The sequence below is a fragment of the Ictalurus punctatus genome, unplaced genomic scaffold, assembly GCF_001660625.3.
Source record: "Ictalurus punctatus breed USDA103 unplaced genomic scaffold, Coco_2.0 Super-Scaffold_100046, whole genome shotgun sequence".
Taxonomy (NCBI): domain Eukaryota; kingdom Metazoa; phylum Chordata; class Actinopteri; order Siluriformes; family Ictaluridae; genus Ictalurus; species Ictalurus punctatus.
Genome location: NW_026521087.1, coordinates 2999566 through 3070619, shown reverse-complemented (window position 1 = coordinate 3070619; position 71054 = coordinate 2999566). Strand labels below are relative to the sequence as shown.

General features: G+C 40.0%; 4 protein-coding genes and 3 long non-coding RNA genes across 17 annotated transcripts in view; 4 read left to right on the top strand and 3 right to left on the bottom strand.

Moving 5' to 3' along the window:
- LOC128630104 (uncharacterized) overlaps positions 1 to 10811 on the top strand; it is a 12317-nt gene extending 1506 nt beyond the window's left edge. For 2 of the 6 annotated variants that reach the window (XR_008394357.1, XR_008394356.1), the window contains exons 2-6: positions 2682 to 2744; positions 3381 to 3594; positions 7676 to 7982; positions 8862 to 9008; positions 9132 to 10811. This is a non-coding gene — a long non-coding RNA (uncharacterized LOC128630104). The remainder of the gene's footprint in view (positions 1 to 2681; positions 2745 to 3380; positions 3595 to 7675; positions 7983 to 8861; positions 9009 to 9131) is intronic. The other 4 variants (XR_008394360.1, XR_008394359.1, XR_008394358.1 and 1 more) reach the window with 4 other exon arrangements.
- A 2327-nt stretch (positions 10812 to 13138) lies between these two features.
- LOC128630115 (uncharacterized) lies at positions 13139 to 14498 on the top strand. The gene is made up of 4 exons (XR_008394392.1): positions 13139 to 13243; positions 13337 to 13437; positions 13514 to 13996; positions 14161 to 14498. It is a non-coding gene; the product is annotated as an uncharacterized LOC128630115 (long non-coding RNA).
- A 6119-nt stretch (positions 14499 to 20617) lies between these two features.
- On the top strand, positions 20618 to 31420 carry LOC128630105 (uncharacterized). 2 transcript variants are annotated; one of them, XR_008394363.1, is made up of 8 exons: positions 20618 to 20780; positions 20871 to 20963; positions 21607 to 21935; positions 22063 to 22176; positions 22306 to 22480; positions 23234 to 23362; positions 29281 to 29411; positions 29702 to 31420. It is a non-coding gene; the product is annotated as an uncharacterized LOC128630105 (long non-coding RNA). The 2 variants fall into 2 exon arrangements; XR_008394362.1 differs by having other exon boundaries at positions 20618 to 20963.
- Positions 31421 to 31493: 73 nt separating this feature from the next.
- LOC128630094 (uncharacterized) lies at positions 31494 to 44297 on the top strand. Of its 3 annotated transcripts, XR_008394350.1 has the most exons (7): positions 31494 to 31806; positions 31917 to 32079; positions 32172 to 32299; positions 32501 to 32567; positions 35459 to 35554; positions 40942 to 41618; positions 41891 to 44297. XR_008394350.1 is itself a non-coding variant. In XM_053678659.1 (6 exons), exons 1-6 carry the CDS (start codon positions 31738 to 31740, stop codon positions 41094 to 41096), a joined length of 678 nt encoding a protein of 225 aa, XP_053534634.1. In that variant the 5' UTR covers positions 31494 to 31737; the 3' UTR covers positions 41097 to 41883. The 3 variants fall into 3 exon arrangements, 2 of the variants coding, with proteins under 2 accessions (XP_053534634.1, XP_053534633.1); XM_053678659.1 differs by lacking the exon at positions 41891 to 44297 and having other exon boundaries at positions 40942 to 41883; XM_053678658.1 differs by lacking the exons at positions 35459 to 35554; positions 40942 to 41618; positions 41891 to 44297 and having other exon boundaries at positions 32501 to 34059.
- A 2750-nt stretch (positions 44298 to 47047) lies between these two features.
- Positions 47048 to 49732, bottom strand: LOC128630097 (TBC1 domain family member 10A-like). Its single transcript, XM_053678664.1, has 2 exons — positions 49363 to 49732; positions 47048 to 49087 (listed from the first exon to the last, which is right to left on the bottom strand). The coding sequence occupies exons 1-2, from the start codon at positions 49471 to 49473 to the stop codon at positions 48569 to 48571; spliced, it is 630 nt and encodes a 209-aa protein (XP_053534639.1). The 5' UTR covers positions 49474 to 49732; the 3' UTR covers positions 47048 to 48568.
- A 2276-nt stretch (positions 49733 to 52008) lies between these two features.
- On the bottom strand, positions 52009 to 63393 carry LOC108261741 (E3 ubiquitin-protein ligase UBR2). Of its 3 annotated transcripts, XR_008394351.1 has the most exons (6): positions 63306 to 63393; positions 62240 to 62389; positions 61340 to 61442; positions 61183 to 61252; positions 60479 to 61103; positions 59885 to 59968 (listed from the first exon to the last, which is right to left on the bottom strand). XR_008394351.1 is itself a non-coding variant. In XM_053678668.1 (5 exons), the coding sequence occupies exons 1-4, from the start codon at positions 56192 to 56194 to the stop codon at positions 52306 to 52308; spliced, it is 252 nt and encodes an 83-aa protein (XP_053534643.1). In that variant the 5' UTR covers positions 56195 to 56526; the 3' UTR covers positions 52009 to 52169; positions 52292 to 52305. The 3 variants fall into 3 exon arrangements, 2 of the variants coding, with proteins under 2 accessions (XP_053534643.1, XP_053534642.1); XM_053678668.1 differs by lacking the exons at positions 59885 to 59968; positions 60479 to 61103; positions 61183 to 61252; ... (1 more) ...; positions 62240 to 62389; positions 63306 to 63393 and adding exons at positions 52009 to 52169; positions 52292 to 52369; positions 53237 to 53293; positions 53422 to 53522; positions 56165 to 56526; XM_053678667.1 differs by lacking the exon at positions 59885 to 59968 and having other exon boundaries at positions 60286 to 61103.
- A 63-nt stretch (positions 63394 to 63456) lies between these two features.
- LOC128629969 (E3 ubiquitin-protein ligase UBR2-like) lies at positions 63457 to 64657 on the bottom strand. The gene is made up of 3 exons (XM_053678522.1): positions 64460 to 64657; positions 64109 to 64281; positions 63457 to 63697 (listed from the first exon to the last, which is right to left on the bottom strand). The coding sequence occupies exons 1-3, from the start codon at positions 64538 to 64540 to the stop codon at positions 63457 to 63459; spliced, it is 495 nt and encodes a 164-aa protein (XP_053534497.1). The 5' UTR covers positions 64541 to 64657.
- Between the last annotated feature and the right edge of the window lie 6397 nt (positions 64658 to 71054).

The following is a 71054-nucleotide window of genomic DNA, read 5'->3' as shown; positions in this document are numbered from 1 at the left end:
CATATTGTAGTTTTGGAGATTTTCTGACCCCAAGACACAACTAACTCCTGCAATTCTCCAGCTGTGATCCTTGGAGATGTTTTGTCCACTCGAACCGTCCTCTTCAGTGTGTTGAGACGATATAGACACGCGTCCAATTCCAGGTTAATTCATAACATTTCCAGTTGACTGGAACTTCTTAATTATTGTCCTGATGGTGGAAATGAGCATTTTCGATGCTTGTGCTATTTTCTTATAGACACTTCCCATTTTGTGAAGCTCAACAACCTTTTGCTGCACATCACAGCTACAGTGGTGCTTGAAAGTTTGTGAACCCTTTAGAGTTTTCTATATTTCTACATAAATAACAAGATTTTCAGACAAGTCCTAAAACTACTCAGAGAACCCATTTAAACAAACGTGACACATGTTATACTTGGTCATTTATTTATTGCAGAAAATAATCCAATATTACATATCTGGGAGTGGCAAAAGTATGTGAACCTTTTGCCTTCAGTATCTGATCTGACCCCCTTGTGCAGCAAGAACTGCAACTAATCATTTCCAGTAACTGTTTATTAGTCCTGCACATAGGCTTGGACTTCAGTTTTGGCCATTCAAACCAATAACTTTATTGTTCTTTAACCATTCTTTGTTTTGGGCCATTGTCTTATTGCATGCCCCACTTTCTCTTGAGATTCAGTTCAGTTCCTGGGTTCATTCTTGCCCTGCGTTTGGGGAACTCACCACTACACTAATTATAATCTTTCAGATAGCTTGGAGATTTAGTACGTGTAGACCTTCTCAACTCGGGGTTTTCCATCCCAAGGAAAGTTTCTGATGCAGCCACTTCAGAAGTTCCTCCCAGTTTTTGTTTGTGACTTTCCTCAGAGAATGAAGAACCTGAGTCTTTTGTAGAATGCGCTGGAATGGCAACATCTGGCCGTGAAGTGTCTTACAGCTCTGGTGCTACGGATGTTGCATTGTGCCCATCTCTCACCTGATCAATATGTCAGTGCACTACTTGCCCACTTCCCAATGCTACTGTGCACCATACAGGACCAGTCTTTTTCTGAACTGTTCCTGGAATAAAAGTAGGTCCAGAGCTGAAGTTCCTAGTATACACTGGGTCACCCACCACAAGATATCTTTCCTTTCCATGTTGGTCATGGTACCATTTTTGTCTCAATTATTTGTATCTCAATGAGACCCTGTGTAGACCAGTTTCCTTCCACACAGCAATTTAGCGGCTGATTTGCCAGTGGTCGACTGTGGCGTCGTTCGGTAACTGAACAGCACTCTGGCTAGCTTTTTCAATGGACTCTCCAGCACTCTTTTCATCAGGGTTTTGAATGTTTGAACGGCCCTTTCAGCCAGACGCCTGGAAGATGCATGGTAGGGTGCTGTGCTTGTGTTTGATTCCGTTTCTTTCCATAAACTCTTGGAATTCAGCACTGGTAAAAAACAAAGAAACTGCTATGGTCTGACATCACTACTTCTGGTATCCTGTGTTGGCTAAAGGTTTGTCTTAAGCACTGAATGGTAACTGTGGATGTAGACTTGATTAACAGATAAACCTCTATCCATTTTGAGAATGCCTCTACCACGATCAAGAACATTCTACCCATCCACGGTGCACCGTAATCAATGTGAATCCTTCTCCACGGTTGCTCTGGCAACTCTCACGCGTGCAGTGGCGCGTTTGCCGGAGCGTTTCTGTTTTCCTGACAGACTGCACACGATTTGACCAATGCTTCCAGCTCTGCATCCAAGTGTGGCAACCACATATAGCTACGCACCAGGCCTTTCATCCTGGTAATTCCTGGATGGGTTTCGTGTAGATGTCTTAGAAGAGCCGCACGCCGCGGAGGTGGAACCACTACGCGAGTCCCCCATAAAACTAAGCTTCCCTGTATGCAGAGTTCATCCTATTTCCTTACATATTAGGAATGTCATGATACCAAAAATCTAGTCGTTGGTAACGATACCACCAAAAGTACACATGCTCAGTACCATGGTGTGATTTTAATTTTTTTTTTTTAAAAACCCAGAGAATTAAAAAAAAACCTATAAAATTAAACTCCTGGAGGGCATCCTCCTCAGAGAGAGAGAGAGAGAGAGAGAGATAGAGATAGAGATATTTTAGTTCAAACACTGTCTGACCATGACTAATAAGTGCTAAGGTGCACTCCTGAACACACACACACCCCTTATACTCTGAATGCAGGCATTAGTTTAAATTCACTGATACGGTGTCAGGATAAAAAGATTTATTAAAAGCATGAACATGTGAATAATTATTAGTGACATTATGCTACATTTAGCTGACAGGACACAGGCTGAATGGAGATGCATGGTGGTCCATTAGGAGGTAGTTTATAACATTGCAATGCGTTAGCGTTTAACAAATAACTGGATATCGCAAACATTACATGGAGCATAATGTTAGCTGATTTCACGGCTACAATGCCAGCTGTCTCAAACATAATATAGGACCTGTCTTTCGACTGTAATCCTATGGCATTAATTTTGTGACCTAAAAATATCTCTACTTCTCCCAAGGACTCGCACTTGCTCCTTCTTTGCCTCAGTCCACTCTTTTCTATCCTACTCAGTACCTCATCCAAGTTCTGCAGATGTTCATTAGCCCCTGAGACTAGAATGCAATCCAGATAAACTGTGACGCGTTTGATGTCTTGCAGAATCCCTTCTATTGTGTGCTGGAAGATCGCTGGACTTGAAGCAACTCCAAATGGTGGCCTGTTGTAAGTACATAATCCCTTGTGCATGTTGATTGTAACATACTTATTGGAATTTTTGTACAGTATTATCTTCTGATGCGCATGGGTCATGTCCAGTTGGGAAATTCTTTCCTCCTGCCGACTGAGCAAATAAATCTTCTACCTTGGGAATTGGATACTGCTCCACACTAGAGCTGGATTTACTGCGAATTTATAATCCCTACAAATTGGGGTAGAACCATCAGTTTTCTGGAACAATGGGAGCTGCCCACTCTGCAAACTGCATTGGTTCAATGATCTTGTCTTCCACCAGCCTCTGGAGTTCTCTCTCCAGTAGTGGACCCAACTCTTCTTTGAACACTTTGGATTGTCTCTCCAATAGGTTAGCCAATTTATGACCTGGTACATTTGCTACTGTATTTACCAGCTGAGGCAACAAATGATTTCTGTAGCCCCCCTCCCCTCCCCCTATCTTTGAATGTTGAATGTTTGAATTTTACCAAAATGAAGCTCGTTTAACCGCATGTTTATTCCTTACATAATACATATTAAACGCAAAGCATGTAGGGGTTCTACATGCATATAGTATTTGCACAATCAATAACCTATTCGAGTAATACATTGTCGTATATAAACTTGATTTTGTGTTTGTGTCTGCAGTGTCCAAAGCCCAGGCTGACCCCCCACCCCTTCAACCTTTGCAGCAATGCTGGCAGCACTATTTCCCAAAGACAACCTCTGGCTATGCCGCTGAGCACGTGCACTCAACTTCTTCTTTGGTCGACCATGGCGAGGCCTGTTCTGAGTGGAACCTGTCCTGTTAAACCGCTGTATGGTCTTGGCCACCGTTCTGCAGCTCAGTGTCAGGGTCTTGGTAATCTTCTTAAAGCCTAGGCCATTTTTATGTAGAGCAAGAATTCTTTTTTTCACATCCTCAGAGAGTTCTTTGCCTTGAGGTGCCATGTCGAACTTCCAGTGACCAGTATGAGGGAGTGTGAGAGTGATGACACCAAATTTTACACACCTGCTCCCCATTCACACCTGAGACCTTGTAACACTAACAAGTCACATGACACCGGGGAGGGAAAATGGCTAATTGGGCCCGATTTGGACATTTTTACTTGGGGGTGTACTCACTTTTGTTGCCAGCGGTTTAGACATTAATGTGTGTTGAGTTATTTTGAGGGGACAGCAAATTTACACTGTTACACAAGCTGTACACTCACTACTTTACACTGTAGCAAAGTGTCATTTCTTCAGTGTTGTCACATGAAAAGATATCATCAAATATTTACAAAAATGTGAGGGGAGTTCTCACTTTATTGTGAAATACTGTACATCTTTTTATTTACTTTAATATTTATTCATAGTGTGTTTGTGTGTGTATGTGTGTGTGTGTATATATATATATATATATATATATATATATATATATATATATATATATATATATATATATATATATATTTTTATATTAAATAGATAGATCGAGCGAGCAACGGTAGCGTGTCTGACTCCAGATCAGAAGGTTGCGTGTTCAAATCACGTCGGGGTCATTCAATGCACTGGGGTGAGATCTACCATTTGATCTTGAAAATCTCCCTTAATGTCCAGGGAAGGGAAACCAGCCAGGTTATGCCTTTAAAGGGCTCGTGCCTTGTCCTCTGAAAGAGCTCTTGCCCAGATGTCAGACACTAGTCGCAACAGTCACAGCTCACCACCTGTCTCCGAGTTCCAATGCGTCTTGATCGCCACGCCGATGAACAAGTATGCCTTGCACCATGATGCGCTATAGGCTTCGAGCTGGGACCTCGTGGCGCAACGGTAGTGCGTCTGACTCCAGATCAGAAGGTTCAAATCATGTCGGGGTCATTCAATGTGCTCTTTTTCACACAGACCCATGATTTTCTGCGCAGTCTAATAAGGATGCTGTTATATGGACTCCAATCTCTATGATGACCACCCATGTCTTTGTCAACTTCATGCTAAAAGGTAACAAAGCTTAGGTAGCAACACTCTCACCTAGTAACCATTAGTAACTTGACTACCTGCTGAATGTTTACCCTTAGTTTGCCCATTTTGCTTGCTGAACAAAACATGCTGGAAAGAGGCACCTTAGATGGTTTCACTGGACCTCTCAGAGGATCTGGAGGGTACTACAACACCCAAACAGGGACTTGGACCCTGGACCCTCAGATTAAAAGTCTGACGCTCTACCGACTGAGCTATCTGGGCTCGAGGAGAGAGAGCGCACTTTACCCTCGAGCTTGTAGGTCAGGCCTGTGGACGCTCTAGTTCAACGGTTCTCACAGACATAAATGGTGCTCAGCCCTTGGCTTGGAAAGGGCCCATCCCAGCTGGTTCTCATGGCTTTCTACAAACTATTAACACAGCTCAGCACCACTATTCAAGGATACAAACCAACAGGGTTCAACCACAGCTCTGTCCTTCATACTTCTTTATCCACTGACTGCCTGCAGTCTGAGACATACAAAGAGACAAGGTTCTTGTGAAACCTGTAAAATGGTGACGTTAACCAAGAGAATGTTGAACTTTGGTCCTATCTATTATGTTGGCCAGTTTCTAAGTTGAGATCAACTTAACCCCAGTGCTTTCTGTTTAACGACCTTGTTCGTATTTTTGTTTACAACTACCACACTTTTGACCAGCATGTCGCTTGGAAATCGTTACCAGCATAACTCTTATTCGTAAGGCTCACTCTGGAGGCTTGTCTTGGTTCAAGGAATGCCTTCGTGTCATGGTATGAGAACAAGTAGAATAGCATCAGCATTTTTAATTAAACTTGGCTTTTCTGCACAAGGAGACCAAAATTTCTAACAAACACGTTAATTCCACACCACAAACTGACGTGTAATCTTGGCTCTGTATGCCTCGCAAAAAGCAGGTTTACGCCACCTTTGCCACTGATTGCCCATCGTCTGACACGTATAATGACACAAAGGCCTCGTGCAAATGGTAAATGTGTGAAGTTACCCAGAAGAAGGCTGAACCATGGTTCTATCGCATAGGCAGTTGAGTCCCTGAGTTGCGCTTCAGGTATAAGTTGTCCACGCTTCACTCTCACGCACTGGGGTGAGATCTACCATTTGATCTTGAAAATCTCCCTTAATGTTCAGGGAAGGGAAACCTGGCAGGTTATCCCTTTAAAGGGCTCGTGCCTTGTCCTCTGAAAGAGCTCTTGCCCAGATGTCAGACACTAGTCGCAACAGTCACAGCCCACCACCTGTCTCCGAGTTCCAATGCATCTTGATCGCCACGCCGATGAGCAAGTATGCCTTGCACCGTGATGCGCTATAGGCTTCGAGCTGGGACCTCGTGGCGCAACGGAAGTACGTCTGACTCCAGATCAGAAGGTTCAAATCATGTCGGGGTCATTCAATGTGCTCTTTTTCACACAGACCCATGATTTTCTGCGCAGTCTAATAAGGATGCTGTTATATGGACTCCAATCTCTATGATGACCACCCATGTCTTTGTCAACTTCATGCTAAAAGGTAACAAAGCTTAGGTAGCAACACTCTCACCTAGTAACCATTAGTAACTTGACAACCTGCTGAATGTTTACCCTTAGTTTGCCCATTTTGCTTGCTGAACAAAACATGCTGGAAAGAGGCACCTTAGATGGTTTCACTGGTCCTCTCAGAAGATTTGGAGGGTACTGCAACACCCAAACAGGGACTTCAACCCTGGACCCTCAAATTAAAAGTCTGATGATATATATATTTATTTATATTTATATATATATATATATTTATTTATATATTTATTTATATATATATATATTTATATATATATATATATATTTATTTATATATTTATTTATATATATATTTATATATATATATATTTATATATATATTTATATATATATATATATATATATATATATTTATATATATTTATATATTTATATATATATATATAAATAAATATATATAAATATAAATATATATTTATATATATTTATTTATATATATATATATATATAAATATATATATATAAATATATATTTATAAATATAAATATATAAATATATATATATATATTTATATATATATATTTATATATATATATATTTATTTATATATTTATTTATATATATATATTTATATATATATAAATATATATATTTATATATATATATAAATAAATATATATATATATAAATATATATATTTATATATATATATTTATATATATATATAAATAAATATATATAAATATATATTTATATATATATTTATATATTTATATTTATGTATATTTATTTATATATATATATAAATATATATATATAAATATATATTTATATATATATTTATATATATATATATATAAATAAATATATATAAATATAAATATATATATATTTATATATATATATTTATATATATATATTTATATATTTATATATATATATATATATATATATATATATATATATATATATATATTAGAAAAAGTGCAGTACATTTTCATGGTACGGTCAGTACTGTTTATTTTTGTAATAAAGTGAACTTAATTTTTCCACTGAGTGTTATATTTTAATTCAGTAGTAATCGGATATTAGTAGGTGCTACCCGACTTGGTTATCGGCATCTGTAAGATCCACTGTCGATCAGCCTTTAAAATAGATTAATGTGTATGACATGATCTTCTTTAATTAATAACGAAATGCGCTTGTTGACAACTTGCTGTGGTGTAAGGGGAATAAAACACTTCAGAATGTGCAGTTCTACCTTAGGGTGATAACGGTCACTCCACTTCATTGGATCGTTGACTGTTTTCCTATAACCGTATGTTTATTCCTTACATAAATTAAACACAAAGCATGTAGGGGTTCTACATGCATGTAGTATTTGTACAATCAATAACCTATTAGAGTAATACATTGTGGTATATAAACTGAACTTTGTGTTTGATGTGTCTGCAGTGCCCAAAGCCCGTGGTGGTGGCAGTGCATGGCGTTTGTGTGGAAGCAGGTCTGTTGGGAGTGTTAAGTACCATCATCTCATACACTCACCACAACTCTGGGAAGTTCCATCCATATTGTTTGCTGTCACTTTTCCTGCAAAGCTTTAACCATCAGAGAGTTATCTTTTACTGGGGCTTTTAGCTGCAGGAGACTGAATTACTAAGTTTTTTTTTTTGTGGATCTGATTTCTTCTTTCGCAGGAGTGGATCTAATCACAGCCTGTGATATTCGTCTGTGCACACAGGATGCCTGGTTTCAGGTGAAGGTATGAGGAACATTAACTTGCCATACATTGCTTGCTTACATGTTTACACCAAGATCTGTAAACAAGCTATTTTTGTCCATATGATCATATATAGAGATAGTAAGTGATGAGAAGATAAGAATGGGCTGATTGTTCTGACTCGTACAAGCCCCTATGAAAGAGTTGACCACAAGGGGGCACACTCTGAACAATTATTTACATTTGCAGTTTGTTGAAGATTAAATAAACCACAGTGAGCATCAGATGTCTGGTTTTAATACAAAGTTTTATGATGAACTATTTTATGATATTACCATCTTGTCATTTATCAAAGAAGAGCTACAAAACCTGAAATTTGTTCATTTTTAGACAGAAAAATTCTGCAGTGTAGCTCTTCTAGTGGGCTTTCCCACTGGATGTTTAGTCCAACACAGAGCAGTTTGCATGAAAAGTTGGTAATGTGACCGTCGTAATGTGGACTGGGAAGTGCACTGCGGTACCGAACCCGAGACTACCTGTAGAAGGTGGTCCGAGTTCAGTTACAATGGAACTGTGAATGTGAATTGTCCCATGAATGTGAACGTAACTTGTATCTGGGTCTGCACTTTTTCAGGAAGTAGAATAACCTGTGCTGAAGGCCTGTTGTGGTGATGACGTGTCATGACATGTTTTGGCCCAAATTTGCAGTGACTTTGAAAAAGTGGAAGCTCCTCTGAATATTGTGGAGTTTCTTGATTTTGCGTTAATTTCTGTGATCACAAAAAGGTGAAATTCTGGACTGACACAGAAGAACGATAACAGAAGAATGTGACTTTGGGTTGTACCATGTATTTTTTTCATGTAGCTTTATTATTTAGTATAAATGAAGGCAAGTGTGTGTTCTGTTCTTCATCTATGCAGTCGTGTGTTCCCTGATAGTCCATGATTGCTGGAGCTCTGGAAATAGCAGGTGAGATTGCAGGCCGGAGTCGCGTCGCTGTCCAAGGAACCAAAATCAACCTCCTCTACTCCTGAGACCACAGTGTGACTGAGAGCCTAGACTACATGGTAAGAACCTGCTTAAGACATGAAAAGCATTTTTAGCCTCAAGGTAGACCCATGCACACACAGTATGGCCACAAACACAAAGTAGAGCGGTCGAAATCTGAGATATCTCCTCTGCGTCTCCAGGCTACTTGGAACATGAACATGTTGCAGACACAGGATCTTATGAAGTCAGCGCAGGCAGCCCTGGAAAAGAAGAGTCCGAAAGACATGCCCTTCTCCAAGCTTTAAAGGAGAAGATCCAGGGCTGTTGAAGCTGCGGTGGAACTGAGACATCATTATCCACATATCTTCAGTTCTTCTTGCTAAGTCTGTTTCTTTTTAGTCTTTTTATTTTTAGACTGGTCAAAAGACTGATTAGTGGAAGTGAAATGATAGATGAACTTTTATTTACTTGCTTTATTATTTGCAGGTGCCTTGTACAGTAAGACAGGGTAACTAATACTCAAAAGCTTTTTTTGTGTGTTAACATGTACAGTAGATGGACATATTTGTTCTGGTGCTGTGACTGCAGAATGTAGTGCAGTTAACACATTAAATTTCCTTGGATGCTCACTTTTAACTCTAGGAGGTCACAGTTTGCCCAGACATCTTTTTTTAAATCCGTCAATCCGTCACCCACACGTCATTCTGGGGGACGAAGAGGAGGAAGCTGGACATATAAATTTATTTATTTATTTATCATTGCTGTGTTTCCTCAATCGAGTGCAGAAAGAAGAAAAACAACACAACTGATTTAAAATAAAAATATAGAAAATAATCTAATGTAAGATTCTGATCCGGTTTGCTTTCAGCAGGAAGGCTGTCCTCTTTCCTGTTGCTCTTTCTCTTCTATTAGTCCATTTGTCCAGTCTGAATCGGTTTTGATTCGTTTCGAGACGATTCGGAGTCGAATAATTTTCTAGTGAGAGTTGCACACTTCCAAACGAACTAGACTGAGATGAGTATTTGATTCTCACTAGAAAGTGATTCGACTCTGAATAAACTCGAAATGAATCAGTCAAACTGATTCAGACTCTATAAAAGGACTGAGATGTGATTAAGATATATATTCCAATGTTTTGCTTTACAATTCCATTGTGTGTGTGTGTGTGTGTGCGTGCGCGCGCACGTGTGTTTTTCAGGAGAACGAGAAACTCGGACACAACAGTACATCCTGACCATTGGTACTGTGTACACATCAACATACACACACACGTCTCCATGCTGGACATCTCAGGAGCTTTCACACAGTGCTAGGAATATCCCGGGACAGAGAAACGCACCTTCTAAGTGAGCGAGTTTAGCGTCAACCGGTGAAATTTGCTGTAGCGTGAACACTTTGCCTCTGTGAGCTTCACTCTCCGTAGGGTTCACTGTAATTAGACATAAAATGTACATAGATTATTTTTCATGCATTTAGGATTTCGTGTTTTATTTTTTTATTTTTTTATTTTTTTTTTACTCTTCGAGGAAAAGAAATGATCTTTCGAGGCAGCTTCTTCATCACTACCTGCTCCGTTTGACTCAAAAATGTAACGACCGGTTTCAAAAAGTCACGATGTCTTCAGTTCATGAGATTTTACTGTTGAATTTAAACAGGAAATGTGAAATATTTTTTCCCTTTGTTTCCTCTACTGTCTTTTTGCTGTGATCTTGAACACAGTTGTAATTTAAAAAAAAAAATAATAAAAAAAATGATAATTCTAGTTCTCTCACTTTCCTTGTCCTAATTGTCCTGTATCTGTTAAATCCGTTTCATCTCTGGTCTTTCTGTCTGTATGAACACTTGTAGAAATGACTTGTCCATATTTTTAAATGATTCGTGATTTTGAATTTAAATAAAGATATTCTTTAATTCTGTATTTTGTCATTTAATTATCATTAGAAATCAGAAGATCAGATTAAAGGCTTCTTTACCTGCCGAAGCTGTAAAACTTTCAATAAACCAGTCAATAGATCAGCTGGATAAATGTAGATTTTTATTTACTGATGAGATGTATTGATGGTGTTGATAGATTATTTGAAGATTTTTATTGATATTGAACAATCATTCAGTTCAATATTGAAAAAACTTGATAAATAGTTGATTAAATAAATGTGGTGTAATGTACTGAGTCAAATATGAAAACTACAAATAAACAACATCTATTTATATCTGTGTATAATTAAAAACCTCTCTCAATACAAGAAATTCAAGGAAGGCCTTAATTTTAAGAAAGAACCGTGAGGAGCCAGTTATAAGGGTGGCTGGGTCAAACTGCCCCCCCCCCAGAGATAACGATAAGACCAAGGTCCCTCCCGGTTGTTTAGTCGTCTTGTCTACGTCATTTTATTTACCTAGGTAATTGAGAATCCTGGTTTCTGACCACCTAAGGTAAATGAGAATCCTGGTTTCTGACCACCTAGGTAAATGAGAATCCTGGTTTCTGATTCTCTATGTAATTCAAAACGCTGGGTTTTTATTTTCTGGGTTATTAGAAATGCCTGGGTTCTGATTCTATGTGTAAGTGAAATAGGCCTTTTCTGGAAACATATGGGTTATCTAGTGTGTAAATACAGTATAAATACTGGAGCTTAAGCTCAGGGTAGGGGGATCACTTCTGAGAATTCTCATCGGTGTGGATCTCGTGTGGTGGAATGGAACAATAAAGCTGGACCCTTGCTTCTTCTCACTCACGGCTGGTGTATTTTTTCCATCTCCAACTGGTCTCCGAGGTAGATGTGAGTATTTATTGGCTTTTAAGTTGAGTTTTAAATGTTTTTGGGTAATAGGCTAAATTTGAGCCAACAACTGCATAATACACCAACAAGCATTATGCACAAGAATGCTAAACGTGAAAGAGATCATGGATGTGGCAACAAAGGTCGTCTGTTCTATACGTGCTAGATCACTTCAAAGACGGCTGCGCATCTGGAGAAGGCACACTGCGACCAATTAGCTCCTGCTACACACTGACGTGAGACGGCTTAGTAGGGGTAAATTCCTGCAGAGATTTCGAGAGCTCTGTCCGGAGATAAGCGAGTTTCTTTTTGCTGTTAAACATGCAGAATACACCCAGGTCAATGATGATCAGTGGCTGCTGGACTTTTTTTAACCGAGCATTTTTAACCGATCTGACCAACTTAATTTGGAGCTGCAAGGAAAAGACAAAAATTAAAGGCAGTTAATGCCTTTAAACAGAAAATGCAACTTCTGTTTTCAAAGCTGCAGCGCCATGTTTTTGGGAACTTCCAAAACCTCCCGTCAGATCTGGAGACGCAGCGGAAGGCTTGTGCGCAGTTTAACATTGCACGCTACATGGAGCAGATTGACAGCTGTCGGTCAGAGTTTGACAGACGCTTCAAGACTTTGCTTTACTGGAGGCATTCGCCACATTCATGTGCTACCCGTTTAGGGACAATGTTGAGGTTGATTCACTCGCATCGAAAATTGCAGCGCTGTTTCACCTGAACTCGTCTGAAGTGGAGGATGAGATTTTGAAACTACAGACTGACATTCAGGTCCAGGGCTCATGGACAGTTCTGGAACTTACTCACAGGGGAAAAGTACCCAAACATGAGGAAATGTGCCACCTCCTTGACTGCATTATTTGGCTCTACTTATTTATGTGAGTCAGCCTTTTCCCTCATGAAGATCATTAAGTCCAAATACCGTTCCACAATGACTGATCATCATTTGGAGGCCTGCTTGAGGCTGGCTACCAGCAGCTACTGTCCGGACTATGCAACCCTGGCTGATTCTATTCAGTGCAAGTCATCAGAGTAAGGTAATGACCAAAAATGTACTGAATTGTAGCACGCCATAAGGGTTCATGCAGTTATGCAAGGTACATGAACATATATTGTATGTGTGTGTGTGTGTGTATATGTATATGTATATGTGTATATATATATAAAGTATACGCAGTGTATATATAAATATGTTTAGCATTTTTAGTGTAGGTAGATCTCTTTGACTGGTCATGTTAAAAGTAGCTCGCAAGTCAAAAAAGTGTGGGCACCCCTGATATACAGTAAATATAAATATTAGTCATAATTCGCAGCCTTAGAAGCACAAGCATCCAAAGTAAGTCCAAGAAGTGTAACTTACTCCTGCAGAAAATAAATAATAATTATTATTAAGTATCAGTGATGTTTCCGTTGTTCAGGTGGCAATTGCAGGCGCATTTTATCCGAACTGCTTCCTCCAGGGAACTGTGGACGAGGAGCTCGCCTCCAAGGAACTCTATGGAAACGACCCCAGGACCACCGTAGTGGTATTGTCAGCTTCCATTTAACTAAGGGATTATTATTATTATTATTATTATTATTTCTCTCTCTCCCTCCCTCTCTCTCTCTCTCTCTCTCAGGTGTGTAATCTCCCTCCATTTGCATTCCTCTACTATAAACAGCTCCAGTCTCTCTTCAGACACTGTGGTTAAGTCAAATCCATCTCCTTTGACAGCTCCAGGTGTGTGTGTGTGTGTGTGTGTGTGTGTTTAATTGTGATTTTCTATAAATATGTATTGTGGGTCTGTGTGTATCAGGGCCTATGTAGAGTTCTACCGCTCGTAAATGAGAGGTTCTGGCGTTCTCCCAGAGGTCTCTCTGTCTCTCCTCCTCACGCAGCAGAGACTTCCTCTCCATCTCAACGTTTAACCCGCTGGAGAGGTGGAGACTTGGGCAGGGGGGTAGTGTATCTCACACCTCAGATATACACGGTACACACACACACACACACACACTGCAGCGAGCATCATCAGATGAGTCATGGTTACATTTTAAGTGAGAGTAGTCATGTGACCACATCCCCTAGACAGTGTGATGTTTAGATGATGTTCTGTACATTAGTGCTGTTCTGTTACAGGTCTCTCTCTCTGTGTCTCTCTCACTCACTGTGTGTGTGTGTCTCTCTCAGGGTGAATGTGGATTTTCAGAATCAGTCAGTAAGCCCTGTCGGGGTTCTGAGCAGCTCCATTGAGCTGGAGAATCTTCCGTCTAACCCTGTCTTTATCGTCAATATCACCGAAGTGTCTGTTCTGCCTCTTTCACTTTCAGTGCACAAATAAAAAAAGCAGTGGCTCCTGTGTGTGTGTGTGTGTGTGTGTGTGCACTAACAGGATTTCAATGTGTGTCTGTCTGTCTGTGTGTGTGTGTGCACTAACAGGATTTGTGTGTGTGTGTGTGTGTGTAGGTCATCAGAGTCGGGCATTTCTGGGGTTTCCAGGCTCACGCGGCAAGTCTGGAGAAACAGAGGTGGCTGACAGTGGCTGTTAATACACGGGCGCTCTGCTCACTTCCTGTCTCACCTTATCCAAATCTTCTGTGTCTCGCCCCTTTCTCTGAAACTCACACCAAACCTGGGAACTACTACAGAGCCAAAATACTGCATGTCATGGGGAGTAATGTGGAGGTAACATCTGTACACACACACACGTACACCTACTAAAGCGCCTCCGTGATGGAGAATGGAGTGGTTACAGGAAAACTGCACATTGAGTGTACACACGTGTGTGTGTGTGTGTGTGTGTGTGTGTGTGTGTGTACAGGTATTCTTTGTGGACTTTGGAAACACTTCCAAGGTGCCATGTAACTCTCTGCTGACCGGCAAGCTCTGCCCTTTCAGGTATTGTCTCCATGGCAACAATTTAGGCTGTAAACATTAAACACTTAATCTCCAACAACACCTAGTTAATCCAAAATAGTGTGTACCAGAAGTGTATATACTGAGGGGAGTGTGTGTGTGTGTGTGCGTGTGTGTGTTCGTTCAGGCTCAGGAGTTCAGCGTGGCGTGTTTGGCATCATCGGCACAGTCAGTCAAGAAGTCAGTGTTACAGAGTAAAAGTCTTTTAATTCATTCAGTACAGCAATATCAAGAAACACAAACAAACATCACAAGCTCATCACACAACTTGGTGACGTCTTCCACGTCCTTCATCTGAAAACACAGACGAAATAGAAATCACACACTGCAAGGACACAGCCAGGTTCTGTTTTACACACACCTGAGAGGAGATAAACCAGCTGAACTTTCTAATCTTACATTAAACATCCAACAAGCAGCTTTCGGGTCACAGTGACTACGTTTACATGGACAGCAGTAATCTAATTATTGACCTTACTCTGAGTAAGATAATAATGTGATTAAGGTGTTTACATGCGTCACTTTTAGAATACTCCTGTCATGTTCCCGTTTTACATGTTTTAGAACATAATTAGATTAACAGCCCGCGTCATTACGTCACCGCGCCACGCCGTCCGACGTCCCTCCAGAATTTCACATATCGACATACAGTTCGTCTTCGTTATGGAACCATATACAGTTTTGGGTGTTTTTATTTAATTTTTTATTTTTTTAACGAACGCTTTAAGTGCAGTTAATTATTTGTCATGCTGTACATGCTAATACACAACTGCTTGAAGCCGTGGGCTGTGTCCCAAATCGCGTAGTTACCGTCTATGTAGTAGTCGAGATACATATATTTTTCCCCATTACAGGCCTGTAGTAGGAAAGTATGCGATTTGGGACACAGCCGAGCTCTCTTGTTCGCCGTAAAACTGCCGTGTGTGATCGTGTCCTGTCGCAAAATGTGGTGAAAACTCTCACACAACGTTCATAATGTGATAAAGGTGTTTACATGTCACTACTACACGTCCATAATGCGACTAAAACAGGAGTACTCCACCTGTCTTAATTAGATTATTTCCTGTAGCATAATCTCACCAAACTGTGTGTACACGAGTCCACAGACACTGAGTCTATTCACAGCTCCATGCTGTGTAGATGTTCTGCTCATCCTCACTGTACCGTAAAGGTCAGAACCTCACATCTGTAACCTTGTAGCTTTCCTTAATAAACACGACTGCAACCAAGCTTGTGTAGCACTACTATTTTTAGATCTCCGCCTCTCAAAAGTATTGGCGCCCTGCGCGGCCGCCTCTCAAATCTTTTGGCGGCCAGCTCTCAAATCTGTTGGCGCCCTATGCGTCCGGCTGTCAAATCTATTGGCGCCCTATGCGTCCGGCTCTGAAAACTATTGGCGCCCTTCACGGGCAGTTCTCAAAAGTATTGGCACCCGATCTGAATTTTGCCACGGCAAGCACCACTCACATTTTCTTCAGGAAATGTACCTTAAAATAATAAAAAGTCTCTCACTCGGCTGTGTGTCGAGATAAACGTGAAAACATCTTGAGCTTGTGTTCACCACAGACCTTATTTCCGGCATTTAACCCAAAACCCCATTGACGGAAGTGCTAATACGCTGAATCGTTTCTGGGTTTCACGACTCATTCCTGCAGCACTCTGTAAGACGGGCTGTTGTTATCAAACCATCGAAGTAAGATAAGCGGCTTTGGTAATGATTCTTTAAATGAACCGATTCAGAATCCTCTTCTTGAATCGTTTGAGTCGTTCTCACTCGGTCAGGGTTGCACGTGTGGGTTGCTTTTCCTGCACGTGTTCACAGACCGTAAATCCCGACCACATGGTAGACACTCGACAGAAATTTCATACTAAAGTAAGTATTTTATATTTTCTGGGTCTAAACAGAGCAGAAGTATTGCTAACGTGTTGTACAGATTCTATTGGACTGGTGAACTGTGTGGATTTGTATATTTAACCCAGTTTAATATGGCCTGCTTTGTTCAGTCAGAGACAAGTAAATCTGTTCTAATGTTCATTTATTTTCCATAGATAAAACACATGTTTGTTTACACATGAATACGTACTTTATGCTTTCAGAATGGTGGAGATTTGGCTCTTAACTATGGTTAAGTGGGGGGTACTATAAAATGCACAGTTCTGAGACACTATATACCTATACTGTGAAATCAGTACATGTGTGTGTTTAGAATGATTATAGCTTTTGGGGAAAAAACTATTCTTGAATCTATTAGTCCTTGTTCTGATGCACCTGTAACGTCTCCCTGAGGGCAACAGATCAGAGCCAGGTTGAGAGCTGTCCTCAATGATGGTTTTTCCTCTGCTGAGGCAACGGGGGGTGTAAATATCCATCACGGAGGTGTTGTGGATAAAAAATGTCATAAAATAAACATAAGGGAGACCTAGCATCCAGCAAAGGGGAGAAGAAGAAAAGACGGTCACCTAGACACATAGAAGCGGGATTAGGCGGACATTGACAAATTGGAATTACACTTTAAAGATCTTTAAGAGCAGTAGTACTCAAAAAAGTCAAAAAGAGGTATACGAGCTGAGCTGAGGAGTGCTAATACACACACACACACGCTCGTACAGTCAAGGGCGGGCAAGTAGACACAACATACACACACACTCTCTCGCTCTCATACACACACATGAATAACTTTAATAATCTTATTGTAATAGAGAAACTCTCTATAAAAAAACAGAATAGTAGGATATGCAGGACAGTATGGAGGATATGCAGGAGCTTAAGCTCATCACTTCTGAGAATTCTCATCGGTGTGGATCTCGTGCGGTGGAACGGAACAATAAATCTGGACCCTTGCTTCTTCTCACTCACGGCTGGTGTCTTTTTTTCTATCTCCAACTGGTCTCAGAGGTAGATGTGAGTGTTGGCTTCTATGTTGAATTTTAAGTGTTTTTGGGTAATAGGCTATATTTGAGCCAACAGAGGGGAGAGGTAATAAATAAACTTATAAATGTGATTACTTGATGAACGTAGACAAAACTCTATAAATGTGAAATGTTTTGTTGAAGTTCAGATGAATCTCTGATGTACAGAATCTTCAACAGAGTTCTGCAGAAAGATTTTGAATGCCTGTCATTCACCAGAACAAATTTGCAGTTGAACAGTCTGTCTAAAAGAAAAAATCTAAACACACAATATAAAATTCCTGCAGTGTGAATAAAGCCTTTGTGTTGCTTTTAGCAAACATGTCTAAGTACTCTCGGTTCAATGTACACAATTTACCCCATTTAAATGAATTTTGGAAATTGTTCCACATGGCCTTAAAGTGTGAATATTCACTGTATGACAAATAAGTAATCAAAGAATGGAATGGATTTTTTCTTCTCTAATGGACCAATTCTTCCCTAAGCAGTGGCTATGTACCTAAATCACTTAAATTAGCAGTTATTAAACCCTTGATTAAAAAACCTGATCTTGACCCGTCTCAATTGTCCAGCTATAGACCAATATCAAATCTCCCCTTCATCTCTAAGATTTTAGAAAAGGTTGTAGCAAAGCAGTTATGCTCGTACTTAGATAGGAATAACATTCATGAAATGTAGCAGTCAGGATTTAGACCTCATCATAGCACAGAGACAGAGTTAGTTAAAGTAGTAAATGACCTTCTACTGACTTACGATCAGGGTTGTGTCTCGCTGCTTGTGTTACTCGACCTTACTGCAGCTTTTGATACTATAGATCACACTATTCTCCCTGATAGATTAGAAAATGTTGTTGGTATTAAGGGAACAGTCCTCTCCTGGCTCAGGTCTTATCTGACCGATCCTTATCAGTTCGTAGATGGAAATGGTGAATTCTCCATGCGTACTGAGGTTACTTTTGGAGTTCCACAGGGTTCTGTTTTAGGCCCACTGCTCTTTACTTTATATATGCTACCCCTAGGTCAAATTATTCGTAAACATGGAATTAGCTTCCACTGTTATGCTGATGATACACAGCTGTATTTTTCAGCGAAGCCAGAGGACAGACATAAGCTTAGTAAAGTTGAGGATTGTGTAAAGGACATTAGACATTGGATGTTAATTAACTTCCTTCTGCTTAATTCTGATAAAACAGAAATACTTTTATTAGGCCCACGTGTAGCTAGAAGTATTCTTTCTGATCACATGGTTACTCTGGATGGTCTTTCTGTTTCATCATGTGCAGCAGTTAAAGACCTTGGAGTGATTATTGACTCCAGTCTATCATTTGATGCTCATGTAGATAATATTACTAGGATCGCCTTCTTTCATCTCAGAAATATTTCTAAAATAAGAAACATATTGTCACTACATGATGCGGAAATACTAGTTCATGCATTCATCACCTCTAGATTAGATTACTGTAATGCCTTACTGTCTGGATGTTCCAGTAGGAATATAAATAAGCTCCAATTAGTCCAGAATGCAGCTGCTAGAGTCCTAACTAGAACTAGAAGATACGACCACATCACCCCGATCTTATCCACACTGCATTGGCTCCCTGTAAAATCTCGCATTAATTATAAAATACTCTTATTAACCTATAAAGCACTAAACGGTCTCGCGCCACAATATCTAAGCGACCTTTTGGTTTTATATGATCCGCCACGCCTACTTAGATCAAAAGATGCAGGCTATCTGACGGTACCTCGAATAGTGAAGGCTACAGCAGGGGGAAGAGCTTTCTCTTATAGGGCCCCACAGTTATGGAACAGTCTTCCTATTAGTGTTCGGGACTCAGACACAGTCTCAGTGTTTAAGTCTAAGCTTAAAACGTATTTGTTTACTCAAGCCTACCCTGACTAGATTCTGTTCTATTTTCTCCCTCTCTCCTTTTGCCGAGCCCCACACGAATTTATGGAGATACTAGAGATCCTGATCCTTTCAGCCTCTGGATGGAGCTCAAATCTTCTTTAATTCCAGACTGCTGGGACTACGGCTGCTCTTAACACCATACAGACTTCATATAAATCCATAATGAACTTTTTCACAATATCTGTTGTTACCCAGATGAGGATGGGTTCCCTTCTGAGTCGGGTTCCTCTCAAGGTTTCTTCCTCTTAAAACATCTTAGGGAGTTTTTCCTTGCCACCGTCGCCACTCAGTGGCTTGCTCAGTTGGGATAAATTCACACCTTTAATATCTGTATACCGTGTTGATATTTCTGTAAAGCTGCTTTGAGACAATGTCTATTGTAAAAAGCGCTATACAAATAAAATTGAATTGAATTGAATTGAATTGAATTAATGGACCATTAATCACAATTATAAAAGATGATGCATCAGGTACAAAGTATCAGGGTTTTTCCCCCCTCTTTTTCCCACAATAGTTGCATGATTTTTGCTACACCCTTTCCACCGTGTGTGTGTGTGTGTGTGTGTGTGCGCGCGCGCTACAAATCACTTTGAGGTAAAAATATTTTAAGGCAGCCACTTTCACCTTCCTACAACAATTGGTGACTGGTCTGAGGTGAAGCTTCTTGTCATGTTACTGTGGTCATGGATCACATTGTGGGGATCTCTGTAATGTAACCGTTTCTGTAATTATCCTTACTTGCCTTTGCGCTTTTGTGCTTCTGTGTCTTCTGTTGGTGCTTTATTCTGCTTTTTAGGGCCCGAGCACCGCTGCTGCAAAGCCCTATTGGATCTGCTGTTTATTATTGGGGCAGAGCACCGAAGGTGCAGCGCTTCCGGTGACCACCGGAGGGCGCATGCACCGGATGTGCAGGGCCCTATTGATTTTCTGGTGTTTATTGTTTATTTCATGCATTCTTGTCGTTTTTAAGGACCTAAACATGGCTGAAAACTCCCAAAACTCGGTAGACGCGCCAGCACCAGTGAAAATGTAACTTACATTGGGCATGGGCATGGTCGAGGAGCTCCTTAGCACCCCTGAATGCAGACAAAGGTCGGGATGAAGTTGCTCCGATGTGCATGATTTACCATATATATATTAATATATATATATATATATATATATATATATATATATATATATATATATATATATATATATATAATTAGATAGATATGGGGTAATAAAGTGTAAAATATAGATAATTCACAATAATTTAATATCAGATATCAGTTAGATTCAGCTTCGGACACAAGTTCCAGGTACTGATCGAGAAGGAGTGGATCAGCTTCGGACACAAGCTGGCCTCGGTGCGTATGAGCAGTGAGGGCGTGGTTGTGTGTGGGCGCGTGAACGCATGTATATTTAACCCCATCTTTCTCTCTCTGTGTGTTTCTCAGCGTGTCGGCCTTGGAGATGAGAATCACGCCAACTCGGAACGATCCCCTCTCTTTGTGCAGTTCATCGACTGTGTGTGGCAGATGATGAGACAGGTCAGCTACTGATGCTTTACATCACAACACTGTTGAATTCTCCAGTCTGATTGGTCAGAAGGCGTTGGAGACATTTCTGTAACAGCAAGATTCTGATTCCAGCTGCAAGGGAAATTACAGCTTTATAGTGATGTGCTCGTTCCTATAGTAACAGCTCTTTCACAGGGTCTAGTATGGCGTACGCAATACATATTCTAAGCTTAATCGTAAACATATTATAAACATGTCACTTAAAGAAAAAGACGTATGATCATTGTGATCTAGTTAAGATTTATAAGTTATCTATTTATGGAAGTTTTATGGAAGTAGTCTCCAGTGTCACGGCAGAGAGGACATTGCACTTTCCAGTTTCTCAGTAACATTGCAAGTCTTATTCATTTCAAGAGTTAGGGTGGGGAAAGAGAGGCTTGTGAGGGAACTATTGTTTTATTTTAATGTTATAAAGTAAGAGATCATAATGAGAACTAACTCTCTTTTCCAGGACATTCCAAATTGTTCTTTGGCTATGCCCCATGTTTGTGCAATATTTCAGACCAGTTTTTCCTCTTTTCGCAGCTTCAAAATGGCTTGCTTTTCTCCCATAGACAGCTCTCTGGTCTTCATGTCAGTTTATTCTTTTTAACAACAAATGCTGTCTCCACAGGTGAAACCCAGGGCTCAAACCAAGAGAAGACATTCAGAGCTATTCATTCTTTAAAGTCCATTTAACGAGGTACACCTGGCCAGCAAGAAAAAAACATCAGTCACTCGTTCCAGTATTTTTGAACAGTTAATGAATAGGATGGCTTCAAAAAAGCTGCCATATTTTAAGCTGTGTAACACGTCTAGATGTAAATATGAGGAAATGAAAGCTGAAATTCTGATCTATCGTCTCATATTCGTCTTTTATCTCAAACCCAAATGTCTTCAGTATACAGCAAAAGCAAGTGAATTGGCCTTGATGTTCCAATACTTTTGAAGAGGACTCTAATTGTAAGAATTAAATATAATTTCCGTACTGAACAAAGACTGATTATCTGTTCAGGCGTTATTATGCAGATCCACATTTAAGCATCTTACTATACACTGTTAAACCCAGTGTTTGTGTTCTTTCTTTCAGTTTCCTTCTGCTTCTGAGTTCAAAGAGCTTTTTCTCATCCCCATCCTGGATCGCCCCTACAGCTGCCTGTTTGGTACATTCCTCTACAGCAGTGAGCAGGAGAGAATGGAAAAGGTACGCTCCACATTTCTCCACTAATGGGCGGAGGCTTTCCAGCCTGTCTGATTTTTCTGAATGGAAATTAATTTGTCTAAGTGTCTTATGACTTCTCTCTCTGTCTCTCTCTCTCTCTTTTGTTTTTAGGAAGTACAGGGTAAAACGGTCACTGTGGTCCTACGTTAACAGTCAGCCGGAGGACTTCACTAACCCGTTCTATGTGGACTGTAAAAACCAGGTGCTGTATCCACTGGCCAGTCTCGCACATCTGGAGCTCTGGGTGGGTTATTATGTGCGCTGGAACCCACGCATGAGACCACAGGTGCTTATACTGCAAACCACACTCTATGAAATTCTGGGGAAATGCTCAAAAATAGTGCTTCCAATATATACCAAAATACCCAGTTACTTGTATAACTGAACAGTGTCACTTCAGACTCATGATGAATGTCACTTTTCATTACTAGATGTTTCTGGGTTTTAACACCAAGTTTGCTTTAAAAAAACAAAACCATTTCTATCAGCACAAAGCTAAAAAAACACAAAAGCTGGAGTAATGGGTCGGTAAGCATAAAAAGTGCCGTACACAGTGGAACTGGACACACGAGGATCTCTGACACTGTTGACTCTTCAGTGGTTCCATTTTCAGTTCTAGTTTGTAGGTACAGGTTTCAGTCTTCAACAACATTGTAGTTTTCTTTTTAAAATGCACTCCTTGGTTGTGCTCACTGCATTAAAACTCAAATCCAACATTGTGAGATTTTTTTTTTAAGTGTGTTGAAATGGAGTTTTCTTGTGATTCCCCTATATTCCTGTATATTTCATGATTGGCTGGTTAGAAAACTACATGAACGTACAGGTGTTCCTAATAAAGTGGACGGTGAGTGAACATGACGTGGCTGAAACGATTTCCAAAACACTTCAGGAGCAGCTAGCGATAAAGATTAAGGTTACACCGGCTTGATGACTGATCTTTTAATAATGATGCATAAATAAATAGAAAGCGAATGTAATGATTTAGAAAATCGGTGTCCCAAAACGAAACTGATGTTTGTGTGCTTTGTTGATTATGTAGATGCCGCTCCATCAGAATTTGAGAGTTATTGTTTTTGCGTGAAGAACGTGGAGGAGCTCCAGAGAGAGGCCACGTCATCCTGCTCCATCTCCTCATCCTCAGAGCATACTTCTCCCTCCTCACATAGTGGTACACCACTTCACACTGCCGTCTAAACACACACACACACACACACACACACACACACACACACACACACACACACACACACACACACACACACACACACACAGAGACAGAGTCTTTACTCAATGAATACACTCTCAGGCACAAGTATGGATTGGATGAGTATGAAGCGGGCACACACACACACACACACACACACACACACACACACGCACACACACACACACACACACATTCCTGTTTGCAATTTTTTTTAACTATAGAGAAGTAACCTAGTGTCACATTTTATAAATCCTTAATACTTAAAAATGGATCTTGGAATGATAGTCAGCATGTCTGCAGCATGAATTCATAATATTTACGATCTAGTATTTGACCTGTAAATATGTAAAAAAGAGAAGTATTAATATATTTGTCCTTACACGTCATGTTCATCTTTCCCTGTGGCCTCATTTGCTCCTCTGTGCCAACTCCCTTTCATCTTTTAACATTTCAATACAGTTTTTAGCTACTTGAAGGTTTTTGTTTGTTTTTCCCCCCAAAGTGAATCATCCATCTATTTTTGTATTTTATTAGTTACTTTCCATTTTATGTCCGCTCTGTCATCACACTGAAGCGTGATAGTTATGTCAGTATTATTAATTTCTCACAGACCTGCCTTTCACCTTGCTAATATATGGAAGCACTGAATAAACGGTCAATTTGTCATGTTTCTGTATGAAGGTGTTAAAATGTTGAGTTGTACGGCCTTTCCTGCCTCGTGGACTTTTCACTGGTATTGTTTGAATAAATCAAACTGGTAATGAAAAGTGTCGTTACTGATAGGGAAGCAAAACAGAGACAAAGATCTGAATGTGAAAATCCATTGAATTTGGAAATGAAATTTCGACACCATTGAATTAATAGAATCCGTGTATCATATCATTCGTTCTTTTCATATTCAATTATCCACTTATCCAAAAATGGAAAAATGGCTTGTTATTTTATTATTCATTTACAGATCCAAAACGAAACAGAGAGGAAAAAAAAGTCGTTTTCCGTTCTTTCAATCTCACACTCAAGTTAAAAATAAGCGATCAGAAAACGGGTCAAATGTCCAGGTTTCATTTGAACTTTTTTTTTTTTTTTTTTTTCCGATTGACTATGACCCAGAAGTTACTGGTTTCTTCACATGTTGTGCTGGATAAAGGTGTTTTTATTTTGGTTTATATGTTTAGTTTTTTGCTGAAGAGCATGGGGAGATTCGTACTGTTTAAGGGAGCCAAATGTGTAACCCTCAAAGAAGACTCCAAAAATATTAACTGTAGTTAAACCAGTCAATAATCCTTTATAATCCTATAAATGTTTCTGTATTTACGCTTTTACATTTTAGAAAATGGGCAAAATCAAGTTTAAAGAGAGGCTGTAATAAAAATGCAGTTTTTGGATATCAGGGTTGGCACAGTGGCTTTGTAGTTAGCTTCTTTGCTTCACACCCCCAGGTTGCACTCTGGTTTCCTCCCCTAGTCCAAAGACATGCGTTGTAAATTGTCCGTAGTGTGTGAACAGGTGTATGATGGGCTTACACCTTGTCCACGGTGGCCCCCGCCTTGTGCCCCGAGTCCCCTGAGATAGACTCCAGGGTGACCCTGTGTAAGATCGATGGAATATCTGATTTAATGAACACTGAAAAACTTTTCATTTCTTTATTTGAAAGCATGTAACATCAGCATGACGTATGGGGTTCACCGAAACGGGACTATTGAAGGCTCGAATAACCGGCTCTTTTTCCAGTCTGTGTAGCCTCACATTCCTGTTATTGGGTGACACGGGTGGAATCCAATGAGGTTTTCTACTGTTCTCAAGGCTTGGCATGTTGTGCATCCTGAGATGCTTTTCTGCTCACCATGTATGTAAAGAGAGCTTATTTGATGTTACCATGGCCGTCCTATTAACTTGACCCAGTCTGGCCATTCTCCTTTCGTCAACAAGGTGTTTCCACCCCGAGAACTGCCACTTACCGGATGTTTTTCACACAAGTATGTGTGTGTGTGTGTGTAAATCCTAGGAGAGCCGCAGTTCCTGTAATACTCAAACCAGACCATTTAGAATCTACAACCATGCCACGGATAAAATCACTGGATTACATTCTGGTGTTTGATGTGAATATTGACTGAAGCTCTTCATCTGATCCTGCTTGATGTTGTACATTGTGGTGTTGCCATATGATTGGCTGATTGGATAATTGTATGACTGAGCACATGTACAAGTGATCAGTGAGCACATCTATCTACCATAGAGGTATTTTGGGGCAATACTTGACCATGTACCTGACTGTTAGATTTGTGGCCAAGTTGAAGAAGCTTTTGACATCCCAATGGAAAAAAATAAATAAAACAATCCAGGACAAATTCACTTTCAGTCTTTTATTTTTATATTGTTTTTTTCCCCCTTCATGTTAATCCCTTTCTACAGAACCGGTCCAAACTTCATATGTCAATGTAGTAAGCAAGATAAACTGTCTACAGATAAAGAATCTAAGCATGCATCTGTTTTCACCCTTATAGAAAAAGTTTTGCAGTTCCTATCCAAAAGACACCAAGAGCCCAGATGTCCTTAGAAACTAAATGTAACCTCCAACTCGTGGCCTTTTCAGAAACTCGATTCCCAGACGTCGCCACACTGATCACAGTGCATCCTTCAAATCCACCGTGCAGCGGAAATGGACCAGTTGATTTAAACGGATTGTTGAAAATGTACGTTGTTCAAGGCATTTTTGGATTTGAAATTTCGCTGCAAACCGAGTCTGAACAGTCGCCAGAATCTGAGGCAAAAACACACGAAGGAACGAGATCACGTCGTCATTGCCTCATCTCTGGTGTTCTACATTTTTGACGAAAGTAACACCAGAGATGCTGCGTTAAAATGGTCAAGAAAATTACACCAGAGTAAAAAAAAATCCCATTGTGTTAGATTATAAACATCGACTGAAACTCTCGATAGGACGTGACACTGTTGGAGAGTTGCATACGAGCGGACATTCAACAATATTTAGTAGAAGCCTTGTGGATGTTTTCGTCTGTGTTCGTCTGTAATATACTGGACTGTCCTACCAAGAGTTCGTCCACATACACATTCAACTGAAGCTCATACAGTCGGCATACTGAACTCTCCTTTTTGCCATAGTGCGGCCGCTTAACAGGATAAGGCCTCAGAAGTCAAGCACCAGCAGCTTGTGGCTAAAAAGCTGCAGCAGAATTGAGCTAGGCTAGGAGGTGACGGGTGACGGAAAAAAGCCGGGGAACCTCGGAAAGGAAAACAGGGCTGTGTTCCAAATCTTTTATTGCCTCCTCTTCAAACTCCAAAAACCTCTCGGCCCTCAGCTAAATCCAAAGCTGAGGAAAACAACCGTTCTACTAAGAAGGCCTTCTCAAATACAACGTTTGAGCGAAGGGAGGAAATGATCAAACACGGATCAATTGGAACACAGCCCATACAGCAAAACCGTAAAAAGGTGCCATAGAGCGTAAATGATTCAAAAAGACACAAATCTAAGCCCAAACACTTCATATGACCATTGATATGACTGCTAACGAAATCTATTGTACTGTAGCTGCACTGCTACAAGTGTATATAAAGATACACCGATACATTACATTTACATTTATTCACTTAGCAGACGCTTTTATCCAAAGCGACTTACAAATGAGAAAGATACAAGCAAAGTGATATCAAGCAGAGAACAATACAATAAGTGCTACCATACGAGATCTATTAATTGAATTCCAGAAGAAGCAAAGTGCAGAGTAGAGGTGTAAGTGCATTTTTTTTTATTTTTTTTTTTTTATATATATTATGAGTTGGTTAGATGTTCATTGAAGAGGTGGGTCTTAAGCTATTTTTTGAAGATGGTGAGAGATTCCGCGGTCCGGATTGAGATTGGAAGTGCATTCCACCACTGAGGAACAGTTAGTGTGAAGGTTTTGGAAAGGGACCTTGCGCCACGCTGAGTTGGAACTGCTAAACGTCGGTCGCTAATCGATCGCAGATTGTGAGAGGGAACGTAGGCCTTCAGGAGAGAGTTGAGGTAGGAGGGTGCTGTTCCTGACAAGGTCTTGTAGGTGAGCATCAAGGCCTTGAACTTGATGCGGGCAGCTACAGCAAGCCAGTGGAGGGAGATGAAGAGGGGTGTCACATGGGTTCTCTTGGACTGGTTGAATACGAGGCACGCTGCAGCATTCTGAATCATCTGAAGGGGTTGATGGAGCTGGCTGGGAGGCCTGAAAGCAGTGAGTTGCAGTAGTCCAGTTTAGAGATAACAAGAGCCTGGACTAGAATCTGTGTAGCCTGTTTGGTGATGTAGGGTCGGATTTTCTTGATGTTGTAAAGGATGAACCTACAGGACCTTGCATTTGCTGAGATATGGTCTGCAAATGTCAAGCCATTATCAAGAATCACCCTGAGGTTCCTGGCCGTCCTGGTTGGCATGAGTGTGAGTGAGCCGAGCTGTACAGTGAGGTTGTGGTTGATTGAGGGACAGGCTGGGATGACGAGAAGCTCAGATTTTGCCAGGTTAAGTTTAAGATGGTTTTCCTTCATCCAGACCGAGATGTCTGAAAGGCAAGCAGAGATGCGTGCAGAGACGGATGGATCGTCAGGCTGGAAGGACAAATGGAGCTGGGTGTCATCAGCATAGCAATGATATGAGAAGCCATGAGACTCAATCACCTGCCCTAGAGATGTGGTGTAGATAGAAAAGAGGAGTGGACCCAGAACTGACCCCTGTGGAACGCCAGTTGTGAGTTGCTGAGTTTCAGAAATACCTCTCCTCCATGATACCTTGAAGGATCTGTAAGAGAGATAGGATTCCACCCAGCGCAGAACCGTTCCAGTGATGCCCAGGCTGGAGAGAGTTGACAGGAGATACAACCAGTTGAACATGAATAACAACCAAAGCACATTTCACAAGCACGATATCTTTCAAAAATGTCCAAAAGCACAAATTCCCTAATAAAGGAAAAAGACATGTTTGTGCTAACATGTAAGACTTGAGTTTCTACATCTTCCAAACAAGTACACTTGAGCGTCTTCGTTACTATAAGCTCGGCTCTGAAAATCTGCTACCAGTAAACACACACACAGACAGAGCAAGTTAGCAAAGATTGGTCAACAAGGTTTCTTCAACACAACCACCTTTTGATACACGTACGCTCACTTCATATTGTCAGTCCCTTTTTAAAAGTGAATTAAACCATGAGCAGCTATCTTCTCAAAAGTCCGGTCAATTTCAGAGCACAAAAAAAACTGCCTATATACACGACAATTCAGTCCCACGGCTCTGAAAGAAATGCAGAGCACAAATGTACAAATCACTGCAATTTCTATTTTTCTTTTCTTTTTTTTAAATGTAAAAAGATGAGAAATCTTCACTGGGAATTACTTTAAGGTGATCATCAACAATTAATTGATCAGGGGAGCCTGGCTCTGGTTTCAGAAAAAATACTTTTAATTTTTTTTGCAAAGTAATGTATACACGTGTATAAAACCACGAATCGGGTCTAGTAGTTATCTGGGGATAATGTCCAACTTGAGCTAAAAGTGCATTCTCTCCTATCTCACTTCATGACTAGTTTAAATAATATAGGGTTAAAGGGCAAATGGTGTGCTTGGAATAGTAGAGATTAGATGATTTTTAGCTTCTCAAACATCACTGTAAATCATTAGGATAATAGGATTAAGTCAGAATTAATGAATTGGATTCAGAGATGATTATATGAATGCTATAATTTATTACCCTTGCCTTGTCTGACTGCTTTAACACTGCACGTCTGAAATTCTCTTCTTTGTACAAATATTTTTTGCTTCTCTTTGTTTCACTTTTTTCGCTATGCTCTCCTCTGTCTCCAGCATAAACGGCCCTTTCTCTGTCTCTCTGTAAGTAGATGACCATCCTGACCTCTGAGGCTTCATCACTCATCACCATGGTAACTGTCTTGTCCACCCCCAGTAAAAGGCTGCATACTCATACTGTGCTGTGAAAAAGCGTTTGCTTCCATCTGCTTTTTAGCAAGTGGTAAGCACAGAAAAGCTGAAGGAAAGGCTTATGTTATCATTTGCACACAAACTCAGAAAAATGCTCATTAAAGCAAAGCATGCGGTTTGAAGTTTGGTTGTTTGACAATCAATGAACAAAAAAAATCTGAAAAATAAATGAAAGTGAGGAAGAAATAATACATTTTGGCGTGTGCTGTTATAGAAAAGTAATCATCAGTAACTGGCAAGATACAGCTACAAACTAGCCGCTGAAGTTTTCCAATAACAGCACAGTTCCAATAACAGTGTTTTATTCTTCTTATACCACAGCACACTTCCATCCATCCATCCTACACAGGGTTGTGGGGAGCCTGGAGTCTATCCCAGGGAACTCGGGGCACAAGGCAGGGGACACCCTGGACATGGTGCCAACCCATCACAGGGCACAATCACTCGTGCACACACACACTGGACAATTTTGGAGATGCCAATCCACCTACAACGGATGTCTTTGGACTGGGGGAGGAAACCCCTGAAGCACATTTGCAGGGACATCAAGAAAATTTAGTGAAACCCAGTCAGTGATCTTATTGGATAATTAGTCTCTAATGATTTGACCTTGTTTGTTACGCTGCTAAATATTTTCCAAAGGTATGGAAGTGATGTTAAGTCAGCAGACGTATTGTGTGGGTTTGTGTTCTCTCTCCCTCCCCCTGTTTTTTTCTCACAGGTCGCTCTGACCTAATTCGTTGTGCTGACGTGCTGCACGGGGATTGGAGAGGAGAAGATTGTCCCTCTTTTAAAAAGGAGGACGAACAATATGTTGGGAGGAATGCGGATGTGTGGGGTGTCTGTGTCTGCGTGTGTACGACTGAGTAGCGAATGTTTTTCCTGGTGTTTGAGTGAAATCGCTTGCTTGTTGTGTGTGTACGAGTGAAAGAAGTGAGTGGAAGTATATTGTGTTGTCCCATTCCCCTGGTTTGTCTTGTGTTGTGGCTGAGTGTACGCCTGAATTGTAAATACATCTTTCATTGTAAATATTTCTCTTCTTACTGTCATGAAAGCTGTAGGGGTTGTGTGGCGTTTATTTTTGGGCTCTACCTTTTGTTCGCTGTTTTTGCCTCAGTGAGGGAGTCAGGTTAGACTCTATTTTCTTTTGACATACCTTTTTTGTTAGGTTAGTTAAACTGATACAGGGAAGATATCGATTGTTTTGTTTATTACATTGGCCTTGCCAGCCCTGAAGAGTGGTGCTTTCCGAGTGATTGTTTGTTTTGCATTATTTTTCTTGTGATCATTAAATTTGTAAGATTTGAAAGACGTGAGGTAATGAGATAATGAGGTGTCAACCTCATTATTTCTGAGTCTGATTTGTTTTTGTTTATACTTTTTTTATGTTACACCTCGACCCTAGACTGGGGTCGTAACAGTGAGTCAAAAATAACTTCCGTTTCCTTTTATGGACTTTTGTGGGCATTGCTACATGGAAATGAGCTGTGTCAGGAACACGGTTTGCACTTTAGAGGTGAACAACACGCGTACACAAGTACGAAGAACATCGGCGTTTCCGAAACTTTTATAAATCCGGCAGAAACGTTTAGTTTGGTTTGACTTGGGCAAACATTTACACACAACTTTACTAAAAGAAACTTGCTCAGAGATGTTCAATCGGGTTCAAGTCTGGGCTCTGGCTGGGCCACTCAAGGACATTCACAGAGTTGTCCTGTAGATAGATAGATAGACAGATAATTTTATTGGTCCTCAAAAAGAGGAAATTTGTTTCCACAGTGGGTGCGTACAAAAACATAACGTCATACGTATAGACCAACATAAACAATCACAGCCATAGAGAGGAAAAGGGGACGAGGAGAAAAACATCAGGATCATCATACAACAATGCATCTGACATCACAATGGCTGTGTACCTATGTGTTTAATGCTCGTATAGCCATATTAACAAAACTCCTACCATAGCCAGCCTTTCTGCACACGGGTAGTCTATACCTGCGGCCAGATGGAAGGAGATTGAAATATTGATAAAGTGGGTGGTTTGGGTCAAAATTTTATGTGCCTTCTGGAGCGTAAATGAATTGACACAGTCCGATAAATTAGGGATGGGAATACCAATAATTTTCTTTGCTAAATTAGTTATTTTCAAAATGTTGTTCTTATTAGTTACTGTTAGCATATGGAAAAAACAAATGGCACCATATATAAGAACCGGTTCAATAATACTTCGGTACAGAAGAAGAAGCAGACTAGGCTGAACAGACAGATATTTAAGTTTATGGATAACTGTGAGTCTCTGACAACATTTGTAAATACCTAGAATGTGCTGATTGAAGCTGAGATGTTTATCCAATGTAATGCCCAGATATCTGAAATGCTCCACACTTTCAACCATCTCTCGGTTAATGGTAAAACCGGAAGGATGGGTAAGTGTTTTGGAAGAGCTAAAATAACACAGCAGATCTTAATTTTTAGTATTTGACCTTTTATCCATTTATGTCCGTTGTGTTTAAACCTGTATAAACCTTGTTTAAAGATCTACCACGATTTCTCCATGATGTTTGGTGACAAAGTGTCTCAGAAGTTCCTGGCAATGTGGTCAATATTCTTCAAGCCAAAAATCATTGCAGACTGCAAGACTCTTAAGAATATGGGCGAGCTGCTGTCAGGAACTGAACCTGAATCTGAGGACTACAATGGTCAGTATAAACTGTTTTGTATTTTAAAAATGTTCCAGTCTTTAAAAAAATAATTAAATAGAGATCATTTAATTATTTTGTGATGTCTTTAGGATGGGACAGCGATATGTCCTCAATCCTTTTGCAGCTGCATCTGCTCCCTCTAACCTCAAGAGGCCAGAAAAAAATATCCAAGATCAGTTCAGCTCAAGCAATCAGCCATCTTGTGAGCTGTCTTAAGGTATGCAAAAGTTAATATTTAAACATCAGATCTTAATTTTAAGGAGCTCTTGAGGTGTAGGTTATTTTGGGATTCTGAGACCTGCATCTTATTTTGCTTACACCACCTGCAAACAAGATGTGACGGTGCTAGTGATAATGTAAAAAACATGCAAAGAGTTTTATTGTCATATTTATTTTATGTCCCTTTGCTGACCTTCAGGAAGGAGCCAGTGTGAATACCTTCATTGAGAGTGCTGACACAAGACAACCATTTCTCCTCTGCATCGGTGAGCGAAAGAAGGATATCCAAAAGTTCTACATTATTATCGACCAAAAGGCGATCCCATGTAAGGCGCACACATCAGTGGCAGCTTTTGATGAACTGTTCAAAGCTCACTATGTCTTCAGTTTCTCATATGATGAAGCTCTTTGTGATTTCTACACATTTATCCAAACCACTATCTATAACATCGATGTCGGAAGAGCAATGGAGAGCCTGCGTGTTAAAGAACTTCGAGCACGATTGCTGCAGCGAGATTAACTGCCTTGAAGATGTTCACATGTTTTGAATGTAAAGCATACCTCAGAACTTGTTTGGCTCTTCGTCAACATTTAAAATTTCAACATGTTTATATCCTAGCAAAAAGTTACATTTAAAATGTGGAGAGCCAGGTCGCCTGTTATCATTTTGTACATATAGTGGCTTCTGAAAACACCTCAGCAAGGTACATAGTCACACTATGGATCAGGAGATTGATACTAATCAGGATCTTTCCACTCAGGGAGAATATGAGGCAGAATGTTCAAATGATCGCCCAAGTTTACAAAGTTGGAGTTTACAAAGACATTAATGATGGGTCGTGTTTCCAAAACCATGCACTGTTCTCACAGCAAAAGCACGCTTTTCAGATTCTACTCTATCACAACGATTTTGAAACTGCTAACCCTCTAGGTTCCAAGAGGGGGATCCACAAACTTGGTTGAATCTATTTTACTCTAAAAAATCTTCCACCCAAGTGTAACTCTGTACTGATTAATGTACATCTTGCAGCTTGATTCTACACGGAAGATCTTAAGAGATATGGTTTTGATGTGATACTAAAGCCCCTTATTGATGACCTGAAAATCTTAGAAACCGAAGGCATACAGCTTCCTTGTTTTGAACCACCATTGTTTGGCCCAGTAATTCAAGTAACAGGAGATAATTTGGCTTTAAATGGCTTGCTGGGAATCTTACAGTGCAACTAATTTCTGTAGGCTTTGTTTAATTAGTAAGGAAGAAGTTCAATCTATATTTTCTGAAGATCATTCTGGGTTAATTTTTCGTTCCAAAGAGGTTCATACTGAACATTGTAAGGCACTAAATGAAAATCCTGAACTGCGGTCAATATATGGTGTCAAAAAGTCATGTGCGCTCAATTCATTAGAGTATTTCCATTGTACTGATAACTATGCTGTTGACATCATGCATGATCTGCTAGAGGGTGTGGTACAGTATGAACTTAAACTGGTTTTTGAGTACCTTGTTAAACAGGATGCAGAGCTTTAATTATGGTTACACAGACCGTAAAAACAAACCAAGTGGGTTAAAAATGGATGATAAGGGCAAACACCTGGGTTTGAATGCCATACAGTCATGGTGTCTTCTGCACAACACTCCACTGATATTTGGTGGTCATTGAAAGGAATAACAATCACTGGAACTTTCTCCTACTTTTGATACAGATTGTCAATATAGTGTTTTCCTACACCATAACTGATGGAATGATATGTTACTTAAAACATCTGATCTGTGATCACCATACCCTATTCAAAGAATTGTTTCCTGACAAGACGTCGATTCCCAAGCACCACTTGATGATGCACTATCTGAGATGCATAAAAAAAAATTGGCCCTCTTATCCATATGTGGTGAATGCGATTTGAAGCTAAGCACCATATTTTCAAAAGATGTGACAAAAATTTCAAGAATCTCATTAAATCATTAGTAAAGCAACATCAAAGTCAATTGGCATTTAACTATGAAAATGATTGTTTTAGAAGGTTTGAATTTGGTCCTACATCAAAAACCATCTGTAACTTGCAAGGTGGGGAAGAACTCAGTCAGACATTATATTTAGAAGCCTGTTTGAGTGTTACAAGTACAAAGTGGGTCAGACATTATGGTACTGAGTATCAGGTTGGTGTGTTCATATGCACTGGATGTACCTATGATCTCCCTGTGTTCAAAAAGATCTGTGATATAATAATATATGAAGAGAGTGCTTTCATTATTTCCTGCAATGTAAAAACGATGTACTATGATGACCACTTCAATGCATACTGTATAGAAGATAACCGAATGGATGAGTTTTCTGTCATCTCTGTGAATGAACTGACACACTTTAGGCCATTTGACCAGCAGTGCTCTAATGAGAATAAACAAACAGAGTACATAGTGCCCAATTGTTATATTTAGAAAGACTTGACCTGAGGGGTCAGTAATGTTAACGCCCTTGAAAAAAAGAAAACTATTATAAAGCAACCAACTGTTTTTTTTCTTTATTTGCCTTTTAGATTTGTAATCATTTAAATGTTATTTTAATTGTGCAGTAGCATATTAACACTTTATAGTGTTAGAGGCAACTCATTTAATAGTACGCAATTAACACTATGAGATTTAATGAATTACTCCTATGAGAATTAATTTCTAACACTACACACTGCTGTTGAGAAACTAACACTTTAGTAGTGTTCAATTTCAACTATACAAAGAGTTGATGTGAACTCTATTAAAGTGTTAAAATGACACTGTGGAGTGTGGACCCCTCCGGACACTTTAAAAGTGTTGAAATGAAACTCCAATAGAGTGGATTTGTTTCTGTTGATTTTGCTGTGTATGTATATTTTATAATGTTAAAGTGCACACCTTGATTTCTATTATAATAACATTATTAATGTATTTCTAATGTTATTAGACATGTCATTCTCATCACTGCTCCTAGATAACTTAGTGTTCCCTAGGTGGCCTCATCTATTTCACTTCGAGAATATCCACAAATAGGGAAGAACATTACCTTTATCTTTGTAATGTATACAATAATGATCATGAATGCGTTAAAAAGGGGACACAGTAATATAAACCATGTAATATTTCTTACCCTACTCAAGCCTAACTACAAATGTACTCTTATGACAGAATACCGCTGCTGGGAAATTGCCGTTCCCAAGGTTGGACACACGAGGGCAGTCAAGCTCCATCCAGCACAACACACAACGCCACCTGAAACAGAAGGTAGGTTTGGGCTATTTTACAGACACAGCTCATTACTGTGCATTGTATTGTTCGGACATAATCACAATTAACGGCTCTTCTATAAAAACAAACTATGTAATATTCATAGCACTATATTTATACTAAAAATACAAAATTAATAACTAACCTTTTTATAATGTTGATAGAAAGCCTTTTACATCATTTACACACACAGATATATATATATATATATATATATATATATATATATATATATATATATATATATATATATATCTCCTTTTCTCTCCATACCACGTTCTAATATTTAAACTGGACACACGAGGGCAGTCAAGCTCCATCCAGCACAAGACACAACGCCGCCTGGAACAGAAGGCAGATTTGGGCTACTGTACACAAACAGCTCATCGGCGTTATTACTGTGCATTGTCTAGTTTTCACCTAAGGACAATACACGGCTCTTCTGCACTGTTCATCATCATCTATAAAAAACAAAAAACATTATGTAATATACATAGCAGTATATTTATCATAATAAAGTTCACTCATTAATAACGAATAATAAACATTTCTATATGTTGATAGAAATATAAAGCATATATATATATATATATATATATATGTCCCCTTCTCTTATCTAAATATTCCAACAGCCCAAGAAATAAAATTAGTTGTTTTCTGAGACGATGAAGTGACTCTTAAAAGAGCCTTTGTGTATATTAGACGGAGTTGTCGTTTAAGCGCGTTCTCCGCGAATACGGCAGGCCAGCTGAATATCCTTGAGAGAGATGGAGAAATGTGAAAAGCTAGCACTGTGGCTACGTGTTTCGCAACCATGAGCTGTATTACATTTTCCAAAGCAATTTAACACGCTGAGATGGGCAGTCCATAGGTAGTCGGTACCTAGCCGACCAAGGATTGGATTGCATTGCGATGGCGAGGTGGCTGAGAGGTTAAGGTGATGGACTGCTAATCTGTTGTGCTCTGCACGCGTGGGTTCGAATTCCATCCTCGTCGCAAACTTGTTACTTTGCCTCCTCTTTCCAGCAATATCTGGCTTTGTTGCAGTCTGTCTCACACCTACAAGGCCTACAAATGTGAAGCTTTGTACAGGTTCCTGAGCTAGCACTAGAGAGGGTGGAGAAATGTGAAAAGCTAGCACTGTGACTACGTGTTTCGCAACCGTGAACTGTATTTCAATGCTTTTTGGCCACAGCTGCTGTAAGGCTCTGGCGTCTCTGGAGGTCCGTCAACGCAGAACGCATTCCGCAGTCCAGACGACAGGGGCAAAGAACCTGCACCGAAACCTCTTTATTGCTCCACACACCGGGATGTAATTTCATACGCGTGAGCTATGTCAGCAAGAGGTTAAGGTGATGAACTGCCAATCCGCTGTGCACAGCCCATGTGGGTTTGGACCCTATTTTTCTTGTAAAGACCTTGCTTAAGCGCATTCTGTAAAGGAAGCGTGCATGGTGCAGACATTGTTGGCGTCTGCATGAGCAGTTAGTCTGAAGGGGAAATTAGAGTCAGGTGTTTTCAATCAACGGGATGACAATCAGGTGTGAGTGAGCACCCTGTCTTATTTGAAGAACAGGGATCTATCAAAGTCTGATCTTCACAACACATGTTTGTGGAAGTGTATCATGGTATGAAAAAAGGAAATTTGTGAGGATCTCAGAAAAAGAGTTGTTGATGCTTATCAGGCTGGAAAAGTTAAAAAAAAAAAAAAATCTCTAAATTGTTTGGACTCCACCAACGAAACTCACGAGCATGGTTACCCTCCCTATGGAGTTCGACTAGTTTGGGCAGAAATGATAAGGCTTGTAATGTTCTTTTGGTGAAGGCTTAACTTTCAAAACTCACTTCTGCATTGGCCGGGAATTGAACCTGCCTCCCGCGTGGCAGGCGAGAATTCTACCAGTGAACCACCAATGCTTAGTTTTAATAACTAAAGACTGTGCTGCTTCAGCAATTTGGTTTCAGATTTGAAAAGGAGAATCCTAAGTCTCTTCCTTATTTCAGCAGCAGTCACACACTATATTTCCAGATACTGTATAATATTATAATATCTCCTCTCTGCTCAACACGCATGCAATACAGTCTACATACCGTAGAACAGTGTTTTTCAACCACTGTGCCGTGGCACACTAGTGTGTCGTGAGAGATCGTCAGGCATGCCTTGAGAAATTGTCCAATTTCACTTAGTCTTAAAATTCTTATTTATTAAAATTTATTCATTATTATCTGCAAATAATAAGCCATTGTTGAGTGTCTGTGCTGTAATATAGTGACTGGCAGAGTAATGTAATATTCGTCTAGGTGGCAGTAGGTAATTGCCTCCTACCTTCTTAGAGACAAGAGAATTAGTGACGCATGCAACAGGTCGTGGTGGCAGTGATGGAGAAGTTTTTAAAAAGGAAACATGCAAACTCCGAACTGGGCCCTGGACAAGATTGTGACCCAGGTGAAGGGCCTAGTATGAGTGGTGGTAAAAAGAAAGCAAAGATGGTGAGCTCGAGCAAAAGTTATCTTTCATTAGGATTTACTTTCACCAGCGATGAGATGACCCCGACTCCATTATGCTTGGTGTGTGGCGAGAAGCAGTCCAATAGCGCCATGGTGCTAAGCAAGCTTAAACGCTATCTCCAAGCGAAACACCCGTCGCTTCAAAACAAGCCGATGGACTATCTTGTTTGCCTGCGTGAAAACACAGAAACAGGCAACATTAATGAGAAAAACCACAAAGGTAAATTAGAAAGCCCTCAAAGCTAGTTGCTGCACTTGTAGCTAAATGAAAAAAGTCCCACACTGTGGCAGAGACGTTAATACTACCTGCCTGCAAAGACACTGTCAACGAGATGCTCGGCCCTGACGTGGTTAAAGACATATCTAAACTCCCGCTGTCAGATAACACAATCGCCAGACGTACTGATGACATGTCTACAGACATCGAAAGCCATGTTTTGGAAAAGATACGCATCAGTAGGAAATTTGTGTTGCAACTTGATGAGTCTACGGATATTCTCAGCTCTTGGCCAATGTGCGTTTTGTGGATGGAGATGCCATTAGAGAAAACGTTCTATTTTGTAAGGCACTGCCAGAAAAAAACAACAGGAGAGGAAATTTTTTGGGTCACATCAGAATATCTTGACCAGGGAGGACTTACGTGGGAAAATTGCACAAGTGTTTGCATTGATGGAGCTGCAGCCATGGTCGGGCACACCTAAGGCTTCGTTAGCAGAGTGAAGGAAAGAAACCCAGATCTTATTGTTACACACGGTTTTCTGCACCGTGACACCTTCGTTGCAAAGACTTTACCAGCAGAACTAGTTCCTGTGGTGGATGATGTTGTGCGCATAGGGAACTTTGTAAAGACACGACCTTTGAAAAGGTATATTTGCATCTTTGTGTGAGGAAATGTGAGCGAAGCATAAAGCCTTATTGCTCCATACGGAGATCCGATGGTTGTAGCATGACAAGTTGCTGGCCCGTGTGTATGAGTTTAAATTGTTAATAAGTTGGAGGAACTTAAAGTGTTTCTGACAAACGAGAGGTCTGATTACTCAAATCTGTTTGCAAGTGATGAGTGGTGTGCAAAGCTGGCATACCTGGCAGATATATTTCATCATCTGAATGAACCGAACACACGGATGCAAGGCCGAAATGAGAACCTGCTTACAAGCATGGATAAAATAAATGGATTCCATTTAAAGGTGCACCTCTGGCAACAACATGTGCAAAGTGCCAACCTTGAGATGTTCCCACTCACAGAGGAACGGCAAGATCACCCTGCTGCACTGTGCGAGGTAATAGGTAAACATCTGAAAACTTGAGGAGAAGTTGTCATTTTATTTCTCTTCAGCCTCCACTGAATGCCTTGACTGCTGTTGGAAAGGACATGACTTTACAGGAGCAGGAGGAACTAACTGAACTGAAACAAGATCGTGGTTTAAAGCTAAGATTTGCTGAACTTCCTTTGGACAGTTTTTGGTTGACTGCTCCCAAGGAGTTCCCCATTCCGGCCAACAAAGTTTTGACATTGCTCCCATTTTCCACAACATATGTGTGTGAGCTGAGCTTTTCAAGCCTAACTGCTATAAAAACTAAAAACAGAGAGAGACTGAAAGCTGGTGAAGAAGAGCTTTGTGTATGCCTTTCTTCAATTCCTGCCAGGATATCGGCTTTGTGTTCATCTAAACAGGCCCAGGTTTCACACTGAGTGAGTATAAATAAATTGAGAAACTATATTGTAATTATATATACTGTATTAGGCTACAGAGTGCCATTCTGTAACATTTTTGGTTGGTGGTGTGCCACAAGATTTTTCCAATGTAAAAAATGTGCCATGGCTCAAAAAAGATTGAAAAACACTGTGTTACACTACACAATTTAAGAAGCTACACTTACTTCTGCTTCCATTGTAACACTTTTCAGTTTTGGAGCAACAACAACAACAACAACAACAAAAAAGTGTTGGAACAAAATAAATCTTATTTTCCATTCCAGGTTGCAGGTATTCGTGGGTGCAATGCAACACTGTTCCACACACAAATAACTCTTTTGAATGGTTAAATGACTAAAATCAGAAAGCGCCACCAGCATATCTGACAAAGATGACTCATGAACCAATTCTTTAAATCACTAGCTGAAAACGACGTATTGAATTTACACAAACGCCAAATAACAAATACAAAATTCTACTTTCTCATGAATATGGTATAGTGCATTGCTTAATCAGCAGTTTTTCTTAGAAAGACAAGATATTTAAATCGAATGAATTTAATGAAACCACACATCAAGCTGTCTGTTCTAACAGAACATTAAATTTAGCATTAGCTCCCAGTTCCAGAAAGTTCTAGCCAGACATTCAGGGGGAAAGAATCAGAACAAAATGTAAAATAAAAAAAGTAGTGAAAGATGAAAGTGAAGGAATAAACGAGGGGTTTGTGTCTTAGTTGTTGAGTAATTAAAAACTAAAAAAAAAGCTGTGAGATTCAGCGTTTGTCACAACGATGCCAAACACTCTGCGTCTCCTGACTATTTCTTTGGGATTGTTCCCAAACTGAGAAATCAAGGTTCTTCAGTCATGCTTCCCCCACAATCAAGCTTTGGAGTTGACTCCATATTCACAACGACTATAGAGTCGACTCCAAAGCTTGATTCCTTTGAATCGACTCTATTCCCATTACCTGGTATCTACGAATTGACACCAGGTATTAGGAATCGCCCTGTTAATCATGATAATGATCCTATGTACTTAATACTGTGGGTTGTTCCCCTAACCTTTAATTCGAGATTTGTGCTGAATCGATTCTTGGAACAGACTCACTCAGTGTTGCAATCGATTTCAGAATATTAGCAAGGGTTTGAATCGTTATCATTTCCCCTGCTTCCATTTGTAGGAAGCTGCCTTAATCACGATGAACCCAGGCTACGCAGGCAGGACCGAGCTCCGGGACAACCTGGAGGCCGCTTCAGATCCGTCTCCATGATTGTGCCCGACCACGCCATCATCGCAGAGGTGTGCTCGGGTGCCGTCATTCATTACGTTATGTAATGAACGCAATAACGGATGTATTCTGGCGTGTTACAGAACCGTTTCACGTTGTCTTTTTTGCTGTAGGTGGACTTGTGAGCTGAGGGCTTCAAGTCCAGTGAGACTCTGGCGAAGAAGATGATTCAGCTGTATAAGCTGTGCAGCAAGCAGCTTTCCCGGCAGGACCACTACGACTTCAGCATGAGAGTCGTCAACTCTGTTATCGTCATGGCCGGGTATGTCCGTCTACGAACAGGGTGAACATATTAGGTTAGATTAGATTCATACGCTGTTTTTTCTAAATTGTTAATTAAAACTATCTATAAATGTAACAGATGTCTTGCTGGAATAAATCGAGCGTGTGTGTGTGTGTGTTCCAGGTCTCTGATGCGAGAGAACCCACACCTGAGTGAGAACGTGGTGTTGATTAGAGCGCTACGATACTCCAACCTGCCCAAGTTACTCAAGGATGATGCAGAACTTAAAATAAAATAAATTGATAAATAGTAAAGAACGCCAAAGCTTACATATGGAGTATCAAAGGTCATTATCACAGGATCACTGGAATCAGGCACTAGGAGGAAATTCCAGGACAAATTAGGAAATACAATTAACTGACATTTGCAAATTCTTTGCAACTAAAAAGCTGTAATTATATAACTTTTTTTAAAGCATTTAAAGTATATAACATTAGCACCTTGTAATGTTATACCAGATGAAAAGTAAAGAATCCTGGAACATCTGAACATCCATAATCTGAAAATCTTGAATCTAGTGTCAATCGAGTCAATCCAATCTTTCTTGTGTGCGTTTAGCGGTATTCTGTCGGACCTCTTTCCTGGTGTGGGCGTCCCCGAGCATGACTACGGCGCGCTTTAATCGAACATCGAGGCAGCTCTATGCGCCCACTCCCTGCAGCCCGTCTCCAGCATGACCGCCAAGGTGATCCAGCTGTACGAGACCATGCTGGTGCACCAGGGCGTCTTGCTGGTGGGCCCTACAAGAGGCGGTAAGACCACAGCGTACCGTGCCCTCGCTGACGCACTGCGCACCCTCCACGAGACAGAGGGCTGCGAGGTGAATCCCTTCTACAAGCCCATCGAGACCGACGTGCTCAACCCACAGTCAGTAAGCTTGGACGAGCTGTATGGTGAAGACGACCCTCTCACACGGGAGTGGAGTGCCATCAAACCGTCCCTCGGCAGTGACATCGCCGACACGCACAAGTGGGTGGTGAGTGATGTACCTGTGGACGTGCCTGTGGATTGAGAAAATTACCCCCGTGTTGGACAACAACAAGACGCTCTGTCTGGCTAACGGTGAAAGGATCAAGCTCACACCTTCTACACACATGTTATTCGAGGTGTTACCCATCAGAGACAGGTAGCACTGGTCCTAAAAACCATCACAAACAAGCACAAGCATGTCATTTCCAAGAAGATTTTTTTTTTTTTTTACATTAAACATGTTCCTGATGGAAAGGTCACACACAAACGTATCTTTAAGACTTCACTCTTTCACACGCCTATAATGAGCGATAAACGCATTCGAAGCATGTTATAAAGCCTCCGTAATGCATTACGCATAGTATTTAAATAAATATTATTATAATAACATGCACTACACTACATTATGCATTATGAATTCTTAACGTATTGTTAACACGTCTTTACTGTGAGTGGGATGATGACCAGACGCAGGCAGGCTCCCGGGTACTCATATCCGTAGACGTACTGATACAGAGCCATTCTGGCCACGCACTTATCCAGATCCACGTCCCAGTATTAGCACAGCTGCTTCTGCCACTCAAAGTTACTGCTCGAGTCCAGCTACGTGAACACATACACAAAGACATGTGATATATACACAATCTCATTGTATACGAATTGGGCATTCTCCCTGAGGATATAGCGTGGATAGTTTATAATGAGTGCGTTCATACTGTATAAACCTGGGAACTGATTTGCATATGCACTGCTGTTAGAGCTGCAGTTATTTTTAAAAGATTTATTAACAGCTTCTGACCAATCAGATCTGACCACACCCATGATTCCCTTCGCTCTGAAGAGAAGGTTGTAGCCGTCTGTACCCTTTCATTGACGAGCTCCGTGACGATGTCTCTGGCGTGGACATCCACAGTAATGAGAGCTGTGATGATGCTCTGATGTATTTTGGGTAAGTTACCCTGAAACAGAGTGGCCAACACATTCAGCCTCTGTATAAACACACACACACGCACAGAGTAATATTACATAGTACACCATTCACCATTATGTCATGTAATCAGAGAAGGAAATCTGAACTACAGTTCCCAGCAGCCACTGCATCACAGTCACATGACCACCTGCACCTGGATCACATTCCTGGTAAGCACTTGTGTATTTAGCCAGTTTTCACTGCACTCTTTGTCTCACGTTTGTCCTTCTTTACCTTTGTCCCTGGTGTTGTGTTTTTCTCTTTGGTTTATGTTTAGTCTTTGCCACAGTGATTTGCCCCAATGTCAGTGTCTTTTGTATTTTGTTTAGTTCTTTATAAAACTTGAAAAAATCTGCACTTGCATCCGTCTCAACCTCCATATCGTGACACAAAAATATAAATATAATATAATATTATATATAAAATGTGTGTGGGGGTATATATTAATAGAGAGAAAGGCATTTCTTCTCAGGGGGGAGGGGAGTAATCAATAGGAAGAAGGATCTGAGAGGGAACATGGACAAAATTAATGGAACTTTTTCCTGGTTCGGCCCTAAATTTGGGCCAGATTAAATTTCATCTGTACAAGTTGGACAATAGGGATGGGGAACATAGATCCAGTACCCTTAAACCCAATTAGAACTTCTATTCCAACCATTAAAACCATTTTTTATCTTGAAATCTAGGGGCTTACCCAAACAATAAACTCTAATCACCTAATTTTTAACCAATAAAAACTCCTTTTTCTAATGTTGAAACTTAGGGGCCAACCCTAACCCTGAACTTAACCATAAGAAACAAATAATATGTTCTCTAAACTGATCCTCCAACCCCCAATAGTTAACCTCACCTAGAACGTCTTACATTTAGACAGATTTTTTTTTAAAGTCTTTAATTTATTTATTCATTTTCATATGGTTCATTTACATGTGATTCATTTACGTTGATTCATTTTCATGTGATTCATTTTCATGAGATTCATGAAAATTATTTTTTTTAAAGTGGCAGAATTCATTTTTAACACAATATATAGATTAAAAAAATGATATAATTTATTTTCCATTTTTTTATACAACTGATATTTTCTCATAGAATGTTAAATACATATAGTGGAATATATACAGAATGAAGGACAAGGTTTTGTGCCTGTGCCACCTCCCACACCAATGAGTGTTGGGTTGAGTCATCCCCTAACCTAACCCTGCCTGAGCCTTTTTATTAAAAGGTGTTTAATTTAGTTTGATGTGGTTTAGTTTGTTAGAATGTGAATTTATCCGTTATATGTAGGCTAGCTAACTGCGTAGTTAACTAACGTTAGTCAGCTGACAAGAAAAATATCAGACTTTTTCCTCATTCCCTGCCTGTCCAAACCCTGCCTCCTCTACATCAGATGCCCACGATGTTGAGACCAACTCGACCAGTGAAAGTTCCCAAGTGACATTTGAGTCATCCCAGCCCGTTTCAATCGGTGTGCAATCTTTTACAGATGATGACAGCCAAGCACAGCGAGTTGAGTCTTCTCCCATCCCTGCGGCTCTCATCCCGACAAGACAGTTTAAATCAGCTTGGCTACAAGACTTCGCCTGGTTACGTTATGACAAAGGGAAAATGTACTGCACATTTTGTGCTAAAGCAGGACAAGATATTGCTGGTAAAACAGAGTTCATTTCCAGTTCGAGTCATTTTAAAAAAGAAACCGTAAAGAAGCATGGAGACAGTACAAAACATGAGACCGCCAGGGATTGTGTCATTGCTAGCTCTGCCCCTCGTGCCACCCCAATCGTGACAGCAGTGCAACGTGCTAGTGATAAAGTCACTGAAAAAGAGATGAGGGAATTGAAAATAAAATTCAATGCAGCCTACATGACTCTGAGCCTGAATAGCAGGAAATGAATAAAAAAGTGAAAAAAAGAAACAAATGACTGCACATTTAAGTATTTACGATAATATGATTCAAGATGGGGGCAGCACTGCCACTGTTGGGCCCTTGAGCAAGCCCCTTAACCCTCTCTACTCCAGGGGCGCTGTATCATGGCTGACCCTGTGCTCTGACCCCAACTTCCTAACAACCTGGGATATGCAAAGAAAAGAATTTCATTGTGCTGTAATGTATATGTGATCAATAAAGACTCATTATTATTATTATTATTATTATTATTATTATTATTATTATTATTATATGACGTACTGAACATTGCACATATTGCACACTGTGTCTACTACTTTTATCTACTATCCACAGTCCAAAGGCTGTGGAGCTAGAAGGCTACGTGTGGGAATGACAAAAGATTTTTAAAAATAAAATAAAAAATGTATCAATACATGAAATTAGATTACACAATGTAGTTGAGGTTTACATGAATAAGCAGAAATGTAATCATGCTTATCTTTCCTATAGCACAAATGAAAAGCCCTCTCTAGAAGAGCAGATTTGTCAAATGAAACTTTTTCCTTCTTATCCACTGCTACAGTAAACTAAAGAGTAGATATTCAAATTACACTGCTAAATATGACTAGCGGTAGCTACGTGTAGTAGTGCAAAATAGTCCATCAAATGTATTAGCAGGTGTAGCCTATACACGAGTCCACTATTGGTCACATCGCTATTGAGAACATGCCCCAAATTCATTGCTTTAGTAGAATTTAATGGTAAGTGAAATGATACTCACATTGTAATGTCCTTAGTATTTGTGCAGTCTACAGGTCCTCTAACACTCTGTTAAATGAATAAATGTAAATGTACTATGACGTAAATTTTGTTTTAAATCAATTAATTCAGAAATTACACACAATGTTAAGTTGATGTAATTATCAACATTATTATGTCAACACAACTCATCAAAATAATGTGTACAACTTTAAAAATGTAATTAATTCAATAAATTAGAATTTTTATCTTGCAACCACACATTAAATTTAGATTGTGGGGGTTTGTTTTGTATAGCTCCGCTGTTAGAAAATACACAATGGTTGAATGTGAACATAAATGAGCAGAATGTAAGCTTGTGAAATTAAACTTTATTGATTGCACTTTTGAGAAATTGGCATGACTTTGAATAAAAATTTACTGAAATAAATACTCTAAAACATTGATATACCCGAAGAAATGTTCAAAAAGAAAAAAAAGTTTTTACATACCTTCTAAATAGGTCCCTTTAGGAGGTAAACGTTTTAAAGACGGTGTTTTATAAGAAACGTGCGTATTACATGCCTTCTAAACCTAACCCTTTAGGATGTAAAATAAAAATTTCTACAGTCCTTCAAGGCTGTATGATGTCGTTGTTCTCTTTTACTGAAAGAAAGGTCAAAATCATCGGTGTTATTCGTTGTGGAGACTGAAGTGACAATATGTCTGAAGAAAATGAAAATATGTATTACATATCCTACCTTCTAACCAGGTTAATTTAAGGGTGAAAATTTTTTTTAAAGACGGTGTTTTAAAAGAGTCGTGCATTTTGTTTAAACTATAAACGAGATTTCAGAAAATGGTCCGACAACGAGGATACTTACACAGAACTGTCGCTAAATACATAAGCTTTCGTCTATGCTTTGACATCCCATGTCCCAGCAGTACATTTATGACCTCTGATGACCATGTGGGTGTGCGGGGGTGGGTGTGAGAGAGAGAGACACACAGGTGTTCTTTTGGGGGTTTTGCTGACCAGAATTCTTACAAATGTGTTTGTTAACGAATTAAAGGGAGTCATGTGTCTCAGTGTTAAAATAATGGTTAAGACGTTGTGGTTAAAACACAGAAGAAACTCTGCAACTATCTGTTACAATGTCTGCTCCGAGAAATGCTAATACCCTTAGAAGATTGCTGTGTATTCACCAACAAGAGGACCTCTTGAAATGAGAGAGGACCTGACTTTTGCTCCAAAAAAAAAATAAAAAAACCAAGAGGATAGATTGACAAATTATTAATGAAGGTAATGTAAAGACGTTGTTGTTTAACCCTGAGCAGGGCGTCAACAGCTCCAAAGATCGTGTCTTAAGTCCGAGGGTTTAGTTAGGAGGTAGAAAAACATTTAAAGACGGTGTTTTAAAAGAAACAAGTGTTTCATCCTTAATGGTAAAAAAGAAAAATGGTTGTACTCCAATATGAAATAAAACGGTGGAGACACACTGAGTACACTTCTGTTCCACAGTCTATAAGGATCCCAAAACTTCATGTAGTGTGGAAAAATATATACACCCTCCGTGACTCTGTTACTTAAGGTTTAAACATTATTATTTTGTGATGGCAGCAAGACAAAACGGTTGTGCATTTGGTATGTGGTGATTTTAGAATTAGGCCCCAAATGTCAATTATGATTTGTGTATGGCTTCGTCAGGCAAAGATCACGATGGTATGGAAAGAGTATACAAGAGTAATTGGGGTGATCTAATGCTTAGGACTTGTACAGTACTTCAGCTCGGGAACGTCCCACCATGGCGTTCAGAGAGGCGTTATCTAAGGTACACGTATATATAATATAGATCAGATCTATATTAGAAGGCGGTGTGGTATAACGTGAATCAGCAATAAAGTTCTCAGCTTGAGTTGTTTTGTTTGCGTGTAAAGTATACAGACAGAGGATATTTCACTGAGGTTATGTTAATGAAAAGGCTGTGCCTATTGTACAGGATTGTTGTGATTGTCGTGCAGCTCTTGTAAGATGTGGTAAGGAAATTTGTGAAATACAAACACAAAGAAGTGGTGGTTGCTTCGGATTAAGAAGAAAAAAACCTGCCAAATTGATACGAGTGTAATATAAACAAATGTTTGTGATGCCTGTGAAAGTCTTTCAAAAGTGAATCTGTAGGTAGTTTCCCTTCTGAAGACTGGAGCGAGTAAACACTCCTCAGGCACTGCAGAGTTTTTGTGGAGTGTGTGTACATTTTTGGACCAAGTGTGGTCCTCTCTCAGATTGTTTGCAGTTCCTCCGGTGTAAACTATAACACGTATAGTTTATAACAAGTATAGTTTACACACGTTAAAGACTTAACGATTCTTGCTATTCAGTAGACGTGTGCCAATAATCAATTCCTCAACGTATCACACTGTTTAACACGCACAACAAAAAAAAAAAAAAATCAATGAGTGTTCTTTTTGTACTCGGGAGCAGCAGGCGAGTCGTGGGTGGCAGGTGCGTTGTGCGTTAGCAGAGGGCTTGAGTGTGTAGATGGATCCAAAATGGTGGCTGAGTTTTATGTATTATTAGGGAGCTCATCATGGTCAGGTTCTCTGGATTGGACAGGAGGACATTTCAGCAGGTGAGGACGCCACGCTGAAGGTGATCCGTGTACAGGAGCAGTTAGGAGGGACAGATGTTGCTGAGGGATAGATTCCGCCAGTTTCTTATCGATGGAGGAATTCGAGGACGCTGCACGAGTCGCTTTGTAGAAGTGCTCGTCTCTTTGACCTGATTTTCCTGCATTGTAGGGAGCCGTGGTGGATGTGATGGTGTATTTGGAAGTACAAGATTTAGATTTTCCTGGTTCAGAAGCTGTATGTCCAATATCTGACTAGGTTTAGACTCGCCAGGTAGTGCGTAGGGGTTCGGAATGAGGGCTTGGTTTTTCTTCAGGCTCCCTCTCTTCTTTCTGAGGTTCGGCTCGGACTTCTCCTCAGGGACCGATGGGTACTGGACCATAATGGTGGGTTTCTGGCAGAGGTCTTGGTGTGTATGAGACTCGGTGGCCATGATGGCGCGAGCACTGTGCATTCTCTGAGGGAGTTTGGGGCCGGGCTTGCCGCGCTTCTTCTTCCAGCGCTTCAGCTGCATGCGTTGCTCACGTTCCACATCCTGTGCCGATACCTGCAACTCCAGAACCTACAGCAAAAATCAGTCACAAAAACGTACTGGAATAGAATGTCATTCTACTGTACTTAATGTGTTAGAATGGGCTTCATTACAACGTCATGTAAAAGACAATGATAAATATTTATGAACGCTAATTTTGTAGAAATACGAAGGTGATGATGGATAAAACATGCTTGATCACCATGGCATGGACTCGCATAGTTACAGTAATGACAGGAAATGTTACAGTAGTGAGAGACCCATCCTCCTCCTCCTCCTCCTCCTCCTCCTCTCTGTTGTGTTACCTGGAGCACTAAGAAGCCCTCCTGCATGTATCTAGGCTCAATCGCTCTGAGGACCTCCATGGTCTCATACTGACCCGGACAGGCCTTGAGCTTATCCCGAGTACCCAGCATGGACGTCAACAACTCCAAACCCACACAGAATATAATTTTCACTCCTACACAAAGAAAGAATGAGAGAGAGAATCAACACAGAAAGAAAAGATGGACAAGTGTGTGTTTGTGTCTGACCGTCACACAGGAACATGTCCCACACTCTGAGGACCGAGGCCCAGGGCAGAGTTCTGGAGAAGGTGCACATGAACCACTCCATCATGTAGAGCACCGGCTCGATCTTGTGCTTGTCCAGGTGCCGATACGCCACAGAACACACTCGCTTCACAGGATCTCTCCGTCCAGCTGAACCGCCTCCTGCACACATAACGGTTCACAATAAGCGCTATAACTTGCTGTTAAACACACAAAACAACTGTTCTCTTACACAGAGAAGCCCTGTTTCTAATAATACACTGTGCAGTGCAGAAATCTGGGAGGAAGAAATAAAACACGTAAAATTACAAAACAAAACTACAGCTCACACTAAAATACATAAACACACACTCACAATAATATAGAACATTAAACCTTAAAGAAAAAACTAAGCAAAACTGCCTCATGAATACAGCAACACATACACACAAACACAAGATGGCGGTGTTGAGTCGCCTCGTACAGCGGAGCAGGGTGGGGTTTGTAGCTCCGATATATAATTTCTAACAGACCTTATGATCTGTGTGGCGTTACAAAACTAAATTACCGAGTGCAAATGTTTCCTCTACAACTTCAGACTGAACTGAACTACATTCGCTTCAGTCAGATTTCAGTTTTTCACTTTTTCACGCCTGCAATCCACGGATACACAACTATAGTCGTTTTAAAAACGTGCATTCAGTCCGGTTTATCGTTTTTACTGTACTTCTATATTCCAATTTATTTAACTAGGCCTGTAAAAAGAAAAAAAACCCCAAACACTTGGCAAATGGTACTTCTCAGCTTAATCTGATTGGTGAACAAATACAGTGGTCTCAGTTGATCCTAAATGTTTCTTTCCAAACAAAATAGAAGGTTTAACAAATAAAAAAATGTAATTTCTCAGGAAGTTATTCAGTGAACTAACAATGAACTATTTTGGCCCTTCAAAGCTATTCAGTGATGAATGTAGCCACCCTTCCTTTCAATAACCGCCGTGAGCCTTCCATCCGTTGAATGTCAGTTTCTTGATCTGTTCATGATCCATTTTATCTGAATGGAGCATTGCCCTGCATAAAGATCATGGTCTTCTTGAACGTTGCCGACTTCTTCCTGTACCATTGCTTGAAGGAAGGATCTTCTACAAACTGGCAGTAGGTTTGGGAGTTCATTTTCAGTCCATCTTTAACCAGATGGAAAAGGTCCATCTGCTCCATCTATAGTCACTCTTATTTCATCGGGATAAGGATCCATGAAACCTATAAGGAATGGTCTTCAGGTATTTCTTGGCCCAGTCATGATGCTTCCGCTTGTAAGTCTTATGCAGTGGCGGTTGTATTTCAGCCTTCCTTACTGTAGCCATGTCTCTGAACACTTGCCACCTTGTATTTCTGGACACTCGTGGAAGGTTGCAGTTCTGAAACATGGTGGCAGTGCTGGCTAATGGGTTCTCTCACGTTTTATTCTTCTTAGTCTTTTGCAGTCAACTAGCGCCTTTTCTTCTCCACGGTTTTTCGCCCCCTGTCGAGTATTCATCACAAAGCATTTTTGTTGGGAGGTCACGCCTCAATAATTTTGGGATCGTCAGTGTGCTGCAGCCCTCTGATAGGCATTTTACAATTTCTGACCTCTTTTTTTTGGCTCATTTTCCTGAATTGGAGAAGTTAATAATTATGCAAACCTTATACAGGATGTTAATCACTTTAAGGTGTAGTGTTTATATGTTGTGTTCTCCCAACAGGTTATTTTGTAGACTTTGATTTTGTTTGATAACGAGCTTTGCTTTCATTGGTTGGCTTAAAGGAGGGCGGGGCCACGACTACTCTACTTTTTTCCCCTTCTGAGCAGAGGCTCATGTACTGCAAGCTAGGACTTGACAATACCTACAAATGCTGTATATTCACAACCATAAATGTTAATTCAGCAGGAATGTCTCAACTCCAGGCCTATTGCTGGATTACTGAGATGTTGAATGTTGGGAGGAAAGGAAGCTTGAAACTGTGTAGGATGGAGTGTTTCTAGGACAGGGTGGAGGCCCACTAGTATAAGAAGTCATGTATTAATAAATGAAGAAAATGAATGTAGTTTTTTAAACATTTTGGAAAATGCTTGTTATGTAACATAATATTTGACCAGTTAATTGATTATTACATCCTCTTTCAATAATAAACTGCATTCCTTGCTTATAAATAGTTTATTATGGAACTTAAAATTAAAGTGTTATTTGGAGTATTTTTAGCAAGCTGCTGTTATTTTTCTTATTCAGTAGCTTTACAGCTTCCTTCCCAAAATGAGTAACCCATGTGTGAGGGATTATTGCTGACTAATTCACACCAATGCCCAGCCCTGATATAAACAGGCAATGCACCTATAAGACATGGCAATCAACACAGATGTGTCTTCCTTCTAACCTGAGGAAGATGCTAACGCCAGCTCAGCAAACAAAGGTGTGTGCAGTACACGCTCCAACGTCCTCACCCTCCAGCTCAGTCTGGCAGCAGCTGCTCTGAGATCACAGCATCGTGCCACACACCAAGCACAGAGTTTGAGCTCAAGACTTAACTCCATCTGACTTAGGACAGCTACAAAAACAATGGAGGTTATAAACACAAAAGCAACAACTAGAGATGTCCACCAGAATTCTATTCTATTAAGCAGATACTGGGTATAAATGAATGCAACAACTCAGAGTACACACACTCACGTGAAGCTGAAAGCCTAGTTGATCAGTGCACAGTAATCCTCTGGCACATCAATTAGCTTATTGGATTCCCGAGGAAAACTACACACACAAAAAAAAAAAAAAAAAAAAAAAAAAAACACTGAAACCATACAGTCTTAACCCTCTTACCCCTAAGTTCCCACAGTATTATGTCCCATAACCCTATATTCCCCAGAGAAACAGCACACCAACCCTGAGTTCCTGGGCCAAAATCAACATTTTAATTTGAGCATTTTTAGGCCTTGAAACAACTTATAATAATGTATTTGTTTAATATTACTTTGAAAATGCCTTTGAATAAATGCATTTTAGCGCCAAAAGTAAACTTTCTGGTGATAATCAGACCAGCAGGTAGTGTTTTCACGAATGCACAGAGATGGTCAGGTTATGACTCCAGACCCCTGCAGTGTCAGTCGCACTGGTTGATGCTGAAGATGAAGATGGATCAGGGTCTGAATCATGAGTTTGCATCACTATCAGTTTCGGTTTCAACATCGCCTGAACTTTCACTGCTGTCACTATCTAGAATCCTCGCTCTTGCCTGTGTAACTGTGTATGCCCCCCCCGGATTTAGATGTACCTGTGTTCACTGTAGGTGTAACTTTAGCTGGAACACAATTAGCTTTTCACTTTGGCATTTTTAGTTCACTTCTACTATTACACCAATATTCACGCTTGGATCATCTTCATTGTAATGACAGCGTAATGTTGTAATCACGTCGTGATGTCATGACTTCAACCTTCCAGGTAAAAAAATTATAATTAAATAAGTGAGGAATCATAGCAGAGCAATGCCAGTACACCGGCCTCACGGGGATAACATTTACGCTGTAAAGCTGCTATATCGGCCTTACAGGGTAAGGGGGTTAAAACCACCATTTCAAAGCAAAGTTCAGAAGGCTATAGATAAGAACAAAGAATGATCACCTTATAAGGGTTTCAGGTGACTGGAGACATTGATGCATGCCTGGATGTGAGCACCACCTGCAGGACAAATGGACACAACACACTCAACCCATTACAAAACAATCAATGATGTGTACACATGATACGGCATCATCAGCATTCACAGAAAACCTGTCATTTCTCGGCTCAGTTATGAAGTTTCTCACCCCTGAAGCAGGGGATCCAGAAGCTCCTGGTGATTATAATAGAGCTGGAGCAGGTTAGGAGGCAGACACATATGCACACAGCACTTCCCATTCCCCAGCACCTACAGATAGATAGGGGACAGGGAAAGAACAAGATCAGTTTCACTACATACAATATACTATATACAGTGCATCCGGAAAGTATTCGCAGCGCTTCACTTTTTCCCCATTGTTATGTTACAGCCGTATTCCCACATGGATTAAATTCATTATTTTCCTCAAAATTCTACAAACAATACACCATAATGACAACATGAAAGAAGTTTGTTTGAAATCTTTTAATGAGTATGAAATTTATGAAAAATAAAAAAACAAAAAAAGCACATGTTTATAAGTATTCACAGCCTTTGCTCAATACTTTGAAGCACCTTTGCTCGGCATCTCTAATAAGCAGTAAGTTTTGGTAAAACTCAAAACATGACAACTCAGACACAAAACCATTGCTATTCACAAAACAAAGTCTACTAAATACTGAAACAGTATAAAAAAACAAATAGCAAATAAAAAACACATGGACTGCAGCATGTATAGAAACATTTCTTTAGGATTAAATTTAAGCACTTTTTAAAAATTGTGTTCAAACCCAAAAAAAAAAAAAAAAAAATCCCTACACAAATCTAATGCTGTTGGCTGCAGTGAATTACTCTGACAGCCCCATTATTGACTCCCACACAATTGTGCCTGACAGCACACTCAATAAAAACATCCCAAAAGAACATTCATACTGACAAACACGTTATTACTCATTTGTAAGAACGAGGGTTATAAACACAAACAAATGACAACATAACACAGATCACCATCTATTGTTAAGTTGTACGTTGTAAGTTGTTCATAAGTATTCACAGCCTTTGCTCAATACTTTGAAGCACCTTTGGCACCAATTACAGCCTCAAGTCTTTTTGAGAATGATGCTACAAGCTTGGCACACCTATTTTTGGACAGTTTCTCCCATTCTTCTTTGCAGGACCTCTCAAGCTCCATCAGGTTGGATGGGGAGCGTCGGTGCACAGCCATTTTCAGATTTCTGATAAATCTATTTCCTTAGAAAGCTATTAGCCTTTTTCCTAATATGGATCATGCTTGTGTTAATCCACTTTTAATTAGGGCTCTATTGTTTTTAAGATATTTAAAATAAATGTTTTATGCTTGTTTATTTTTCAATTAACAGTGACCATGAGCAGAGAGCTTACATTTAACTGTTTATGACAGACCTCCTGATTAAAGTTTAAATAAAAAAGATTGGTATCTGGATCAGTATCAGCTGTAAATATCATGATCGGTGCATCAGTAATGAACACCATTAAACTAAAGCGCTTTGCATCTGACGGGTAAATGAACTCACCCAATCCCAACTGTTGTGGATAAAAATGACATGAAATAAACAGGAGGGAGACCTAGTATGAGTAATATGTAATTGTATTGAAAATTCACAGGACTGGTTGGATTCACACTTTAAGAGTAACACACTATGGTTTATTAATCACAGAGAAGTATAAGAGCTGAAGTATAAAAGCTTTTTAACCCTATTGGTATTGATATCATAGTCTTTCTGAAATATATGGGTTATCTACTGTGTAAATAGAGTATAAATACTGGAGCTTGAGCTCCGGGTGTCAGATCACTTCTGAGAGTTCTCATTGGTGTGGATCTCGTGTGGTGGAAATAAAATCTGGACCCTTGCTTCTTCTCACTCATGGCTGGTGTCTTTTTTTTCTATCTCCAACTGGGTTTACAGATGTGAGTATTTGCTTCTATGTTGAATTTTAAGTGTCTTTGGCTAATAGGCTAAATTTGGGCCAGTACATCCTATATGAGATTATTCAGATATCTACACAATACACACAGAGCGGTTCGAAAACCGACTCCAGCCCAGAACCATGACAATGGAAAATGTCTAATAGTGTAGCTTTAAATATATTTAAGAGGAGCAGACTTCAAACACTGATGTTTATTGTATTTGTTTACAAGGAGGAGACAGGTTAACGGTTGTTTTTTGCAAACAGTCTGTAAAACTAACTGGAAATATTATTTAGTTTATCAGAAGGTAAATTAATGTCATGGCTCACACTATGTTCCTAAAGTCTGTCATAATTGACCAGCTCAAGTTCTCACGCCTATTTGTGTTATATTGTGGCATGAGAAAATTTTATGTGAAAGTGCAATAAAAAATATGTTGTCACTAAAATCAATTAATAATCGTGATAAATAATCGAGATCTCAATATTGATCAGTATAATCGGGATTATCGTTTTGGCCATAATGGTGCAGCCCTAATTTCAAACAAACTTCTTTCATGTTGTCTTTATGGGGTATTGTTTGTAGAATTTTGAGGAAAATAATGAATTTAATCCATTTTGGAATAAGGCTGTAACAACAAAATGTGGAAAAAATGAAGCGCTGTCACTACTTTCCGGATGCACTGTACATGTGAAGTTCAAGTGATCAAGGTTTCCATGTTTTGGCAGAACTGTGTTTCAATCATTTAACAAGTTAGATGAGACAACTCAGCTTTGTGGCCAATCTGATAAATCACCTCACAAATTAAATGGTAAATCTCTTCATTTAAATTAACGTCAGTTGTAGAGGTGTACGGTCAGGTCAACTTTCAATCAGATAACAACATGTGGTGGAACCCATGGGTCAAATGTAGCTAAGTGAGTTTGTGATGGGGATGGAAGGGTGGGGAAAATGAAGCACTTACCGTCAAGCTCAGGCAAAGTGGGAACTCCATTGAGATGGTGGAAGAACAGTGCGGCTCCTCTGAGGAAGGGCAGGATGCCTGCCTTTACACAACGCCAGAGATGCCAACATGAGCTAGTCTCACGCAGGCTACTAAGACACACATGCACGTGTTAAGATCATTTCTACAGCACTGTAAATGAAAGCTCTGTGACTGAAGTCAAAACAATCATTTTCCCAGGCTCACAAAGGAGTTTTTGATGAATGGGTGTGAAAGAGCTCATGGGATTGATATTATACTACTACTACGAATAATAATATTTTTGAACCAAAATCATGCTCCTGGTTGGATGCTCGGCATCTCTAATAAGCAGTAAGTTTTGGCAAAACTAAAACATGACAACTCAGACACAAAACCATTGCTATTCACAAAACAAAGTCTACTAAATACTGAAACAGTATAAAAAAAACAAATAGTAAATAAAAAACACGTGGACTGCAGCATGTATAGAAACATTTCTTTAGGATTAAATTTAAGCACTTTTTAAAAATTGTGTTCAAACCCCCAAATTTAAAAAAAAAAAAAAATCCCTACACAAATCTAATGCTGTTGGCTGCAGTGAATTACTCTGACAGCCCCATTATTGCCTCCCACACAATTGTGCCTGACAGCACACTCAATAAAAACATCCCAAAAGAACAGTCGAACCTTAAAACAGACAACTCGACAATTAGAACGTAAATGGCGTCAAACCAAACTGGTGATATATCAAACAGCGTGGAAGGAGAGCCTACTGAAATATAGGAAATCTCTTGGCGATGCTAGAAAAATCTATTTCTCCACCTTAATAGGAGACAACAAAAACAATTCTAGATTCCTTTTCAACACAGTAGCAAAATTAACTAGGAATAAAACCACTACAGAGAGAAACACTCAATCATTACATAGCAGTGAAGATTTCATGAAATTTTTCATTGATAAGGTTGAAAATATTAGACGTGAAATACAGGCCGTTAAATTAAAACCGGACAGTACTGTAACAAACCCATTACATGACAATGTAGCAACATCAGATCAATGTTTAGAGTGTTTTGCTCCGCTTAGAGAGACCGAACTAGCTACATTAATCTCTTCAGCCAATTCATCAACTTGCATACTAGATCCCGTACCTACATGTTTGTTTAAACAGATTGGTCCAGGAGTAATTGAACCACTTCTAAATATAATCAATTCTTCCCTAAGCACTGGCTATGTACCTAAATCACTTAAATTAGCAGTTATTAAACCCTTGATTAAAAAACCTGATCTTGACCCGTCTCAATTGTCCAGCTATAGACCAATATCAAATCTCCCCTTCATCTCTAAGATTTTAGAAAAGGTTGTAGCAAAGCAGCTATGCTCGTACTTAGATAGGAATAACATTCATGAAATGTATCAGTCAGGATTTAGACCTCATCATAGCACAGAGACAGCGTTAGTTAAAGTAGTAAATGACCTTCTACTGACTTACGATCATAGTTGTGTCTCGCTGCTTGTGTTACTCGACCTTAGTGCAGCTTTTGATACTATAGATCACACTATTCTACTTGATAGATTAGAAAATGTTATTGGTATTAAGGGAACAGTCCTCTCCTGGCTCAGGTCTTATCTGACCGATCGTTATCAGTTCGTAGATGTAAATGGTGAATTCTCCATGCGTACTGAGGTTACCTTTGGAGTTCTAGAGGGTTCTGTTTTAGGCCCACTGCTCTTTACTTTATATATGCAACCCCTAGGTCAAATTATTCGTAAACATGGAATTAGCTTCCACTGTTATGCTGATGATACACAGTTGTATGTTTCAGCGAAGCCAGAGGACAGACAGAAGCTTAGTAAAGTTGAGGAATGTGTAAAGGACATTAGACATTGGATGTTAATTAACTTCCTTCTACTTAATTCTGATAAAACAGAAATACTTTTATTAGGCCCACGTGTAGCTAGAAGTATTCTTTCTGATCACATGGTTACTCTGGATGGTCTTTCTGTTTCATCATGTGCAGCAGTTAAAGACCTTGGAGTGATTATTGACTCCAGTCTATCATTTGATGCTCATGTAGATAATATTACTAGGATAGCCTTCTTTCATCTCAGAAATATTTCTAAAATAAGAAACATATTGTCACTACATGATGCGGAAATACTAGTTCATGCATTCGTCACCTCTAGATTAGATTACTGTAATGCCATACTGTCTGGATGTTCCAGTAGGAATATAAATAAGCTCCAATTAGTCCAGAATGCAGCTGCTAGAGTCCTAACTAGAACTAGAAGATACGACCACATCACACCGATATTATCAATACTGCATTGGCTCCCAGTAAAATCTCACATTAACTATAAAATACTTTTAGTAACCTATAAAGCACTAAATGGTCTCGCACCACAATATCTAAGCGACCTTTTGGTTTTATATGATCCGCCACGCCTACTTAGATCAAAAGATGCAGGCTATCTGACAGTACCTCGAATAGTGAAAGCTACAGCAGGGGGGAGAGCTTTCTCTTATAGAGCCCCACAGTTATGGAACAGTCTTCCTATTAGTGTTCGGGACTCAGACACAGTCTCAGTGTTTAAGTCTAAGCTTAAAACGTATTTGCCTACCCTAACTAGATTCTGTTCTACTACTTCGCAGTCATAATTATCTTTTTTCTCCCTCTCTCCTTTCGCCGAGCCCCACACGAATTTATGGAGATACTAGAGATCCAGATCCTTTCTGCCTCTGGATCGAGCTCAAATCTTCTTTAATTCCAGACTGCAGGGACTACGGCTGCTCCTAACGCCATACAGACTTCATATAAATCCATAATGAACTTTTTCACACTATCTGTTGTTACCCAGATGAGGATGGGTTCCCTTCTGAGTCAGGTTCCTCTGAAGGTTTCTTCCTCTTAAAACATCTTAGGGAGTTTTTCCTTGCCACCGTCGCCACTCAGTGGCTTGCTCAGTTGGGATAAATTCACACCTTTAATATCTGTATACCGTGTTGATATTTCTGTAAAGCTGCTTTGAGACAATGTCTATTGTAAAAAGCACTATACAAATAAAATTGAATTAAACTGAATTGAATTGAATTCATACTGACAAACACGTTATTACTCATTTGTAAGAACGAGGGTTAATAAACACACACAAATGACAACATAACACAGATCACCATCTATTGTTAAGTTGTACGTGCTCTAAGTAGAATATGCTCTAACCTGGCACAGAGGTGAGGAGGATCTGGACCAGGTGAGCAACGATGACCAAGTGGAAGAGATGCAGGTGTGCAGTATCCGCACTAAGCCCTGAGGAGTCTAAGCAGTGCAATGCTGAATAGGACAGCACCAGGCTCCCCCGACATACAAACACAACACATGACTCAGAGACTACAGCCAAAGAAACCACAGACATTGAACTGTTAGACAGACAGGTTTAGATTCTGGACAACAATGATACTTTAATCTGATGCTAATATACATTTAATAGTGCCTAAAGTATCATTTAACAAGCTTGTCAGCTCACCACTAAGTGGAACATGTCCACATCCAGAATGCAGGGGGAACTTTCCACCTGAGGAGCAAGAACAAGTGCTGCACGGAGCACGCGCGCACACACACACACACACACACACACACACACACATACTCACAGAGTTAAAGAACTAAAAAAACTACAAGTGAGAGAAAATAAATAATGAAATAAATATATCTACCAACAGTTGCATGAAGTGATTTTGCACAGAGGAGTGAGAGGAGACAGTCCAGCACGCAGAGCCAAACCGAGCCAGGGAACTCAAATAGTCTCCTAAACAAGGGCACGTTTTATGACACTTCTATTTTTTATTATTTAGGATACAAAATATGGATAAATATCACAGGATATAGAAGGAATTAGAACTGAGGAAGGATAGCATAATACCTGCAGATATTTGTGATTCAGAATATTTAGTAATGCTACCAAAATGAACCCCGAACACATAACTGAGCAATCTTCTAGATATCTTTAGAGTGCGAATGATGCTCAGAAGCTTGAGTAATGATTTGACAGATGCAGTCTATTTTCATTTATATATACACACAGTTATATATATATATATATATATATAAGCTTTTATATTTAGAATTACAAGTGAAAAGCAAATCAAATCATCGGAAGAATTTATTCTAGTGTACAATTAACTACTCCATCCTGCAAGCAAACAGTGCTTCGTCGAGTATTTTAACAGCACTAACAATACCTCTGATACAGAATTTATTACATCATCACACATCCCTCGAAAGAAGAATTCATTCTGGCATGATAAGTGTCACGTACCGTGGGGAATACAGAAGCAGAAGCGGGCGGCAGGTTCAGGCAGTATAATCCAGAGGGGTGAACACAGTCCGTAGTCAAGAAGCAAGCGAGGGTCAGGCGATCATGCAAACAAACCAAACGGGGTAAGACAGAAATCGTGGTTGGGGACGTAAGCAAAGGCCAAAGTCACTTATCGAATAAACACGGTAGAATACTGTGTTGCTTCTCGGGAAACCGAGTCCTGGCTGGGCTGAGATATGACAATAAGTTGGCTTGTCATACCTGTCTACAGGGTAAACTTCCAAACAAAGGCTTCTCCTCATCTACCAATAATCTCTCTGTACAAAATACAAGCACAGAAAAACAACAAATGCATATCATAATGTTCTTTACCAAAAAGCAAAACATTTTTACTAACTACCCCTTAACACAGGTCAGTGAATATTGTAAATCTTATACATGAATTGTTAGTCTGTAACAAATGGGTGCAGACTGACCTATAGACTGGATGGTGCAAGAACAGCTGCCCCAGCACATGATCGGCACACGGAGGTCCTGCTCATTAGGGTGCACCTTAAGGCCAACTTTATAAGTTGCGGTCCCAAATGTCATCAGCATCTCCCTTATGGAGCTTGAATAAGGGATGCTATCAAAACTCATCACAGATCAGTGTTAAAGACACGCTCAGATACGCAGTTGTGAAAGGAAACAGTGGGTATGCTTACACTGGTGTGTGGTCCAGCCTGAAACTCTCAGGAGGAGGAGAGTCCTCCACAGTCTCAGTCTCACCAGCATCTAAAAGACAAACACCACAATATGACTGCATGTGCACACATACACACACAAATAAGGAGCACACGCACTATATATGATGAGACTCACTTGTTGGCTTGGCTCTCTTATGAGCAGAGTACAAGGCTCTGATCGGCTTGTATACGTTGTATTCAGCCAATGAGCCAGACCTGGCTGCTCACTATTGCTGTAACTACAAACATGCATGCATTTTACTTTTTAACCAGAGAAAATGTCAAACTCAATGGGACAACTGGCAAATTTACTGTAATAAACTGAGTCAGTGTGACTAAATATCTTGCAACAGCAGTGGATTAGCCATCTTACATAAGCAGAAATTCTATACTCTGATCTCAACATGGCAAGACATGCAATTCAGCTACAGATATCAAGTCCCATCCATCCATCCATGCATCCATCTTCAACCGCTTACTTTTCAGGGTCATGGGGAAGCTGGAGCCTATCCCAGGGAGCATCGAGCACAAGGCGGGGTACACCCTGGACAGGGTGCCAGTCCATCGCAGGGCACACAATCACACACATATTCACACACCCATTCATACACTACGGACACTTTAGACATGCATGCCTTTGGACTGGGGGAGATACCAGGGTACCGGGTAAACCGGGGTATCTGAAGGAAACCCCCGCAGCACGGGGAGAACATGCAAACTCCACACACACAGAGCCGCGGGAATCGAACCTGGACCCTGGCGGTGTGAGGCGAACGTGCTAAACACTAAGCCACCGTGCGCCCGATATCAATTCCCTTGCTATAAAATATATAAATAAATAAGAGGAATAATGGAATGGGGTATGAACTGTTACAGTGTCATTCTGTACCCTTCCATGGCATTTCATAGGCAAGTTTGCATTGGTTACAGAGCCACTACAACTAATTCGCCAATGCAATGGTTAAAATATTAAGCGGTCCGGATTCAGAGCAACTCCACTTAGAATAATCACAACCACAAGTTTGTATGCGAGTACCTGCAGGTGGTCTCAGTGAGGGGCAGGAGAGGAATGACAGTGTTACTGCGACACTTACAGAGTGGACACAAGTACTCCCCATTCACTACATCGCAACTGGTTTGCTCATGCAGCCACTGCGCATCCTGACTCTGGAGTGTCTCAAAGTATCTGTAAGAGAAAATAACTCGAAAATTAAGAGACCATTATTTGACAACCTGTCAAATTTCCATGAGCTTTATATGTACCATGCAATCATAGAAATGACCGAACTGGTCAGATCTATTAAGCAGTGACAAGCAAACTGATCCACTGAGCTGTTAAGCTTGACATGGATGTAGGATTGATGTGGGAACACAATATACTGCTTGTAAAGCTCTCCGAGGTAACATTCTTCAGGTGTGTAAACTGTTGGACAGCACTCCCCTCCATTGAAGAACGGGAACATATGAAAAGTATTTTTGATTGGGAAGCGCACAGCACACGGCAGAATCTGACGTCCTCAACAACCGAGCATTGCTGATTACCAAGCGTAACAAGTTCCATCACCTGATTTCTTTAGCTTTTGATACTCACTGCACTTACTCCTAAGGTCAGATCAGGTTAACGTTCTTTGCTTCCCCATGAGGCGCAATAAGTTTACAGACTTTGAAAGTAACACTGGCTTGATCTAAGACAGTGAAAAATAGTCAAGTGCACATAGCAAGCTTTGTTTCATGCTTTGTGTCGATGATCAGCTCACTGTATTGGGTCAAAAAAAAATAAAAAATCTGCAGATCGCATATTTAAGCCAAACACATCCAATTTGGATCTACATCTTATCGATCACCACACATCCATGAAGACTTTCCTGTACATCACAGATTAGATTTTTGCCTTTTCAGTCACAAAACATCCCGACTGATTGATTAATATTAGCTATTTTTTTTTGTAATTGCTCATATAAAGGTCATATTTTCTAGACGAACTATTTACTGTTAGCTGCTGATCTATTGCCTATATCCACAAACATTTGAAAGCAGCAAAACTTTTTATTTGGGATTAAGTAGAAGGCTGTCTAGAAGTAACATTCTGCCCAATTCCTCACCTCTGCCAGCAGTGAGAGTGCATGATGTGGCCACAGCTGCCGGTATGGGTACCAAAGGACAGGTCAGGGTGCATGAAGAGGGGATCATAGCTCTCTGTAACGCACATGTATCCTCCAGAAATAAGCACAATGGCTACTCAAACCTATCCAATTACTTGACTTGCACACTGTAAACTATAACCTTACCTGGATTGTGAGGGGGTCTTTTGCGGTTCTTGGACATGACCGTAGAGCGTTGGACAAAGGCAGTGAGCACCATGGCGGTGCCATCAGGTAGGATCTCCTGCGCTTCGTGACACAGGATACACATCTCCATCTGCCTCCTCTCTCCTGCTCTGGCACACCAACGACGAGGTCCCACACACACCAGAGCACTGTCACATGAACTGGGGCTGTACCAAGCAGAGACGGATGGTTACAAGTACACTATAACCTTAATTTTATGTTAAGGTCCCTCTGAATTTGTTAAAATAATCAATGTTGAATAAATGGGTTCATCTTTTTTTAATCACCAGGAAATTGCTAAAAATGGCCTAGGATCCTCTCTACTCATTTACCCCAACAGAAAATGCTCTAAATGAATATGCAAGATAAAGAGTTAAAGGATGGGAATTTACTTATGTTATGAGAAGACCACCATTATATGCAAGAACTTTTAGGACAAAGAACAGACAACTGCTCAGCAAAGTCAAGGAAGTGTTGATGCATGCATTTACTGACATAAATGTACTCACTGGATATTGAGAATACAATACAAGTTGACTTATTAAGAACACTGCGTCACTACGAGCATGCTTAGGTACCTATGCTCTGCTGATGTAGAGGCTGAGGCGTCCAGATCCTCTGAATCCTGCGTGAGCAGATCTATGTACTTATTGATAAAATGACTCTGGCTCTGTAATGTTTGAGCCATGGTCTTTTTCCAGCACAGTTCAGCTTTCCTTTTTCTCTCTGCTTTGTCTTTGTCCCACACAGTCTGCAACACACACACACACACACACACACTCTCACACACTCACACACACTCACACACACTCACACACACACACACACACACACTCACACACACACACACACGTAGATTTAAGCTCTTCAACACTTTAAAGGGTAATGGTTAATATGTCTGTGGAATAGAAAGTTGCTCAAAGTGTGACCTCCTTGTGACAGTGCCCTGTTCCTTCACAGGGAGGTGCAGCAGCTGTGCACTCACGCATCGTTTTAATGCTAACCACCATCTGTGTAGAAAAAGATACATAATTTAGGAAAATACTTCTACAAGAAAACGATACAGCAGTGCAGTTAGAACTACATGCACACACAATCAAAGTCTTGCAAAACTAAGCAGATGTTCAATAGAATACATTTGTGCACTAAAAAGTATACACACACACACACCATACCATTAAATGCTGAAGATGCATTACAATTTTACTAACATTTAATTTGCCTGTTTCTCTTCAAAGTACATACTGCAATACATCATTAGCCTTGGCCTACACCATGGCCTTCATATGTACATGTTCTGCCTGGTGCAGGTGTCCTGACAGTTTTCACTATATGGAAAATAAAATGCACACATCACAGTGCATGGAAGTTCAGTTTGTGTAGTGAGAAATCCTTACATGTCATTTAAATATTCCTGTTGACATACAGCTTTTAAGTAATACGCACAATAAGCCACATCAAAACACCCCTAGGGCCACCTACAGATGATCAGCAGCAACACCGCTTTGTAACAGTTTTATCGGAGATACAGTCTGATTCTGGGTGTGGCCCATAATGACTAATTGGCCTTCTAAACACAATATTCAAACTTCACAAAATGTGGTATACATGGACAACAAGACATTGAGTAAGCATGTCATGTTTCATGGATTTCTGATGCTCTGAGCGCCAACAACAATTTTTAAAATATCAGCCATTTATATCAATGAGAATGAGAGAAGAAGGCCATAACACTAATGTTGTCCACCAGAGGGAGCCACATGATAACAAATCCTTTCAGGTTTCAAAATAGTTCAATTGGTCCACTATGCATAAAATTCATTATAGTTTCATAAAGTTTAATAAAGTCTAAAACCATCTAAGCCTAATCCGTTTGCAAAAGAAATCTGTGATCTTCAAAATGCCTTCATTTTTATATATCCTAAATACTGAAAACATTTGTTAAGTTGCTAGACATGACTGAATGTATTGCTGTCCAATTAAAATGAAGACAGTATTATTTGTATATTGTAATATAGTACATAGAATAACACTTCCATGTAGAGACACTTAAAGACTTGTATTATATTTGAAAAGAGACATGGTCAATCGTATAACTGTACACAAGCAGTTTGTGCTTGGATCCCGATAATCACCGCTTGCGGCTATATCTGTATGTTGTCTTTCTTGTAAGGTATCCTTGAGTGTTATGAAAGGCGGCGACAAATAAAATTTATTATTGCATAGTTCTCCCATCTGACCATGCAGAGTCCATCGGTGGTGTTGTTCTGGAACTGGGAGCTAATGCTAAATTTAATGTTCTGTTCGAAAAGACAGCTTGATGTGTGGTTTCATTAAATTCATTCAATTTAAATATCTTGTCTTTCTAAGAAAAACTGCTGATTAAGCAGTGCACTATACCATATTCATGAGAAAGTAGAATGTTGTATTTGTTATTTGACGTTTGTGTAAATTCAATACGTTGTTTTCAGCTAGTGATTAAAGAATTGGTTCATGAGTCATCTTTGTCAGATATGCTGGTGGCGCTTTCTGATTTTAGTCATTTAACCATTCAAAAGAGTTATTTGTGTGTGGAACGGTGTTGCATTGCACCTGCGAATACCTGCAACCTGGAATGGAAAATAAGAGATTTATTTTGTTCCAACACTTTTGTTGTTGTTGTTGTTGTTGTTGTTGTTGCTCCAAAACTGAAAAGTGTTACAATGGAAGCAGAAGTAAGTGTAGCTTCTTAAATTGTGTAGCGTAACGCAGTGTTTTTCAATCTTTTTTGAGCTATGTCAAATGTCAATGTCAAAACTTTGTTGGCCGGAATGGGGAACTCCTTGGCAGCAGTCAACCAAAAACTGTCCAAAGGAAGTTCAGCAAATCTTAGCTTTAAACCACGATCTTGTTTCAGTTCAGTTAGTTCCTCCTGCTCCTGTAAAGTCATGTCCTTTCCAACAGCAGTCAAGGCATTCAGTGGAGGCTGAAGAGAAATAAAATGACAACTTCTCCTCAAGAGTTTTCAGATGTTTACCTATTACCTCGCACAGTGCAGCAGGGTGATCTTGCCGTTCCTCTGTGAGTGGGAACATCTCAAGGTTGGCACTTTGCACATGTTGTTGCCAGAGGTGCACCTTTAAATGGAATCCATTTATTTTATCCATGCTTGTAAGCAGGTTCTCATTTCGGCCTTGCATCCGTGTGTTCGGTTCATTCAGATGATGAAATATATCTGCCAGGTATGCCAGCTTTGCACACCACTCATCACTTGCAAACAGATTTGAGTAATCAGACCTCTCATTTGTCAGAAACACTTTAAGTTCCTCCCGCAGCTCATACACACGGGCCAGCAACTTGTCACGCTACAACCATCGGACCTCCGTATGGAGCAATAAGGCTTTATGCTCCGCTCACATTTCCTCATGCAAAGATGCAAATATACCTTTTCAAAGGTCGTGTCTTTACAAAGTTCTTTACAAATTACCTGCTGCCACCCGGACGAATATTACATTACTCTGCCAGTCACTATATTACAGCACAGACACTCAACAATGGCTTATTATTTGCAGATAATCAAGAATTTTAAGACTAAGTGAAATTGGACAATTTCTCACGGCACGCCTGACGATCTTTCATGACACACTAGTGTGCCACGGCACAGTGGTTGAAAAACACTGCTCTACGGTACGTAGACTGTATTACATGCGTGTTGAGCAGAGAGGAGATATTATAATATTATACAGTATCTGGAAATATAGTGTGTGACTGCTGCTGAAATAAGGAAGAGACTTAGGATTCTCCTTTTCAAATCTGAAACCAAATTGCTGAAGCAGCACAATACTTACCTGAACAGCACACTCTGCAAAGTCTTTAGTAATTTAAACTAAGCATTGGTTATTCAGTGGTAGAATTCTTGCCTGCCACGCGGGATGCCCGGGTCCAATTCCCGGCCAATGCAGAAGTGAGTTTTGAAAGTTAAGCCTTCACCAAAAGAACATTACAAGCCTTATCATTTCTGCCCAAACTAGACCAACTCCATGCTGCTGAAATATACAAGAGACTTAGGATGCTCCTTTTCTATTTTGAAACCAAACTGTTTAATCAGAACAATACTTAATGAAAAGCACACTCTGCATTGTCCTTAATCCTTTAAGATAAGCATTGGTGGTTCAGTGGTCAAATTCTGACCGACCACGCGTGAAGCCGGGGTTCGATTCCCGGCCACTCACGGCTGAGTTTTGAATATTGAGCCTTCACCCAAAGAACTCTACAAGTCTTATCAATTCTGTCCAAAAAAAGGGTAGCAGACACAGTCCATGTTGCTCAAATATACAAGAGCCTTAGGATGCTCCTTGTCAATTTTGAAACCAAATTGCTGAGTCAGCACAATACTTACCTGGAAAGCGTCCTCTGTGAAGTCCGGGTTAGATTCCAGGCCAATGCACAACTGAGTTTTGGAGACGTTTGTGTTGCTTGAGCCTTCACCCAAAGCACTTCACAAGCCTCATCAATTCCACCCAAAACTAGGGTAATGGACAAACTCCATGCTGCTGAAATATGGAAGAGATTCTCCTTTAGAATTTTAAACCAAATTGCTGAAGCAGCACAATACTCAGCTTTAAATCACACTCTGAGAAGTCCATGGATTTTTAACATTGGTGGTTCAGTGGTAGAATTCTCACCTGCCACACGGGGGCCAGTCACACGTAGGTGTAGAGCGCTGACTAGCCAATAGAAAGCGAGGAAAATCCAGGAGGAGGGAGAACATAAAAACATCCGTTCAAATATTTATATTATATTATCTGTTACATATTGTATCTATGTAATTTTTTAAAAGCAGCATTGTCAACATTTACTATTCCGATACTCTTTCAGTGTGTAAAATTAACTGTTAAAGAAGAATGTGAAATTAACAGTTTGCATATATTATTTAGATAGTTATTTTAATTTTGACAGAGTGTGTTATAGTAAGTTATTGAAAATGTATTCCAAATAAGGACTAATATTTTAAAACATTTACAAATACAAGCTAGATAAAACATATTTACAAATACACAGGACAATTTTGTTTTGTTTTTTTAAATACAATGTTGTCTATACACAACTCCACAATGGGGGGGGGGGGGGGGGGGGGGGGGAGAGAGAGAGAGAGAGAGAGAGAGAGAGAGAGAGAGAGAGAACGTAGAATGAGATTCATGGTCAACCGTATTACACAGGATTTGTAACTATTTACCAAAATCCAACCTTGTGCTTGGCTTGCAATCAGACATGTCATGCACAGACCATAAATTCTGTGTTTCACAACAAAGTTATTTTCTCTTTTCAACAATCCACCTCTGCCTCTCAGCCTCATAGAATGAGGACTGCTGAAACTCTGCCCATGTCGTCTCTGCATTCATTCCCTGTACTTGACACAGGGAGAGCACTTTAGAAGGACAGTAAATGTATTTGCCTGCCGCTCCAGGGAAACCAGTGTGGATATGAGGGCTATTGGGTCCTTGTTTTAGTGGCTGGTGGCAGAACCTGCACAGATGACCAGAAGGCCCTCTGCAGAGTATGCCTCAAAGACTTTCCTGGAGCAGTAGAAGTATTTAACATCACCAGCCTGCTAAAAGAAATGTACAGAGGAGCCATCACCCATGTAACGAGAATTTGGCTGACCACAAGCTAAACAGGATCTAATTTGTTTTTTGGTGTCTTCTCAACTGCTGCCTGTGTCAGAGGTACGTCTTCAGGAACACCACTAGCAGGTGGATTGAACGGAGTGGGAGGCTGTATTGTTCCTGACCACATCTTTTCTTTGAGGTGTTGACTTCTCTTGCAATGAAGGATTGTCTTTAATGCTTCTTGCCTCTTCAGATGAGCCCCGAAGTAAATCACCTGATGGGCCTCTCCTGAAGGACACGTTGATTCTCCCAGGGATTTTTTTTTTCTTCATGCTGATGGCCTGAATACTACCCATAGATATGAACAATTAACATAAATAAATATATAAAAAGAATTTACTTAGTTATGCATTATGTTTTTTAAAGTAAAATTATGGTAACTGATTCTTTTAAAATAACTTGACAGGTTTCATATTAGAGTAAAAGATCAATGACCCAAAATTTAATTATACAACTATTGAAAAGATACACATCTACTCTAATATATTCTAACCTAATCTAACATAACTGTGATCTGCTCACTTGTTACCAAAAGACTTAAAACAAATAAAAAGAAATAAACAAAAAGAGATGAAAGCCGAAAAAATAAAGCCAATAAAGTATTAACTGGTTTACGCGGTAGCGGAGGCCATTCAAAATGTAGATCTTCAAAAAAAAAAAAGAAAAAAAAAAGAAAACACCAAGCTTCGGAACAGCACCATGGAATCAACATGTGGCGAAAAATATATTGCATCCGTAGTGATAAGGACTACCACTGAGAATTAACTGGAGAAGTTAAGGAAAGTTGAGCATAACTACTTTCAGCTAACTACCCTGACAGCGGTGGGATTTGAACCCACGCCCCCAAAGAGACTGGAGCCTAAATCCAGCGCCTTGGACCACTCGGTAAGAAGGTGACCGGGTCATTCCGCCGGACAACAAGAAATCTGGCATGGGCGCGACAAATGGGCTGTTGTGAGACTCAAGTGTCTTTCGCTTAACCAGCTCTGCCGGAGACATCTAACCATTTCCAGCTGAAGACAGAGCTAAAGCGTGGTCTTTTGGACGCGATTCGTCTAGGCTTAAGACCCCATGGTCCACGGTCACATCGGTAGTGTTTGCGGAAGAGCTCTTCTGCTATGACTTTACATCCCACTTACAGTGGTGCTTGAAGGTTTGTGAACCCTTTAGAACTTTCTATACATCTTCATTACCAGGACCTAAAACATCATAAGATTTTCACACAAGTATTAAAAGTAGATAAAGAGAACCTAATTAAAGAAACCAGACAAAAATATTACACATGGTCATTTATTTATTGATGAAAATGATCCAATGTTGCATACCTGTGAGTGGCAAAAGTATGTGAACCTTTGCTTTCAGTATCTGGTGTGACCTCGGGGTGCAGCAACAACTGCAAACAAACGTTTCCGGTAACTGTTGATCAGTCCTGCACGTCAGCTTGGAGGAATTTTAGCCCATCCCTCATTATAGTACAGTTTCATCTCTAGGATGTGGGTGGGTTTCTTCACATGAGCTGCTTGCTTCAGGTCCTTCCGCAGCATTTCTATTAGATTAAGGTCAGGACCTTGACTTGGCCATTCCAAAACACTGACTTTATTCTTCTTTAACCATTCTTTGGTAGAACGGCTTGTGTGCTTAGGGTTGCTGTCTTGCTGCACGGCCCACTTTCTCTTGAGATCCAGTTTACGGACAGATGTCCTGACATTTTCTTTTAGAATTTGCTGGTATTATTCATAGTTCATTGTTCCATCAATGATGTCAAGCCGTCCTGGCCCAGATGCAGCGAAACAGGCCCAAACTGTAATGCTACCACCACCATTTTTCAGAAATGGGATACGGGTCTTATGCTGGAATGCAGTGTTTTCCTTCCCCC

Coding starts and splice junctions, on each gene's coding strand:
- LOC128630094 (XM_053678658.1), top strand. CDS start 31,738: ATGCCCAGATATCTGAAATGCTCCACACTTTCAACCATCTCTCGGTTA. Junction 31,807..31,916: donor TGGTAAAACCGGAAGGATGG/GTAAGTGTTTTG, acceptor CCTTGTTTAAAG/ATCTACCACGATTTCTCCAT. Junction 32,080..32,171: donor TGAATCTGAGGACTACAATG/GTCAGTATAAAC, acceptor TGATGTCTTTAG/GATGGGACAGCGATATGTCC.
- LOC128630097 (XM_053678664.1), bottom strand. CDS start 49,473: ATGCTGGGTACTCGGGATAAGCTCAAGGCCTGTCCGGGTCAGTATGAG. Junction 49,088..49,362: donor AGGGCTTCTTAGTGCTCCAG/GTAACACAACAG, acceptor TTTTTGCTGTAG/GTTCTGGAGTTGCAGGTATC.
- LOC108261741 (XM_053678667.1), bottom strand. CDS start 63,379: ATGCACCCTGACCTGTCCTTTGGTACCCATACCGGCAGCTGTGGCCAC. Junction 61,253..61,339: donor TAAGAGAGCCAAGCCAACAA/GTGAGTCTCATC, acceptor TTTGTCTTTTAG/ATGCTGGTGAGACTGAGACT. Junction 61,104..61,182: donor AGGCTGGACCACACACCAGT/GTAAGCATACCC, acceptor GAGTTTTGATAG/CATCCCTTATTCAAGCTCCA.
- LOC128629969 (XM_053678522.1), bottom strand. CDS start 64,540: ATGGTGGTTAGCATTAAAACGATGCGTGAGTGCACAGCTGCTGCACCT. Junction 64,282..64,459: donor CAGGGCACTGTCACAAGGAG/GTCACACTTTGA, acceptor TGTGTGTTGCAG/ACTGTGTGGGACAAAGACAA. Junction 63,698..64,108: donor TCTACATCAGCAGAGCATAG/GTACCTAAGCAT, acceptor TGCTTGGTACAG/CCCCAGTTCATGTGACAGTG.